Source organism: Humulus lupulus, chromosome 8 (assembly GCF_963169125.1).
Source record: "Humulus lupulus chromosome 8, drHumLupu1.1, whole genome shotgun sequence".
NCBI classification, from domain to species: Eukaryota; Viridiplantae; Streptophyta; class Magnoliopsida; order Rosales; family Cannabaceae; genus Humulus; species Humulus lupulus.
Genome location: NC_084800.1, coordinates 78,189,710 through 78,261,798, shown reverse-complemented (window position 1 = coordinate 78,261,798; position 72,089 = coordinate 78,189,710). Strand labels below are relative to the sequence as shown.

The window sequence follows — 72,089 nt, the reverse complement described above, 5'->3', positions numbered from 1 at the left end:
GTAAAACTTAATAAAATTGAGATTTTTCTTTCTTTTGCGTGTTGCTTTGTTGTTTTTCTGCCAAAAAAAAAAAAGAAATTCATTTCATATATTTCATTGTCAAAGTTGTAGCTAAATAAACTCTTGAAAAAGGTTATGTTTCAAACTTTGCCTATGAAGATTCCACGTTCAAGTTTCGACCAACTGCTATAACTCACTAGTAGACAATATGGTGGCTAAACGATTTAATTAAGCACTCTTCTATTAATCTTGAATTAAATGAAAATATATAAAAATATAAATAAATGGGAGTAGAGCGCATAATATTCAAACAAGCATATTCGCCTTTATTTGAGAAAAACAAAACGATGCCAAAGAAAGCATTTGACAAGTCAAAATTCAAGTTTGTCATATAAAAAAAATAATAATAATATATATATTTTTTTAAAATACAAGAAACAGTACTAGACTTAGACATGTCACATGCCACCACTCTAAACGGTAATAATATTTTAATTAACAGACACAACTACCAAAATAGACAGTTAAACACTAAAAATCTCTCTAGTACTTCTGGTAGCCGTAGGTTGTTAATAAATAAATAATTTTTCTGACAGTTTAACTATGAAATGTTTTTTAAATAATAATATTTTTTTATGTAATTTGAGTAGGAGTAGGAGTAGGCAGGCGAGCAAGCGACACGTGGTTGAACGTCCTTCGTTGCAGTGGTCGTTAAGGTGGACCAACCTCGACTTTGTTCCAATCTCAGAGGAGAGATCCTCACGAATCTTCTTTCTCCTATTTCTTCATCCTCATATCTTCTTTGAGCTACTTTCAATTCCTTACTCAACCAAACACCTTCAATCTCCTTTTTAAAAATCCAGTCTTGTTTTCGGGAGAGGAATTGGAGTTTACAATGAGAGCTTTGAATTCTCATTTTGTGCTCATTGATCTCCACACCTCATGGCACTCCGCCAACCAAATCCCAGTTTCCAGCTTCATTTCAACTGTCTCTCACTCATTTCCTCGAACACGTCGCGGGCTTAACGCTATTGCTTCCTCGTCCCACTCCCCGGCGCCTGAAATTCGCAGACCCTCGGATCGCTTCTTTTCTGGAAATGGGTCGTTTCTCAATTCTCCAAATCTGGCCTCTACATCGTCGTCTTCGCGATCAGAGGCGGAGACGGAGCTCGAGATGTTTCTTGAGTTGTTGCCTTTGAAAATGAAAAGAGAGTTGAACAAGCATGAGGAGATTGAGCAGCTTATTGAGGTTGTTATGGATTTGGGACGGAAGCCGATTGCGAGGTTTCCTTCTGGGGATTGGATTATATCAGAAAGTCCTATAAAGGAAGAAGACCTACGCCACGCAATATCCAAGGTGAACAGAGCTAATCATTTATTGGTTTCAAGCATTAATTTGAACATAATTTTTTCTGTGATCTTTAATTAATGATTAGTATTATGAAAAGTTATAATGGAACATTTGCAAAAAGATGTACTGTTTTTACGTTAATAAATAGTTTTATTTAATTAGATGGTCGATTTGGCCTGTGATTGCTGATTGAAGAAAAGGGTTCTCTTCTGATTGGTTGAGTAGCATTCTTGATTTTTAAGGGTGATAGTTTTAGAATTTGGATACGTAGTGAAGCTAGAGATTTTAATATTATTACTTTTTTTGGTTTGCTCATTAATATAAAGTTGACATTGTCCTATCTTAGGTTGGCGATTTTTCAGATGATAACCGCTCGGGTATTAACAATTCATTGCATCGTATAAGTGCTATAAGAAATCGTAAAATGCAAATTATTGGCCTCACTTGCCGGGTGGGTAGAGCTGTCTCTGGAAGTGCCGAGATTTTACGCGACTTGATTGAAGGGGGAGGATCCATTTTGGTTATTGGACCTCCTGGAGTTGGAAAGACAACTTTAATAAGGTACTTAACTGTTTTGATATTTTGTTTCCCTGCATTCATGAAGGTTATATTTTATGTACAACTCAGCTCTCTAATTACATTCATATTGGCTAAAAAGGAGCTTTCAGCTCACTACTTACCACCCTTTTCCTTGTGTGTTCCTTCTTCTTCATTGACATTGTGAAGATGAACTTCTTTCTTTTTCATTTCATGCTGCCTGATTGTCTTTTGTGTTTCTCACTCTGACATGGAAAATAATGAGAAGAATGTTGGACTGTGTCTGGTTTTTACTTAATTCTGCCAATTATTTTCATAATGATGTAGCATAAAGTGAAGGTAAAGTCTAAATCAGTTTTTTCTTCGTAGAGAAATTGCGAGAATGATGGCAGATGAGAACATGAAGCGTGTCGTCATTGTGGACACGTCTAATGAAATTGGGGGTGATGGAGATGTTCCTCATGCGGGAATTGGTCGTGCTAGGAGGATGCAGGTTCCTAATGTGAACCTGCAGCATAATGTAAGCTTAGAGTCGCTTTTTGGCTTTATCTTCATTGTTATTGTTTCTTTGGCTCTCCCAAAAGAGGCATAATTGTGAATTTTGCACCTACTTTCCACAGGTTATGATTGAGGCAGTTGAAAATCATATGCCTGAAACAATTATTATTGATGAAATCGGAACAGAGCTTGAAGCATTAGCTGCTAGTACCATTGCTCAAAGAGGAGTTCAGCTGGTTGGAACAGCACATGGAATGACTATAGACAATATAATGAAGAATCCTTCTTTGCAGATCCTTGTTGGTGGCATTGAGGTGCAATAAAAATTCTTTTATTTTCCTAAACATGAACATCTTGTGTATGCTTCTTCAGGAAGTGTGCCCTTGAACTTTTCATTTAAAGCAAGACTTTTCATTAACAACACATATATCATCTGAACGGGATTAACTCCTGTACATTTGACATTATGCACTACCTTATTAATTGTGTCTCTCCCCTCCCGCAATGAACCATGTCTTCTCTTAAAAACAGAGTGTCACCCTTGGTGATGAGGAAGCAAAGAAAAGGAAAGTGCAGAAGACAATCCTTGAGAGAAAAGGGCCTCCAACATTTACTTGTGCTGTTGAGATGATATCTAAAACAGAGTGTCGTGTTCATCACAGATTAGATGCAACTGTAGATGCTATACTAGCAGGTATTACACAAACCTATTTTTTAAGTTAAAACCATTTCATTGAATGTCTAATTTTTTTAGAAAAGTTATTCTTGTAATTTTTTTTCTTTCAAAATTGATGTGTTTAGGCAAAATAACTTATTTTAAAATTGTGTTATGCAGGAAAATGTCCTCTGTTTGAAGTCCGTAAAATGGATGGTGAGGCTAACAATTCTCAAAAGGCTATTCCAATATCCAAAAAACCCAGCTCAGATATGTCTGATTCGACGGTAGATAATGAATTGGTTGCTGATTTAGAATCTGATAATGAAGAAGAAGAACATTCTTCCAGCCATTCCAAGAAATCGAGCAATGATGGATCTGCGAACAAGCGTAATTCGCCAGTACGCATATATACTTACAAGGTACGTTGATTGGACTTTTTTATCTCTCCTTGCATGTTCAGTTATGCAGATTAGCTAAAAAGAGAGTAATCGAATTTCATATGATCGTATGCAAAATTGGACAGTATATTTCTCCATTCCAATAGAATAATAAGAATTTGTCAAAATGCTCCAGCACATAAATTCTTGTGTAATCGTTTTCTTTATTGGTCTGTATTCTAATAGATCCTTGAGGCTGATCTACTGCAAGTTGCAACAGTGATGGGGATGGAGGATCAAATCGATGTAGTTGATGATATTGGCAGGGCCCATGCAATTCTAGCTTGCAGTTCTGAAATGAAGGAGAACCCTTGGATCCGTAGTGTAGCAAAATTCCACCAGTTGCCTGTATTTGTTATGAAGGTATAATCTTCATCACTATATTATGTTACTAGAACATAATGTATTGTATGTATATATGTGTTCATCTCGTTTTGAAACTTGGCACCTATGTTGCAGTCAAATACCATGGCACAGATGGTGAAAGCATTTCGCATGATTCTTGGAATGGAATCATTTGGCTCTTCGCCAAAGCAACCATTCAAAAAATCTATTGACATTGAAATTGAAGAAGATGCACCAGAAAGAAAACCATCGCTGGAAGAGATCGATGCCTTGGAGGTGCATGTTTTTCCCCTTTCCATGCTTATTTTATTTTTATTAAACTGATTAGGACCAGAAAACTGGTGCTTACTTGAATTGGTACGTAATTTTGGCCTTGATATGTGAATTTGTGGAAGAGTAATGCTAGGTACAGTTACACACAACCATGTGTAATTAATTAATTACACTAACATTCCTCTTTTGTGGAAACTAGTTACAATCAAATTTGTATAGATTTATGATCACTTGCTTCCAAGCATTGAATCAGCTGAGAGGAGGAAAAAAATAGGGTTATTATTTGATTCTCTGCTCATTGGGAATCTCATATGCTTACTTGAGCATTGATGTTTTTATTATGAAAGAGCATTGTTATTTAATAACTTCACCTCATTTAGGTCGACTTGAATCTCCATTATTAATTCTCGAGTGATCTTTTTCCTTTCCAATAGGAGGTTCGTCTTGCAATAGAGTACATTGTGATTCCTGGTGGAGAAGCAGTGGAGCTTCTTCCAAGACGCTCGGAAATAATTGCGCGACAGCTTGAGCTAGTCAAAAGCTATCAGTTGGCAGCTGAAAACTCAGGAACCGAGCAGAATCCAAGGTTGCAAATTCTCCCTGTAAGATTAACTAGGAAGAGTTCTTCCAGATATGTGAAGTCCGGTTCAAGTTTACAGAAAGTGACTGGCTTGAAATCATTATCTGGTGGCCGTGGAGCAAGCAATGTTGCTAGGCTGCCTCTTTTGCCTGAATAACAATATGTTGATGATACATGTTTCAATCAACGGTTGTTGATACATGCACCTTTTCATGTACAGTCATGTAAATTGATCATCTTGTAATTTTCATGTAATTATGTCACCCCTTCAAATGTGTTGGACAATTTGTCCTCAATTCTTCTTAAAAAAATATATGTATTCAATGCACCAATATTTAATGAAAAGTAATCTCTTACTATCCATTTTATGGCCAGTCCATATTCTAAACCTTTCTTTCAGTATAAAATTATTTCAATAAGCACATTGTCTCAGCAAGATTACACATTTGCATTTATATAAGTGACAGCAAGTGATATATGAACACGGTTGTTGAGGATAAAAAATTGCATAGATAAGAATTAAGAGAAATTATAAAAAATAGACTTTTTTTGTTAGGTTGGCAAGTAATAAGAAAATAGTCCTTTTTTCTATTATTCTATTTTATTATGTTATTGAATGCACAATTTGTATATTAGTATTTTATACTTTAGCACATCGGTGTTGGGTCAGGCACCCTACACCCAAAATGTGCACATGTTCAAATAAGAAAATAATATAAAATAATAATGATACCTATATTTTGGCGATAGTTTTGGGATTTAAAATTTTTTGGACCATGTATTTTGTCTCATTACTTGTTTAGACCTTGTATTTTTGACAAATTATTTTTTGGATCCTGTATTTTGTAAAATTATTCAAATAGACCATTAAACCCAATTTTGATGAAGAAAAATTGAATATAACAATTCAGTTGTTAGGCAGAATGATTATGTTTTTATTTTGAATTGTTAGTTTGGTGAATTATTTGTGATTTTAGTTCAAAAAAACTTTGACCAAAATCAGGTTCCAGGGTCTATTTGAACCAATTTACAAAATACAGGGTTCAAAAAGTAATTTGTCAAAACATAAAGTCTAAATAAATAATGAGACAAAAGACAAAACAGAAGGTTCAAAAAGGTATTAACCATTTTATTACATTAGTAATATATTTGTTTTCTATGTTGTGGTATATATTTATTTGGTCAATCTTATTTCAAAATTATGTCAATATATGTACATATATACATATATTAATTTTGATGGTATATCATTTTATTAGCTTGATATATTTGTTTTATAGTTGACGGTATATTATTTCATTAGCTCAGAATATTTGTTTTCTATATCGTAGTATATCAGATTTGTAAAATCCTTTTTTGGCTAAACTTTAATTTAGACAAAATATTTTAAAATGTTTAAAGAAAATTAGTAGCATATCTCCATATTGATTTTCGGATTAATTATCAATATTTTCAGCTGATTTTGTAATGTGAAAATATCTTTAAGTGTGAATATATTTGTTGCCTTATTTATCACAAATAATCAATTTTTGGTAAAAATATATTGTGCAAATATCTTGAGATTATTTTCAGGGATTATTTGAGATTATGTCTATTCTGGAATAAAGAAGGTGTCGAAAATGAACATGGTCAAAAGAAACGACCATGTTCGTTCTGCCAGATAAAACTGATTACGTTGCTGACTCATCAGTTTCTTTTTCTGTCGACACAGAATTCATCTGGCTGGCTGATTTCCTTATTCAAAGGAATTCGCAAATTGATTTCAGAGATACCAGAAAATAATGGCCTTAGACGATTTCCCTGCCTATAAATATCTTGCCAAGGCCTTTGGAATTTTCACCTCATCCATTTTCAATATTTGTAAACATTATGTTATTTTGAAGAGTGTCTTTATTTGTAGAGATTAAGTTTGTTCACCTTAATCTTTGTGAGAGTGCTGAGTGTACTTGTGGATATCTATCTAGTCCATTGTAAACTGATAGTGTCTATTGTGAACGTGTTCATAAGGATCTTCGGGAGAGGATTCTATCTAAGTCTCACTTCGAGAGGAAGTGTTCACTCGCTATTCTTTGAAGAGATTTCAAGAGAATCAGCGTTTCATCAAATCAGATTCGTAGAGAAGAGTACAACAAGATTGCGGTAATAGTTTAAGAGGGAGTCTTACATTGTTTAAGTCAATGCTTTTGTACACATTGTTTCTTTACTAATTGGTTTATTCTCTGGGCGTGGCCCCAAGGAGTAGGTTATCCAAAAGGGATTCTGAACCTTGTAAAAATTCGGTGTGTTTTTTATTGTTTTGCACTGTCTATTTATTGTGTTCAGTTTCTGTCGTGACAAGTTCTGATTCTGTCCCAACAGAACTAGAATCTGTGTAAACAGTTAATTACCATTCCGCTCTTTAATTAATTCACATGGTTTAATTAATTTGGTAATTACTAAGAACGGAATTTCAATTGGCAGAGCGGGTCACTAAACTCTTAGTGCGATCTTGTTTCTTTCCGTTTGTTTTGTGCCTTGTGAAATGTCTTTCTTTGCAGAAGGTGGATCTATAACTCGTCCTCTTTTACTAAATGATTCCAACTATCCTTATTGGAAGGTTAGGATGAGAGCCTTTATTAAATCTCAAGAAGAAAAGGCGTGGAGATCAATCTTAACCGGTTGGACACCTCCATCTGAATCTGATGATGTCACAAAGGTAAAATCTGAAATTAACTGGACCGATGCTGAAGATAAATTGTCCAGTTATAACAACAAAGTCTTGCATGCTATCTTTAATGGTGTTGGCGAAGGATACATTAAATTAATATCCTCGTGTGAATCAGCCAAAGAAGCTTGGGAAATCCTTCAAACTCAATTTGAAGGAACTGCTGATGTAAAACGTTCTAGGCTTGTTATGTTAACTACTAGATTTGAAAATCTTAGAATGACAGAGACTGAGTCACTCATAGAATTCTATGAAAGATTGTTTGATATAGCTAATGAATATTTTTCCTTGGGAGAAAAATTGGAAAATAACGTGTTAGTTCGAAAAATTGTTAGAGTGCTTCCTGACAGGTTTCAAACAAAGCTCACAGCAATTGAAGAAGCAAAAGATCTCGACACAATGAAAGTAGAGGAATTGATGGGTTCATTGTGAACGTTTGAACTCAATCAACAAATTCGCCAAAAGGAAAATCCAAGAGCTCCCAAAGAAAAATCAGTTGCTCTCAAATCATCAAAAATAAAAGATTCAGATGAAAATGATGGTGAAGAAGAAATGGCCCTGCTGACCAAAAAATTTCAAAAATACATGAAGAAGATTGGTAACAAAAAATCCTCGTTCAAATCTTCCAAAGGTGATCAATTTTCTAAACCTTTTGACAATAACAATAAAAGAGGCGTGCAATGCAGGGAATGTGAAGGATTTGGTCATATTCAATCTGAATGTGCCAACACACTGAAGAAAAATAAAAAGGTAATGGCAACTACTTGGAGTGATCAGGACTCTGAAAGTAGTGATGAGGAAGATAACTTAAATCTTGCTTTAACCTCTGTTGTTTCTGGATTAACATTGAATTCGCAGGATAATAAAAGGGTTGTTTGTCTGAACAACACAATTCAGGAAGATAATTCTGAATGTGAATCCAGTGAGTCTGATGTAGACGAGGATTCCCTAAAATAATCTTGCAAAGATATGTATGATCAATGGTTAAAGATTTGTTCTGATAATCGCTTAATGGCAAGTAATAATAAATCCTTACAGGAAAAGAATGATGATCTTGTAAACACTGTGAAGAATCTTGAAGACAAAATTATTGCAAAAGATTGTGAAATTAAGAGATTATCAAATGAAATTAACCACATGGTTAAAGGTGTTAAAATGCTTAATCCAAATTCTAGGATTTTGGATGATGTTATTGGTGCAGGACAAAAAGCTGGTAATTTTTCTGGATTAGGATTTGATGGTTTTAAATCAAAAGGCAAAACCATTTTTGTGAAATCTGGCATGCATTCTATTGCATCCGCTAACGTCTTTGCAGGTACATCTCAGATAGTTGATTCTACAAAAAGCAAAAATTGTTTCCACATCTATTAAACAGACCAATTTTTTCAAAACAACCAACACAGATCGGTTCATTCCAATATGTCATTTTTGTGGAGTGAAAGGGCACATCCCGCCCAGATGTTTTACTATGATGAATTTTTTCAAAAACAATTATTTAAATCATTATAGTAAAACAAAACATGTTGAAAGAAAACCCTCAAAAAGTGTTTGGGTTGAAAAAGCAAGAAAAAATTGTCTTGCTGCTTTTACTTGTCATAAATCTCGTGCCTCTAACTCTTGGTATTTTGATACTGGATGTTCTAGACATATGACAGGTGATGCAAATATACTCACCAATTTCAAATCTATGAAATATGGTGCAGTAACCTTTGGTGATGGTATGCCAGGTAATATTGTTGGAAATGGCACTCTAAGTCTTGATGGATTACCAAAATTGAGAAATGTTTTACTTGTTGAAGGCCTTAAGGCTAATTTAATTAGTATAAGTCAAACTTGTGATCAAGGCTTCACAGTAAATTTTTCTTGTGATGATTGCAATGTTATTGATCAAAATGGTGTGAATGTATTGAAAGGATATAGTTCTATTGATAATTGCTACACTCTTTCGCCAACTCTCACATGTCATTCTGCTTAGGTAATACCACTGACTTATGGCATGAGAAACTGAGTCATATAAATTTCAAAAGTTTAAAAAAGATTGCAAGTGCAGGGTTAGTTCGTGGGTTACCCAAATTGGGTAAAGAATCTGCAGGTAAATGTGAACCTTGTCAGTTAGCGAAACAATTAAAAAACTCCCACACAAGTGTCACGGGAATCAATACTTCAAAAGTTCTTGAACTTTTGCACATGGATCTCATGGGTCCCATTCAAGTTGAAAGTATTAATGGACAAAGGTATATCTCTATGTGTGTTGATGATTTTTCTCGTTTCACTTGGATTGACTTCTTAAGGGAAAAATCAGACACGTTTGATGCCTTCAAAAATCTGTGCATTAAATTAAGAGTTGAAAAAGATTGCAATATAGGTAAGATTGTGAGAATTATAAGTGATCATGGTAAAGAGTTTGAGAATACTGTTTATGATGATTTTTGTAAATCTCTAAGGATTTCCCATGAGTTCTCAGCTCCCAAGACTCCTGAATAAAATGGGGTTGTTGAGAGAAAAAATAGAACCTTGCAGGAGATGGCCAGAGTAATGCTAAACAGTAAGAAACTCTCCAAACGATTGTGGGCAGGATCAATATTCACTGCTTGCTACACAATCAATCGAGTATTTCTTAGGCTAGGTACTTTCAAAACTCCCTATGAAATTTGGAAAGGTAAAAAGCTCAATGTAAGTTATTTTCATGTTTTTGGATGTATATGTTATATTCTTAGAGATCGTAAGAATATTGGAAAATTTGATTCAAAAAGTGATATAGGAGTGTTTCTTGGATATTCTATGAATAGTAGAGCTTATCGTGTTTATAACATGAGAACTCAAACTATTATGGAATCATCCAATGTTGTTTTTGATGATTTAAAAGATTTTTCTGAATATTCCAATGAAGAAGAAATTGATAGGTTTATTGCCGAAACCTCTTAGACAGAATCTCCTGCAGTGACAATAGGTGATGTTGTGCCCTCTCATACCGAATCTGTTGCAACAGAAGCTGAATCTGTTCCAACATCATCTGATCGATCAACAAAGGAAGGGCAAGAAATCATCACAGATTCAATACAGAGAGAACCTTCTGCCAGAATTAAAAAGAATCATCCTTCAGATCTTATTCTTGGTGATATTGAAGAAAGCATGGCGACAAGAAAAAGGTATGTGAATTTGGTTCAATTCGTTTGCTTTACATCCAGCTTTGAACCAAAAAATGTGAAAGAAGTCTTGAATGATGAGTTATGGATAAAAGCAATGCAATAAGAGTTGGAACAATTCACAAGAAATGAGGTATGGACTCTTGTTCCTAAACCAAATCATACAAATGTTATTGGTACCAAATGGATCTTCAAAAATAAAACCGATGAATTTGGTACAATAATAAGAAATAAATCTAGGCTAGTTGCTCAGGGGTATACTCAAATTGGAGGAGTTGATTTCGATGAAACTTTTTCCCATGTCGCAAGACTTAAGTCAATAAGATTGTTATTGGTTGTTGCTTGTGTTGTTGGATTCAAATTATTTCAAATGGATGTTAAATCTGCCTTTTTAAATGGAATTTTGAATGAGGAAGCATTTGTTGAACAACCAAAAGGATTTGAAGATCCACATAATCATGATCATGTTTTTCAACTTAAAAAAGCTCTCTATGGTCTAAAACAGGCTCCTAGAGCTTGGTATGAAAGATTGACTCAATTCCTTGTTTTAAATTGGTATAAAAGAGGAGGAGGAGTCAATAAAACTCTTTTCATCAAAAATGTTGATTCTGATATTGTTATTGCTCAAATCTATGTTGATGATATTGTTTTTGGCTCTACTTCTAACACTTTAGTGCAGGAGTTTGTCAAACAAATGACGGATGAGTTTGAAATGAGCATGGTAGGTGAGTTAACCTATTTTCTAGGTATGCAAATCAAACAGTCAGAAGATGGAACCTTCACTTCTCAAAGTAAATATGCAAAAAATCTAGTCAAGAAATTTGGGGTGGAGTCTGCTAAACATGCCAAAACACCAATGGGAACCACAGTCAAACTAACCAAGGATGAAAATGGTGTTAAAGTAGATCCAACACTATACAGAAGCATGATTGGAAGTCTTCTGTATCTCACAACTAGTCGTCCTGATATTAGCTACAGTGTAGGGGTATGTGCTCAATATCAAGGGGATCCTATGGAATCACATGTGACAGCTGTAAAGCGAATCATTCGTTATGTGAATGGTACTCAAGAATATGGAATTTGGTACTCAAAGGAAACAAACTCTAACCTTGTTTGTTTTAGTGATGCTGATTGGGCAGGCAATGCAGATGACCGAAAAAGTACAAGTGGTGGATGTTTTTGTCTGGGAAACAATCTGGTTTCTTGGCATAGCAAGAAACAAAATTCAATCTCCCTGTCAACTGCTAAGGCTGAGTACATAGCTGCAGGAAGCTGTTTTACGCAATTATTGTGGATGAAACAAATGATGACAGATTATGGGTTTGATCTTAAAACCTTTACTATTTTCTGTGATAACACTAGTGCTATTAATATCTCAAAAAATCATGTTCAACACTCTCGCACTAAACACATTGACATTCGTCATAATTTTATTAGGGAACTCGTTGAAAATAAAACTTTGATCTTAGAATATATTGAGACTGACAAACAGATTGCAGATATTTTTACAAAAGCCCTTGATACAGTCAGGTTTGATTCCCTCAGGAAATCCTTGGAGGTTTGTCCCAATTAATTTGTTTTGTGCTGTACCTTATTCCTGTGCTTGAAAAAGTTGTGTGATGTCTTCTTGTCCTTGCTCACCGAAAAAGTCTCAATCATTATGTCAAAATATATTTTTACTTCAGGTTTTCAATTATAGTTAATATATTTCATGCCCATTTTTTTTAAAAGAAATAAAAATCAAAACAAATAGTCCCTCCAATTAATATTCCTTCAAATCAATCTGTGTTTTTTTTGTATGAGCATTTGATCCTTGAAAATTATTTCAAGCTCCATCTTAGAATAGAGCTACCTACACTGTTGTGTAAATTGCTAACTTTGAGTAAGTTGGAACTATGTAACTAATAATTATGTAGAAGATACTCTACCACTGTTAAATACAGCCTTCAGTGTAGTGTGAAATCGTCTAATTTGGGTACTCATTGAGAAAAAGGCCAAAAATTGCCACATAGGGCAATGTCCCTGAAAAATGTTAAAATTGTCATACAGGGCAATGATCTCTCCTTTCACAATCACACACAAATGCTTAAGATATACTGTTGGAAAAATTTGTAAGTCTCATACACACTGATTGATTTGAGTAAAATATTTTTTGTGACAGGAGTAAATGTTTTGTGATATTTTATTTTGAAAAAATAAAAGCATGATTTATATTAAATATATTTTCTAACCTTATAGTAAAAATTTGTTTTGAAATAATGATTGTTTCTTTCTCCACATGCAAGGGCACGAAGACTTTGAGCACCAATAAAAAATGGGATATTTTCTTTGGTACATTTGGTTATATATATATATATATTACTTAATAAAAAATATTTTTTTTTCTAAGGGAAATCGAATCTGAGTGTGTCAAAAAGGGTATGTTGTATCATGTTTGTTTTTGTCTTTATCTCATATTTTATTAAGATCAAAAGTTTCATTTTTGGTTTGTTTCCCAATTTTGTGTCGTGCACAATTGTTGGCAGTTATTGTGTAGAGCCCAAGAACTTTACTTAGCTAGTTAGATAGTAGTATAATAGTAATAATAGTAGTATTTTTATGATTGTGGATTTTGGTTCAGACCGGAATTTAATTGGACACTCATAGTAGCACTTGCAGATTTTCTAAGTTTAACCTATAGTTTAAGAATATTAATTTTAACCTAAGGTTTGATTAATATTAATGGTTATTAATATGATAATTATTGTAACCTAAGGTTTAGATAGAGTCAATAGGATTATGTCATTTGACATATGCATGATTATTAAGAAATTATTATTTTAATGATAAAATAAGGGAAATATAAGACTTAGTCTTCACCAAAATCTGTTAGGAGCATGACATTTATCACAATTTTATTTATTTGTGGATTAGGTTGATATTTAGATAATTAAATAGATTTTTCGTAACTTTAGGGTACTGTAACTTCTGACCTGTTTTTGACCTAGTTATATTATGAATTTAGAAAAATAGTATTTCTTAAAAGTTGTAGATAATTTAATTAGCTTTCTAACAGTATAAAAAGAGTCTAAATCTGAGTTCTACAACTCCAGATATGTTGATTTTACTACAGGGGAGTTTAGAGTTACGAGATTGAGGGAGTTAGAAGTTAGGATTCTATTTGTTTTTATTATTTTTATTTTAAAAATCAAGCTTTGAATCCTTAAATCTCTCTGAACAATTTGATCAATTCCTAAGCCTTTGGCTGAAGGATATTCAAATATTTTCAATTAAATTTATTATTTTTATTCAAAGCCAAAAAGAAGATTTTTATTCCTGGAACTCTATAAATAGGACCTAGCACCAAGCATTTTTCATTCATTCATCAAGCTAAGTTCAGAGGCTGGAAGTTGCTAGGTTATTGTGAGAGTGTAAACACTTGGGTTGGGAATTATAAGCTTGATCACTATAAGCTTACCAAACACTTGGGAAGTAAGGTTCTATTCACATTTCGGTTCAAGGTTTAGATTGATCATAGAAGTACTCAAGGTATCCCAAACTCTAGTCCATTTCGGTATTATTTTCTTTAAAGTTCTCATAGTCTTCTACTCAGTATTCTAAAACTTATTCCTATTCTTGGTTAGGAAATCTATGTTCTTGAGCACAAGGTTTTTGGTAAGTATATTTTGATAGCATCGTTCCTTCATCACTTTCATCCCTTTTCTTCAATATACTCACCCTATTATAAATGGTTTTTAGGAGTGTTCCAAGGTCCCAAATCAGTTCTCATATCCCGGTTATTTTGGTAAGGAAAATAGGATAGGATTTATGTGTTATATGATTTTATATGTTATCTTATGAATATGTGTTATGAAAAATGCTATGTTAAGTATGTTTGTAGACTTGGGCATATGACCTATACAACTAACAAGCCCCAAATAGATTATGGGCATATGACTTGCTTAGCTAGCAAGACCCCACTAATCTAATGGGCATATGACTTGTTTAGTTTATGGGACCCCAAATAATAATGGCCATTATAGTATGTATGTGACATAAGTGTTATGATATGTTTTATGTTACGAAATTTATGTGTATGGTTATATGTTAGATTTTCCTTGCTGGGCGTTAGACTCACTCATTTTTGTTTATATGTGCAGGAAAATAGTTTTAGTGGCAGGGAAGGTTCTTGGAAGCTTGGGGAATGTGTATTGAAGCGGAATGGATTCAAAGAGCCGAGAGTTTCGATTCGAGGATGAAGTCTTTATTTATGGTTTATGTGTATTTTTCCGCACTTATTTATGTAATCTCTTTTTATTATTAAGTTATGTTTTTCCTTTTTAAAAAAATGGGATCCCATATCCTAACTTAAATTTTATGTAAGTTTAACCTTTGTTTTTACAAGTTTTAATAAAGTTATGATCTTTTCACTTGTAAGTTCTATTAAGGATTAGGGTCTATGTGTAGTTTTCATTAATGGTCCAAAGTCTAGAGTAGTTGGGTCATTACATATTGTTGGGATATTAGTATGTACTTTCCAAAAGTGTTTATTCTATTTAATTCTCAAATAAAGGAATAAAAGATCAAATCCCTATCTTTCCCTTTCTTTATATTCGGATATCCTTGGGCCCAATATCTCAACCGTCTCCATCCTTCACCTTTTTCTGGTTCTTTTTTCTTATTGACAGTTTTCTCTCATTCTCGTGCAATCATGGTGAGAACCAGAGGAAGTGGCTCTCAGTCTATCGAGGAAGTGGCTGGCTCATTGACTGCATCTCCATCTCTCACCAAGAAAAAGGCTCGAAAGAGTATCTTGTCTCAACCTAGCCTCATTGACGGTTCCATCACCACGAGCAAAGCCATGGTCATTCCGGACCTAGAAGCCCCCAAAGTTCCGTCTAGACCTCCTTCATCAGCGGCTCCGCTCGCCTCTGTCCCTGGGTCCTCCAAAAGGGGCCGAGCTTCCCCATCAGATGATATCTCTGATCATGTGATACTGCCAAAACCCATTCTGATTCCTCAGAATCTCCTGATGTGCTTGCACCCAAGAAGAAAAGCAAAGGATGGTTCCAGGTCTCATCTTCTCAAAAATATCCTCGGTCCAGAGGGTCTAATCCTTCGGATTCCACTCCAAAGGCCTCATCTCTCCTGGGTTCCACTCCACGTTCCAAGTTTCGGTCGAAGGTAAAGAAAATTCCTCCTCCATGTTCCTCTTCTGAATTTGATCCATCTACAGATTGTGTTCCCTCTTATGATGATCCCTTTGAAGAAGATCCCTCTCTTGATGACAATGTTGCATCAGAAGCCGAGTCTGACCCATCAGAGAACCCTCCTGTTTCTCCAAAGGGCAAGAAATCTGTGCAAATTCCTGAGATTCGCACTAAGTCACCAGTGGGTCCCAAAGTCTCTCCAGGTTCTTCCTTTAAGGCTCACTCTTTGAATTTCTGTTTCAATGACAATGAGAAAAATATGAAGCATTATGTGCATCGTGATTTTATCTGTGAGAAAAAAAAAATTCTTTTTCTGCCCATAGAGTGTTTGGGGTCATTAAGAATATTGAGGATCAGGGGTGGTTAGGTTCTTTAACTGGGTTGGATGGTTTTGTTCCTCGAGTTGTTCAAGAATTCTATGCTAATCTCAATGATGATTTGTTTGATAGCAAATCTTTTATGTTTGGTCAAGTTTATGTTCGGAGGCATTGGTATTTGTTTAGTGCTGCTGAAATTGCCAAGGTTCTCAATTTGCCCCCTACTGTTGACAATGTTGCTGTGGAATTTAACAAAGATACGGTGTTATCTGAATTGGTGGGACAGAATATGGTTTGGGAACCTCACTCGGTACTGAAAGTGGCGGATCTTACTCATTACTATGTCGTGCTTCACAAATTTGCCACCAACAACTGGATTCCCACCACTCATACCTCCACCATTACTTTTGACACGGCCTTCTTTCTGTACAAAGTCGGGACTAGTCTCCAAGTTGATCTTGCCACACTCATTTTTTATCAGATCACTGCCTTAGGAAAAGCCAAAAAGAAAGGCCAATATTTGGTGTTTCCTCATTTGATCTACAAGTTACTTGATTCTCAAAAGTCTCTTCGATTGGAATATGAAATCTTGACACCTCCCACTGCCGGTGCAGACTACAAACTCAAGAAGGAACCCTCATCAGTAAAGGCAACTAAAGGGATTGCTCTCAAGGCTGGTGATGTTGATTCTGTCATTACTGAACTCGCTGGTGTCAAGGCCACTCTGGAATCTGTTCAGACAGAAGTGTTCAGTCTCAAGAGTTGTCTCTTGACCATGATGTCTCACTTTGTTGCGGGTCCTTCCAAATGAGTCCATTGGGTTTTGTTGACGCGGTTCTTCGCCAACAGGTAATTAAGAGAAGAAGAGAAAGGGATTAGTGCTGAAAGTAGAACCGTCACAGATATGAAATCTTAGAGAATGAACTATGTGACTCAAGACACGTTTTTTAAGTGGTTCAAAGGTTAAAATCCTTCTACTCCACTAGTCAATATTATTGATGTATTCTGGGTATTTGGTTTACAAAGTATGTGGCTCTTCAGAGAATATTTTTTCCAACCCCTATCAACTCCCAGGGTCCCCATATTTATAGGAGAAGGCACCTGGAAGTTGGTAGGGAGGTCACCACGTGACCTTACCATTGGTCATATCAACTCTGTAACATTTATGATTAATTCCTAAACCTGACACATAAGTGTGGTCTAATCAGTATGTAAGGAGATAATGGGCCGCATGGCCCAACCCAGCCGTGGGTGTCTGAATGCGCACGTTCCTGATGCGTGCCCGGAAAGTCAGGGAGATATCGGACACGTGATGTCAAATATAGGCACGTTTATCTTGCGTGTGTTGACTTCACGAAGGATCAGGAATCCACGAGCATCAACTCGCACAACGAGCTGCTTTACCGACCCAACCTTCGGCCTTAAGGACTCCTTCCCCCAGCCTTGGGCAGCATTGGCGAGTTCTTGAGGATACCTCGAGCTAAATGAGTCACGACCTGGAAAACAAAATCTCTGACCTGGGGAAGTTCTCGGACTAACCTTGATTAGTCCGAGGCTCGACCTTCTAATCAGCCCGTGGGAAAACCAGGGCGTACAGGTTTTATTTTGTTTTGCTTCTTTTTGGTTTAAATAAATTGTAAAAGAACGTTGTTTAGTGTCTTTTGTTTTGTTTTATTTCTGTTACTCCTTTGGCTTATTGCTAGACAACAAGGGGGAGTAAGAAGGTTCATTTTGATCTTTATCTTGTTTTATGTTTATGATCCTTGTTACATTTGAGATGTTTTTCGCAAGGGGAGTAATTTCATTACTATTTGCTCTAACCTGTTTGTCTGTGCAGGATCTTTCAAAATAAACTCTTAAAATATTTTTGTCTATCAAGTTGCCAAAGGGGGAGATTGTAAAATCCTTTTTTGGCTAAACTTTAATTTAGACAAAATATTTTAAAATGTTTAAAGAAAATTAGTAGCATATCTCCATATTGATTTTTGGATTAATTATCAATATTTTCAGCTGACTTTGTAATGTGAAAATATCTTTAAGTGTAAATATATTTGTTGCCTTATTTATCACAAATAATCAATTTTTGGTAAAAATATATTGTGCAAATGTGTTGAGATTATTTTCAGGGATTATGTGGGATTGTGTCTATTCTGGAATAAAGAAGGTGTCGAAAATGAACATGGTCAAAAGAAATGACCATGTTTGTTCTACCAGATAAAATTGATTACGTTGCTGACTCATCAGTTTCCTTTTCTGTCGACACAGAATTCATCTGGCTGGATGATTTCATAAATCAAAGGAACTCGCAATGATTTCAAAGATACTAGAAAATAATGGTCTTGGACGATTTCCCTGCCTATAAATATCTTGCCAAGACCTTTGGAATTTTCACCTCTTCCATTTTCAATATTTGTAAACATTATGTTATTTTGAAGAGTGTCTTTATTTGTAGAGATTAAGTTTGTTCACCTTAATCTTTGTGAGAGTGCTGAGTGTACTTGTGGATATCTATCTAGTCCATTGTAAACCGATAGTGTCTATTGTGAACGTGTTCATAAGGATCTTTGGGAGAGGATTCTATCTAAGTCTCACTTCGGGAGGAAGTGTTCACTCGCTATTCTTTGAAGGGAGTTCAAGAGAATCAGTGTTTCATCAAATCAGATTCGTAGAGAAGAGTACAACAAGATTGCGACAATAGTTTAAGAGGGAGTCTTACATTGTTTAAGTCAATGCTTTTGTACACATTGTTTCTTTACTAATTGGTTTATTCTCTAGGCGTGGCCCCAAGGAGTAGGTTATCCGAAAGGGTTTCTGAACCTTGTAAAAATTCGGTGTGTTCTTTATTGTTTTGCACTATCTATTTATTGTGTTCAGTTTCTATCGTGACAAGTTCGGATTTTGTCCCGACAAAACTGGAATCTGTGTAAACAGTTAATTACCATTCTGCACTTTAATTAATTCACATGGTTTAATTAATTTGGTAATTACTAAAAACAAAATTTCAAGATTAATTTGGTAAATCTTATCTCAAATTTATGTTGATATATGTATTTATACATGGAATAATTTTGACAGTATACCATTTCATTAGCTTCGTACATTTGTTTTCTATACTGTGGTATATCAGATTTATTTGGTCAATTTTGTTTCAAAATTATGTTAATATATATATATATATATTCATATATTAATTTCAACGGTACATCATTTCATTAGCTTGGTATATTGTTTTTTTTAGTATGGTATATTAAATTTATTTCTTCAATCTTATATTAAAATTATGTTGATATATATACACATATAATAATTTTGACTGTATATCATTTTATTAGCTTGTTATATTTGTTTTCATTGTTATGGTATAAATACTAAGTTAGAAAATAATATATCAACAACACTTAAAAAATGAAAAAAAAAATAAATATAACTTTGAAATCAAATTAATTGAACAAAATTAATATAGATATATCAAGATATTATAATATTTAGAATGAAAGAGTGTAAATCTAACTTGTTATATAGAAAGGGTATACTTGGTAATGTATAGTATTAAAAAGGTGTGTTGGGCTATTAGGGATGGCAAAATGGGGTAGTGGGTAAGGACGGGTCGGAGCCCCAACCCATTGGGGGAGCTTTGCCTCATTATTATTATTATTATTATTAAGTAAAGATATAAATTTTATAAAATTAAGTATAAATTTGATTGTAATTTTTTTTACAATCAATAAGTTATATATGTAAAGTACATGCCTAGTATAAATTTACATGTAAATTTGATTTATGCATAGCATTATTTGAATATTATAAATCTCATAGTTTATAATAGAATAAAAAATTAAAATGAAGTTTTAAAATAAAATTTATTTTTTAAGCAAACCAAGTCGGGTATGACCCGTCCTGACTAATCTGAGGCGGGTCTGACCAGACTTGGTTCAAAACACTTTTCGGGTCAAGACGAAGTCTTTTCGGGTCGGGGCAGGTTCTTGTGGGACGTGTTGGGGGAGAGTGAGATAACACCACCTTTAAATTTAGAATGTACACAAAAAATGGATTAACATAGACTAAATAAAGGTTGAGAAAGATTATGCAAACCTAAGTTGGTGAATGATCTTCTTCAACCTTAATGAACCTTGAAAACCCTTGTAGAACCACCACTTTGATCAAATCCTTAGAACAAAAGAAAAACACAATTTCAAGGCTTATACACATTTCTTAATGATGTCCTAATACTCTATTTCCTGGCCACCATTGATGCTTGAGGCCTTTTCAAGGAGAAAATGAGGATTAAGATTGAACAAGCATTAAACTCACAAAGTCAAGCACTTTCTTTATGAGTTCTTGGAGAAAACATGAGATTCTTGGAGCTAGAGAGAAAAAGGGGTTAGAGATAGATTGGAGAGAGTGATCAAGTCTTCCAAAACTCTGTTTTGACTCTTATATAGAGCAGGCATCGTCATTAGGTCTAACCAATAGGACTAGGCTTGTAAATCACATCATTTAGAGCAATTTATGTAACTTGTACGGACTCCAGTAAGCGACGCGTCGCCTGCATGCAGGCGATGCTATACCACTTGGGCAGCAACGCATCACCACCCTCTCTGTGTTTTGGACCCCTCCAAAGGTCCTAAAAATGCTCCAAATGCTACCAAACTTTTTAGGGACCCTTAGATACCTCCATGCATCACTTTGGACCCAAAAACACATTTTAAAGTGCCTACAATTGAAATTCAAATTTCACATCTTCACTATGTGAAATTACTAAGTATTTATATCTTGCTTGTATTTTAACACTTATCTTTTTGTATTTAACCAATCATAGTAGGTCGGGGCCGAACCTCCCCATTTACATTCCTGTGGGCTATTTTACTAATTTTTTTTAATAGAAAGTAGATTCTATTAAACTAGCTTCAATGTATCCCTTGATATTTTTCTACTTTTTTTAAATCGGAACTTTATTTAAATTAGGGATTTAAGTTAAATCAATTCATATGATTAAGGACTTAAGCGGTACTAATTCATATAATTAGGAACTTTTGCGGTAAATGGACTAACAGGTGCACCAAAACCATAATAGAAGGGACTTTTGCTGCACCAAAACCATAACAAAAGGAAATTTTGTCGTAATAAAAAAAATTAGGAATTTAAGTGCAACTAATTCATATTATTAGGAATTTTGCCGCCAATTTCTCATCAATTAATAACTATATAAATGTATTTTTTTTATGAAAAGGGAATATATTGAACCACAACAAAACAATTACAAAACAAGCTCACAAGAAGCACCAACAAACGGAACCATTACAACTGGTCAATCATCTCTACAACAGCCTGATCTTTTTTCAAAAACTTCTTCCTAGAAAGACTTAAAACTCTAGCTTTCAAACAAAAATTGACCAAGTGATCAACACTAGCTATTGTCATAGTAGTAAATCTAAATATACAAGAGTTACGATTACGCCAAATCACACAGACTGAAGCTGCCAGAGCTGCTGCTGCAATTTTTTGCTTCAAACCTTTTGGTCTCCCAACCATCTAAGAGGACCAGTCATCATACTTAGTCGGCCAAATGTCTTCTCCCAGCCAAGAAGCTACCTTTAATCTAACTTGCTGAGAATATATACAATCAAAAAACAGATGAGCATGAGTCTACAGCTCCATATCACAGACCGGACACAATAAGGAATCAAGATTAATATGGCAATGAGTAAGTTTATCTCGAGTGAGAAGGTGACCAAGTATAGCTTGCCATAATATAAACCTGTGTTTTGGAATAGCAAGATTACACCAGAATACATTTGCAAAGTGAACCCTCTCCTTATTCAGCAGCTTATAATAGAGAAAACTCAGATTAAGCCTCATGTTCTTAACCACAGCCTCCAAATCACCAAAAGAAATGATAGATTTCATATTAACTAACTTTCTCCAATACCAGCTCACATCAGCCTTGGTATTATGCTCCCAAAAATTCTGCCCTTTGAGGTAAAGAGCATCCACCCATTTCACCCAGAGAATATCTTGCTTAGAGGAGAGAGCCCAAATATACTTGTCTAACAACACTTTATTCCATTTGGACCCTTCCTTAAACCCAATTCCTCCCAAGCTCTTTGGCAAACAGACCTGGTCCCAAGCAGTGAGATGCAATTTACTTCTATTGCTATTGATGTCATTAGACCCCCATAAAAACTTTCTGCAAAGTTGATCAATCTCACAAATGACACTCTTGGGAAGGAGAAATATGCTCATCCAGAATGATCTTATTCCCATTAACACTGAATGGATAAGCTGAGCTCGACCAGCGAAAGAAAGATGACGGCTAGACCATGAGTGAAGCCGAAGGTGAATCTTTTTAATGATTAATGCACATTCTCCAGCCTACCATTTAGTAGGGCGGAGAGGGATCCCAAGATATCTTAATGGAAATGAACCTTCAGAAAATTGAAGCCTAGCCAAAATACTCCTCGAATCCTCCTCTGTCATACCCCCAAAATAAACCTGAGATTTAGCCATATTGGCTGATAAATCAGATGCTAGACTAAAGGAAGTGAAGCACTCTTGGATAACTTGAACCGAACTAGGAGATCCCTTACAAAACAACACCAAGTCATCTATAAAGCAGAGGCTGACAAGCTTCAGTTTTTTACGGTTAAGATGGAATCTAAATTCCTTTCTCTGAGAAGCTTGAATAAGTAGACGAGTAAGGTATTCCATGACAAGCACAAACAGCAAGGGAGAGATAGGGTCCCCTTGCCTTAAACCTTTTCTACCAAGAAAACGCCCTTGTAATCTACAATTCATCAAAATAGAGTAAGAAGTGCCCTTCAAACAAATCATAATCCAACGAATAAATCGACTGGGAAAATAGTAGGCTCTCAAAATGTCCTCCAAAAATTGCCAATCTATGGTATCATACGCTTTGCTAAGATCAATCTTCATCACACATCTAGGGGAGATATTTTTCCTCTTGTAGCCTTTAATAATATCCTGGAAGATGAGAATATTGTGAGCCAACAATCTATCTTTGACAAAAGCTCCTTGATTTTGATTAATTAACAGAGGAAGAACCTTAGCCAGCCTAACACAGAGCATTTTCGAAATACACTTGTAAAGTGTATTACAACACGCTATAGGTCTATACTCCATAGCCTTAGTTAGAGTCTCAACTTTAGGAATAAGCGAGAGGGTTGTATTATTTATCACAGTTGGAAGCACACGATGATCAAAAAACCCCAAGATTGCAGCAGAAATTTCCTCTCCTAAGTATTTCCACATAACTTTAAAAAAACCCGAACCATATCCATCGAGACCCGGGCTTTTAATAGAGTTAATACTGAACATAGCAGCTTCCACATCCTTCTTGGTGAAAGGTTTCAGCAAGCTCAATTGCTGATCCAAAGACAAAATACCTCCATGAATAAAACACTCTTTTTGAATAGGAGCAGAGGCTGAACTATGACTGCCCATGATGCTACAAAATGATTCAAAAAATGAGACACTACATCCTCAAATTTATCATTAATCTGACCAGAATCATCTATAAAAGAGATTATACGGTTAGTAGACTTCCTCTATTTCAAACAAGCATGAAAATAGGCTGTGTTTTCATCACCAAACTTAAGCCAGTTAATTTTGCTTCTTTGTCTAAGATTGCTTTCATAGAATCTAAATTGGCCAGTAAAAACCTCAAAAGCAGTCCTTTCCTCCCTTTGAAGATCAGTTGAATGAGGGTCCTTTTGAAGCTTACATTGGGCAAATTGGTAGTGATCCTTAGCTATTGAATACTTGTGAACCACATCACCAATTTCCCTTCTGTTAAACTGGCGAAGGACAAGCTTAAGTCTAACCAATTTCCTCAGGATTCTCTCTAGACCGTGAGCATCAATCGGCTTAGACCAGCTCTGCAACACAATAGCCTTGAAACCAGTGTGTTCAGTCCACATATTGAAAAATCTTAATGGTTTAATTCATGTAGTCACTGCTGTTATGGACTTAATAATGCAAAAACAGTGATCAGATAATACGTTCCAGTTGACACAGGCTTCAGATTGAGGGTATAAATCCATCCAAGCTTAATTTTTAAAGATTCAATCCAATTTGGAAAAAATTCTGGCCTCAGCAGCTTGTTTATTCGACCACGTATAATGGAAACCACTAGTGCGAAGTTCATCAACCATACCAAGAGCCCTCCACCTCTGAGCATCAGCCATTTCCATATCAGTAACAGCACGACCACCAAGACGATTATCAAAATCAAAAGCTGAATTAAAATCCCCAGCCAAAAGCCATGGTTTAACTGGAAAATACAGACCAGTCAAAGTTTGCCATAGCTGATATCTCTCCTCAACCGTATTCCTCCCATAAACAAAAGACAAACTGAACTCTTTACCCGATCCCAAATCTTTCACTCGAGAGTGAATAAACTGATCGCTTTCCTGCAACACCTCAACTAACACAATTTTAGACTGCCAAACCAGAAGAAGCCTTCCTTCACTAGCTGGACCAGTGTAAAAATTTCAGCCAACAAAATTATTTGTCATCATCTCCTCAATTTTATTACCCCGAAGCTTGGTTTCAAGAAACGCTCCTATACCAATTTTATTTAAACAACAAAAAGTACGAAGGGATCTCTGCTTCTCCCTTTTATTAAGGCCCCTGACATTCCAACCAAGTATGTTGCAATCCTCCATTGAAAATGTTTGTAGTAGATAATCTCAAATTCGTGACCTCCATTATCCTATCTTGCAAAGCACTATAAGTATTCTTCATCTGATTCTGAGAAGCAGGAGCCAAATGTTTAACACCCCCTACTCGTTTAGGAGTGAACCAACTTGAATCATGCCCATCTTTGGTAGCACACACCTCCTTAGCAATAACTTTCTGGGTATCTTTTGAGACTAACTCGCCATCAGTACCATTTGGAATTGAGACGAAATGGGGTTCAGTGGTGTTTCGATCAATCACTTCTCCGGCATGCTGAGTCCCAGTCTTCTCTTCTTTTTTCCTCCAAACAGCTCCCTGTTTTCGATTACAAAAAGCTTCAGAATGACCTAGAACTTTGCATCCTTTACACTGAGTAGAAAGCCATTCGAATTCCAGCAGTTGTTCCATCAACTGGCCTCTCTCATTCAAGAAATTAATTGTAATGCCCCGAATTCTTCGATATGGTTTAATGGCAGGAATAGTAGGTCGGGAGGGCCATACTTGTTTAATTATGCCATTAATTGATAATATGCATGTATATGTGAATTATATTATGATATGATGTTATATGCGGGCATGCGGGTCCACATTTGAATAATTATGTTATTTTGTTAATTTGGCCCATTGAGGGTGAATATGTGTATTTGGGTGCATAACTTGATTTGTGAATGAGATTCCATTATTATGGAGATATATTCGAGCTATTCAGCATGAGACGGTCTTATTTGATGGATTAGCGGTTTTATCATAACAGGGTCAATTTTGGGGTAATAGAAATGTTTATTTGATGATAAATTGGGAGTTATTGAGATCAGGGTGAAATTTTGGAAGTTTTGACTATAATGTTCCCGGGGGTATTTTTGGGACTCTGAGCACTAGGTTTTATTTGAGGTTACTTAAGCTTGAAGTAGCTGTCAGATAGAACATACGATTAGAAAACCTCTCGTTCTCCCTCGTTAGTTCATTTTTGCCACCCAAAGCATATTCGAAGAAATCTTGAGTTCTAAGAGTCAGAATTGAGCGAGGATCGAAGCATAGCGATCCTAGGAAAGATTAGAAGCTTCTTGACTAAAGGATTTGACGGAAAAAAACCCAATCAAAGGCAATCAAAGTTTAAAGTTTTGAGTTTTTAGAGTTTCTAAGCTTTGAATTGGACTTTGTGAATTGTTGAGTTTTCGGTTCGTTTGAACCTTGGGTTGTGAGGGTTTTGGAGCATGGGGAAGCTTGGGAACCTTTTTTTGATGATTGGGGGATGTTTAGGTATGATTTTGGAGGTTTTGAGAAGTTGAAAACACGTTTGGGAATGGCCCAGGGTTGGGGGCCGCGGCCCTGTTCTTGGGCGCCGTGGCCCTAGCTCGATGAAGAAGGAGGGGGTTCTGTTTGCGTTGGGCGTCGCGGCCCTTGGTGTTGGGCGCCGCAGCGCTTACCTCTGGAAATTCTGGGGCCCGCGGCCCAAGGTGCTAGGGCCGCAACCCTTGCCCAGTTTTCGCCCCATTTGCTCGTTTTGACCCCGGGAACCTAGTTTTAGGCCTCGGGAGTGTCCCTACTACTTGAATTAGTTTGGATTGATCTCTCGGAGGCTAGATATTGGTTTGAGAACCTTTGATTATCATGTTATTGATGGTATCCTACAATGTTTTATGATTAGGTAACCGCTAAAGGACTAAAAGCTAAACCGTTCCCAAGGGTCGTTCTTTTGTTCATTTAGCTCGAATCAGAGGTAAGAAAACTGCACCCCATATGTGACATGCATGGTTATTCTTGAGGCATGTTGATTGTGTAAATGTGGACATGAATTGATTACCAAATGCTTAGCAAATCTTGCTCACTTGTGCATGGTACTGACTTATTAGTCAGATTTGGCAAAGGTGTCAGAATCAACTGTGAAGTCGTGACTCATTAGTCAGGTTCGGCAGTGGTACTGGGCACTGGTCACATACAGCTGACTCATTAGTCAGGACGGCTTTAGCGTGTCTAACGCAAGCTAATAAAGATTAGATCTAATCGATATCTGCATTGAATGACTCAAAGAGCATTAATGTCGGACCGACCTCAAGTTCGATGAATACTATAAGCGCTTGTGTGACTTACCCATCAATCACTCATTTGATAAGTTAGAGACTTACCCATCAATCTCTCATTTGTTAAGGCTAGTGGCTTACCCAGCAGCCACTCTTCTGTTTAAATTAGTGACTTGCTTGTCAGTCGCTCAGTATGGTTTACCAGAACCTCAAGTGATATTCACTCATCTGTTTGAGAGCTACGAGCTATGTGTGATTATAATGATAATCATTTGATAATGTTTACATATAATACTATGTTTTCTTGCTGGGCTTTGGCTTATGGGTGCTATGTGGTGCAGGTAAAGGGAAAGAAAAGTTCACCCAGCCTTGAGTGGAGAGCTTAGGTGGTGATGTGTACATATGCGGCCGCTTGACCACCCCGGCCAAGGAGTTCTCAGAGGAACTAGGGGGTTTACCCTATTTTGCCGCTTAGGTCGGCGGGTTTGTAATTTTGGAACAGTAATGACCTTTTTGAGTTGTAAATAACTTGTAAATGTTCTTGTGGGCCCATGAATAGTTTTATGTATTAAATAAAACATATCATTTCCTTTTTGCTGATTTTCACCTTAGCCTGTTAATAACACTTAGAACACATTTTTAACCAAAGGACTCCGGTAGCGGGTCAACTTTCCGGTTCACCGTTCACCGTAACGGTTCTGGGGTAACCAGGGCGTTACATTAATGGTTTTCACCATTGATCTTTCTTTAGTAACTTTCTCAACTAACATAGGTTTACCAATGGTACTAACTAGGGCACTCAAACACTTAACACCCCAATATTGCAACCCAAGACCAGGCAATCTAACCCATATAGGAACGGATTTCACTAACCTCATCGTGTTTAGATCAGTAGGCCACGGCCTCAGGATTACTGGTTTCCTATCAAAATGGACGACTCCAGCTTCCAACACCATATCTTGAGTAGCTTCATCCCTAAATTTCACAAGAGTATAGCCGGCATTCATTCTAGCTATCCTTTCAATACCCAATTTTCCCCAAATTATGTTGATAAATCCTTCAAACACAGCAAAAGGGGGATTGGATCCAAGGACAATACAAACCACTGTTGAATTCCAGAATGATGTTTCAACTTCTATCTCCTCCATATCTACCTGAGCAATCAGCTTACCATCTCGTAATAATGGTTCCTCAAAATTCAGACGAGTTCCCCCTTGGTTCGGCATCACTGCCCGAAACTGGGACCATTATCTTTGGCCAAATTTTGAAAATCATTCTCATTATCAACCTTCTCACTCCATTTCGAACTAGACTCCTTAGTGCCAGGATTAACCTCACACGCAGCCAAAGAGAGGTTTTCCCCAACCTCAGGGAAATCTGCCATAGAATCCTTGAAGACCTCCTCCACAATAGCCGACGGTTCATCCTCAATACCAGTCAATCTCTCCTCACTAGAGACCTTGGCCGAAGGGGATTCAATCACATAAGAATGAACAACTGGCTTCTGATTCACTTTCTTGCGTCTCGCCATGGAGAGAACCAGAGAGAAAATCGCACGCCTAAATTGTAATAACTATATAAATATTTTTGTTTATCATTTTGTTTGAACTTTTTTCTTAAAAAAACGAGTTGAAATTACTTACAAGCCAAATTATAATAGCATTTTAGTTGAATTCAATTTTATAATAATATTAACATTTTTGTTTATTGTAATAGATGATAATGCTTAAATTGTTTGCATACATAAGTTAATCAATTGGATCATTTCTTTATGTCTTAATATGTTTCCTTATCCTTCAAATTGAGTAAACTCTTAAATGGTGTTTTGTTAGTAGACAACAATGCTATAACAAGAAGAGAAAAGTGAGGGTGTTAATAGAGATTGAGCGGTTGTCGTTGATGTAAAATTGTCAATATCTTAGGTTAAAAAAAACTTACATAAACTTAAATTAATGTTTCAATTTTTTGTCAATTAATTATTAAGATTTTATTGATATAGTTAATTAGCAATTACACATTTATAAAAAGTCACAAATTTGGTTGACATTGATTAGAATTTGGGATCATTTTTTATGTATTATTAGGTAATTACTGATTACATTATAGTCAATTAAAAAAAATTCGAAAAGAACTTTTATTTTTCATTTATAATTTTCTTAACATATTCTAAAATAGTACCAACAAAACCTTTTTAAGAAATTAATATATATATATATCATTAATCCCCAAAAAAAATAGCGTACTTATTAACTAAAAGAAGACCTATCATATACACTGTACAAGCCCTCATCTTACATAACTTACATTTACTTTACATATAAATTTGCCCCAACCTCTCTGCTCTACATTTGTGCATGAAACGCTTTTGTGAGGACAATAAGAAAGACCCCTTGGAAGTAAGAATTTACAAATAATCTCTGCACAAATCATCTAAACATATCATATTCCAAGATCAAACGTCGGCATACTGGGACTAGAGGGATTTTCTGGAGGTATATAAGGTGTAATAACCTCTCGTCTTTGTGACTCTGCTTTCTGCTTAAGCAGCAAAGTCGCCTGTGCTTCAACCTCGTCTAGATCAAGCCCCTCGTAGAATTCATCATCGCAGACCATTTCGTTATTTTTGTCATAGTATCGTGGAGCTTCACTTCCTCCAGCAGCTTCATACTGAAGCTCAAATTCTCGCTCCAAGTTCAGAGTCGGAATAGAACTACTTGATGGGCCATTAAAGCTTAATTTCCTTTTCCGGCCACCATAATCAATCTCAACACTAGAGGAAACACCAGTTGTACAAGGCACGGTTTCTGAGCTGGGACTCTTCATATGTATTTGTTTGGACTCTTTGCTGCTGTTCGTTGACAGATTTGCTGATTCAGTTGGAGGTGTCCGGAAAGAGCTGGAGGTCTCAATGGACCAACTCCCTGTTTCCCTTGTTCTGGTTGTCAGAGCAGTGGAATGAGAACTGTGAGTGGCAGAGCCAATTGGGAATCCCGGCATTGGTGATTGGCTGAGCAATGAACGCCTGTTGGGGGTGGTCCATTAGAGAAGAGAATTAAAATTTTAAAGAATTTCTTTATTGAAGTTGAGATGATTATGGAGGGCATCAAATATAAGGGCCATCTTCATGAGTAACTGCCCTTTGTCATGAAAGCAAGAAAAAGAGAGGGGAGAAGCTAAGGACCTGTATATTGCCATCATGTCAGTCCTACTGATTGCAGATTGAGTAGCCGTAAGTGTAGGACTTGTCCTGTCATCTATGAAACTATCATGTGAATTGTTATATTGGTCGTCATCCTCGTCCTCATCATCAGACATATCACTATCCACAGATACCCTATATCCAATATAAAACATATACTGAAACAATCAGCAAGAACATTTTTCACAAGAATAATTTCTGAAACTTTCTTTACACAATCACATGCTTCAAGAATGATCAAGATAGCACAGATATACAGAAAAAAACTTACTCAGCTTCCTCTTCGATGAAGTCTCTTATTGCGTTGTTAGCAGGCTTCTTCTTACCTGAAAGCATCAACAGGTAATGTTTGGGTTAATAATAGTTCATATAAATTGGTAGTTGGATAGTTTTGTGTTAGAAATTACATAACAATATTTTTTACAAGTGAACAAAGATAGAGGTGGTCTATTATGTTGGTCACATAGTGACATATGTGTGTGTGTGTGTGTGTGTGCTTGTGCGACAAAAACTGCATATTATGAAGCGTGCCCTACTCAAAACAAAAATGAAAAGTTAAAAATATCTAGCAGTATAATAAAATTTCCAAATATCTCTACCACTCTTATGCTGAGCAAACAATTTTTCAAGCCTTGCTCTTGGGTTAAAGGAACTATCTTGGCCTCTCCACAGATTCTCATTCTTTTCCTCATTTCCAACCTTACGCAGCCTTTTAAACTTGCGTGTCGGTTTTACACTTTCTGACTTGTCTGCAATACTGAGACACCAATCTTTGCTGCAGCTGCCACTTCTAGGGCTTGGCAGTGGACTGTAAGACTTGTCTAAAATTGGGGACATATGTGTACATCCTCTCATGCTGGCACTGTTGTCCTTATAAAGACTAGGGGTTTGAACTGCATTGTCAATAGGAAAAAAAGAGACATTTCTTCCACAGTTGTCGCTTTCCATATTGACTATTTTATTTTTCTCTGGATTTGAGGACTTAAATGGAATCTCATTATGTAATTGGGCAGGTGAGAGAAGGTTGGGACTAAGATACGCTTCTCCATCTTTACAATTTGACAATCCTGCAAAATTCACTTTTCAGGTTCATCTCAAAACTGAATTATAACAGTTCAATTCTAGGAAAAAATTTCATTAATCAACTTGATATAAACCTTGTGTATAAATATATATAGGAATACCAACCATTATTGTCAGTAGGAGACTCCGGAACAACACCACTTTTGATCATGTTAGTTAGCCGAGGGCTAAGTTCATTATCTCTGGAATCATTACTGTACTCGTCAGGGATTAGTGATGCCTTCATTTCAGCATCAGGTGTCTTGTTGAGATTATCTTCATCTTGCAGATTCCTACTAGGGGTGTGAGAAACTGTCTTAATGCCATCGAATGATTTCCCTTTCAAAGCATCAAAACCACTTAAAAAATAAGGACTTCCATACTTCATGCAAACTTTCTGAGGAATCATTACATCTTCTAAACCTCCAGCTTGCGCAGTTGTGTCCACCTTGTCCTCAACGTTTTTTAAATGGCACGAAACTCTATCTAAACTATGTAATGCTGTACTGCTTTCACTTGTATGATTCATATGTGAAACTCCTTTGGAAGTAAGTAAGGGGACAGAAAGAATTAAAATATTTCCAAAAGTGTCGACAGAAACAAAATCCGGACCAAAGAGACAGGAATGCCCATCAGGACTTTGGTGAGGAAGATCACACGCACTATGTCTCCCATTGGTTTCTATGGTCTGTGTAGGTGATGTTTCAGGCCTCAAAAAAGTTGCTTCCATATTATGTTGAGAAGGGTAATCCTCAGACTGCAAATCTGCACAAGATTTTGATGAATTAAATGAAGGAATAAAAAGAACTGTTTGGGTAATATTTTGCATACCATTCATCTCCAAACACTCGCATTGCAAAACGAACTAAAAATTAAAAAAAAAAAAAAAGAACTGCTTGGTTAGTATTTTGCATGATTATGAACTCTGGTTATAAAGGTCTATGAAACGCTAGTTTGGAAGCATGGGAGGCAGAGACTTAAAGCAGATGCTACTAAATAAAATTTCCTATAAATTTATATAAATATCATCCTGCACAGACCGCAGCATCTTCACTCAATAATTCCTTGATCCAACGAGCTACTTTATTTTTCCACACAAGCCTTTTTTAGATAAATCGAAAATAAGTCTACCTTCTTCATTATCATGTTCAACATTCTCCAATCCAAAACCCCTCTCAAAGCCGACTTCATCCTGAATGCATTAGTAAATCATATAAGCAAAGATATACAGTGCAAAAGAAGACAAAGAACTCAAGCTAACTAAATGAAATCTTACCTCCATCAGGGAACTTTTGCTGTCACTGGCAAAGGATAGTCCTTGCACTCGTTGCATTGCATCAATAAGCAGTCCGGTTTTAAAGGAGTGCATTACTTTATGAACTCTTGAGGGAAATGTCTGGAAGTGAGGAAATGCAATCAGAGAAGGTTTCCAAGTAATACCACCAGGAGGGTGGAAATACTTGTTAACTAAATTACTCTCAGCATCAGTTAGATTCTCTTTAAACAAAGGTGTCGTCATTGAGCCATCATCCTTTATTTTCTTTCCACTGCGAACAAATTTTTCAATTGAAATCTGAACGTAGTTGACTGTGGGTTTGTAAATATGGGGAACCTGCAATGTTCTTTAACATAATTAGTATGTCCAGAGGCAAAACTATGGTACAACCAAACACAGAGGCCACTTCTCTTAGAAGATCTTACCATCCTCGGACTGGGATGGAAATTGAAGCTATTCATCCCCCCATTTCGCATGTGTTTACCCACAGTCTTGCTATTTGCTTGTTTTCGCATGTAAGCTTTCAACTCTGTTCCTTCACATGCTAGAACTAGTGAAGCTTGTAAAGGAAAAATGGAGCTTATGCAATAAGAGGAAAAAAAATCTTAGGAGCAGGAAGTTTTCATGGCATGTTATGTTTGTGCTCTTTACCTATGTCTAATACACACAAAAATAAAAAAATAATTAAAAAAAAGGATCAATCAAAAAAGGATATCTACTCGTCCATCATGCTTACGCCCAGTTCTCCCCATTCGTTGAATCATTCTCAGTGGTGACACATTAGCATCAAAGCATATAACAAGATCAACTTCCATTATATCCAAGCCTTCTTCACCAATGGATGTGGCAACAATGACATTATATCCACCAGCCCGAAATTTCTGTGGAGAACTAAGTAAGCATGTGCAAGGTGGAGGAAAAAAAAAGAGAAGTGAACAGTTACCTCCAAAACAGCCTGTTGAACTTTTTGTGATTGGCCTTTCGATGATTTTCCTGTAGAAACATAATAAAATGTAATATCTCAATTAAAAAAAAGGCATACAATTGAAATTGCTGGCTATATTACTGCTAATGGCATATAAGAACTCAAATGAATATACATCAAAATATAGGTTATTCTTTGATGCAAGAGGCACTCAAAGAAAATGTTAGTACAGTAAAATATCATGACATTAAATTGTTTCAGTTGGTTGTATGGTAATAGTATTTCCAATGTCAATATGTTACATTCTAGAAGCAATATTCTATTACTTTGACATATTAAAAGGCATAGATGATTCAATTAGCAGAGGAAAGGTTTCTTTGAGCTCACTAAAGAGACGATCGCAAACTCTAGTTTTCTTGATGACTATTACAGATTCAATTACAGCTATAAAGAAGTAATTGAACATCAGATCTGAGTCTACAAACACACCCCCTCTCCCCAGCCTGTGGTGGGCCTGCTGCCAACTCCAATATGCAGAGTGAAAAAAAACATACCATATAATGAGTAGATGATAGAATGCCAATACCTGAACTTTGACCAATAAATTGGGTAGCTCTAACAATATTCCCTAGTTTGGCCAATGCATCCATTATATCCCTGTACCATCATTTGTATCATTAAACAAAAGATTTTTCGAATTTGAGGAAATTTATTAAACACAAGAATGTGTTAATAAAAAATATTGGTGTACACCATTATTTTCTCTACCTGACACTTCCCCTAAAATTTGAGAAGATAATAACCCTTGAGCTTTCCGGATCATTTTTTTCTGCATCCACCAAATATATATAATTATCCTACTTGCAGACAGACTGTAAATCCCAAATTTAATATCAACGATCAAATACAGATAAACATCAACATGTCATTAAATACGCTAATAAAATATAAAAAAAAAAGATCATCTTAACCAAGCTCCACAAGATTAATTGTGTTTCTTTTTTTTTTCTTTTACGGATTAAAAAAAAAGTTCAACCACAACATATAAGAAAATCTTTAGTCAATCTGAAACTAATCTAACATGTAAAAGCTACAAGTAAAATAATGACTAGAATCCATAAAAATAGAGATGACAATAATAAGAATGGTCAGATCACATACTTTAAAACCCAAATTTATTCCTCAAAAGCAAAAGATAAAGAAAATTTCATGCATATTCTGAAATTCATACAGCAGAAAAAAATAGAATGAGAGGATGACAATGACTATGAATAAGTTGGTAATTATAATGAACAAGGACAAAAAGAAACATTTTGAAGACGTTTAAAGGGACACAAAAGATTTCCATACAGTTCTAAATTCATCATCTTGAAAATTCGCAACCATCCCCCCCACCCCAAAAAAAAATCATAATAATAATAACTAAATTAATAATAAAATACGGACACCAACTGCCAGTTAGTTCGTATCACATGCACATGTTCTTATCGCAAAAAATGTGAAAGGAAAAGGTCATACGATTTGACATTCTTGTTCTCAACTTAGTATAAAGCAGTAGTCGAAACAAAAGCTGCACTGTTTCATGACTTGTGTAAATTAAAACCAGCTTTGCATGTCATGACATATACTCAATATACCACATAATTAATATTACATATCATATATGATAACATGCCACATACTGAAATGATCAAGCAGTACTTCTAACATTTTGGATAACTTGGGACTGGGAGCACCATGGGACAAGCTTTGCTGCATTATTAGCTTAGCTTTAAAAATATCTTCATTTCTACTCATATATCTGGCGAAAGACCTGAAATAGTTAAATGGGAACATGTTCTAAGGCAGTGATAAAAATTCAAAGGAAAAAGTTTAGATAGATAGGCTTCGATGTTATAAGACGGTGATAATCGATATATATTGACATTAGTACGTGAAAAATGCATGATACAGAGGCTAAACAGAACTTAATTTACAAACTTATACAACAATTAATGTAGAGGTCCAAATATGTCAAAACAATCTTCAGGCACACGCCATGTGCCCAAAAACAACATGACCACGTAGGGCTATTGTTACATGGAAAGTCAGCTGACGTACCAGTAATTCAAGATTTGTATATTCCTGGTATAATTGACATCCGTGAAAAAATAAAATTATTTTACTCCAAATACAGGCAGCCACAAAATATTTCTGGTTGAAGAAGTCACCATATCATAAATGAACATTGGATGTATAGGATTCACTTTACGAAAACGTTAAACATTACAAGGAACGCACCCTAGTTTGAGTTTTTCTTCAAGCATCTCATATGCTGGCCTTATTCCATGGCTTGAAAGTAGCTTTCGAATGTGGTATAAAGTGATAAGTAAACCAAAAAATCCTTCCATATCTCTAATCATAATTTCAGAAAGGTTTGGAGGAGGTGCTAGGCGAAAGTTCTCTCTCGAATTAAGTAAATCACATGGGCTCAACTGTCAAACAACCCAAAAGGAAGCACGTCAGAATTCAGAAGCGCAAAATATATAAACATATATGTATGTATTTATATTAGTTTAAAAGATAAACAAGAAAATGAAAGTAGAGCCCATTAAAAAGATTCTCGGTGTGTTGGGAAATCAAATTATGCTAATGTTTTTCACCAAATTCATCAAAACATACGTGGAGAAAATGTTATTAACATGATCAAGTTATGCATTAAGAGGTAGATGCTGAGACAGAAATATGCAAGACATTTGGTTCTACGATGAAGAATATATCATATCAGGTTACCCTAACATATAATCTAGTAACACACAGAGAACTCGAGTGCTGCATAATGTCACCATACAGTCTTAAAGTCTCTATTCTGAGACAGAAATATGCAAGACATTTGGTTCTACGATGAAGAATATATCATATCAGGTTACCCTAACATATAATCTAGTAACACACAGAGAACTCGAGTGCTGCATAATGTCACCATACAGTCTTAAAGTCTCTATTTGGGAGAACTCCTTTCTCACAAAGCCTGGCTACGTATGGACGTATAACTTCTGAAAGCTTATTATTGATCTCAACAGCATCCTGTCCCATGGCAACCTAGAAACATTCCAATAAAGTTATTGCAAAAATTTATTTATCCTGAAAAATACACCAATTAGAGAATCTGAACAACACACTTACCTGAATTAACTCTATCTTCCTGTTGTGAACGTATTTACTGACATCATGGTCACTTTCATTACGATATTCAAGTGTTGATATATGTAAGTTATCAATAATTTGCTGTATAGTCTGCTGCTTCGCTGAATGAACATTTAACTTACAATGTAAGATATATCATCTAACTTGACACCAACCAAGTGTATATCAGTTACTTACATCCAGGCGTTGCCGTCAATGCTAATATTCTAAGTTGCACGGGTACATTCATTAACTGCACATTTAGAATTATCCTTTTGTAAACAGACTCAACCCAATTACTTTATCCAGAAATGACATGCTGAAGACAGACAATAATAATAGAGAACAATTAAGAAAGATCAGAAAGAAACTGAATAGCTGACCTCTTGAACAGCAACACAATATGAAAATTTTCCCATTGCACGGTGAGCTTCATCAATCACCAAGCAAACCAAGTATTTGACCAAACAAGTGCCTGCAACAAACTACTTAATAAAAAATCCAGTAACAGAATGGCTCTAATTATTATATAAAAATAATAGGGCTAATGTTAAATCTTTACACCAAACTTAAATAGGGGGGAAATATTTTATTCCTTGAAAAATATTTTCATTAAAGTGCCAATAATATATGATCCATAACTCTGCTTAGAGATTCTTAAACATTTACAGTAGCTACTAGCATCAAATAGACACATGAAATATGACATTAGTATTCATATAATTACTTTTAGTCTAATAATGAATGAATTTGAAGTAAACAATGTTGTGATCAAAATGAATTACTTCAGATAGTAAACAACAATATTATGAACCAAATAATACAAATCTAGTATATGCAGACCCTCATAAAGGGTGAAAATGAATACAAAATAGACACTGTTTTGACAAGTTAAAATTTTGTGAATAGCAGAAATTATGACAACATTTAAATGATGAACAATTATTTCCATCACAGAAAAGTAGAAAACCCACAAAAATCATTTAGAATTAGGATTTGCTTATGTTCAGCATATTTTAATTTCTAGTAACAAGAATAAAAGTTTAATAGTTGTATAAGTGTGAAATAACCATTAACACTTTATTTTTATTTTTCAAAATATATACTACAAAGGTCAAAAATACAATTGAAATTACAGGTTCTTAGAACCTACAATCCAAACAACTAGACTTCTTTAGCGTTATGTAATGTATAACTCTTAAACTCGTGCATAAAGTTTATATCATGACCAATATATGCTGACAAATAATGTATATGCACTTGAAACATAGATTTCCATATTGAAAGTTATCGGTCTACAAATAAGAAGTCAGTGTATGTAAGAAATGAAATATTGTAGGATAAATTCACCAGATTGAATATCTTTCTCCAGCACTTGAGGAGTAACAAAGAATACTCGCTTAGATTTCCATAAGCATGCTCTATTTGTAGGACTTATCTGACCAGTCATATCAATTGTCCACTCCTGCAATCATTTAATCAGAATCTTTTAACATCTAAAGTATACCAAGAATACAAATTGTTAGTGAAAATCAGATTTGAATGAATCACTACTACCTGTGGAATTCCCACAATATTATGGCATGCTTCTATTTGCTGTGTGACAAGTGGCCGAGATGGAGCAGTAAAGACTATTTTTCCTGTCATGGGAAGACAAAGTATTACTGATTTCAAGAGTCTAAAAGATTAAGCTCATAAACTCCACTGGGATAGAATTAAGATATCTCATGTGAATTGTCAATAAATTAAATGCCCCGTGTGCTTGACAATCTAACATAAATAAATAAAATAATAAAAACAGTCATCAGCAGAAAGTAAAGTGTAAAGAAAAACAAGAGTGACCAAGAACTCAATTCCATGACTGGGCTGAATCAGAAAGTAACATAATTTGACACAAATTTTTAAATTGCAAGCTGAATCTTTCAAGCCCCTGTTCTAATCCAAAAAACACCTATAATTCTCCACTTGACCCACTCCAAGAGTGATACATCAACCAATTGGAAGTTTTCAAATACATGGTAAATTTATAAAATAAGATGACAGACACCTTAACTAATTAAGAAGCAGAACAAGATTATTTTACCATCTGGGAACCATCTGAAATAGTTATACATGACAACTGCAGCAATAAGAGTTTTCCCAAGTCCTGTAGGCAGTGCCACTAAGGTATTTGAAAATAGTGCTTTCTCTGTAATAGCAAGTTGATAATCACGCAGAGGAACGTTTACTGCGTTAAAGAAAAAGAAAAAGCTCATAATTAGCAAGTTGAAAAGCAACCAAGGAGAGCAAAACAAGAGAAAAAGGAAAAATATTCTATGGGGACTAGTATCAGTATTGCCCGATGATAAACTCAAACTAAATTAACTTCCTGAAAATTAATCTCGGGAAAACCATAGGAGCATGAACTAGAAAGAAAGAAAAAAATGGATCACACTGCCAAAAACGGAAAGATGTTATAAAATATTGCTGACCACTGATACAGCTATGGCAATACTAGATGACTTGATTGCAAAAACTACATTATAAAACCAGAAAAGTAGTTTTATCTCGATTCAACCTATTCCTTCTATCAAAAAGAAAAAAGTTTGAAAATGTACATAACAATCAAGAACAAAGAGCCAAACAAAAACATCAAAATGCTTAAGTAATTCCTCTCACCAACCCATTCGAATTCAATTGAGCGACTTAAAACACAGCCCACTATTTGAAAACTGAAACCCATGTAAACTTTCTTAAGTTATTGAGGATTAAACCTGGGTATATCCAAGTCTTGGCTGCTTCAGCATCAATCTGAACGTTGGGCAGTTTTTCATGCCCCGGTTCGACAACATTATGAATTTCCGGCTGAGGCTTCGATACTGGCTTCACCACAAACTTGTCGAGCGTGGATTGTCTAGAGCTAGAGGCCCCATTCCTTTTTTTGTTCTCAAAAGTATCGGGAGGAGGAGGATGAACGAACCCAGAAGACGTTGAGGGTAGATTCGAGGATGGAAAAGCCACGTCGATTTGTCTAACAGCCGCATCCCAATCAAATCCCTTCGCAAAAAAAAAAAACAGACGAATTCAAGAAGAGAAAAAGAGAAAGCGAAACAAGAGATGAAAGGGGAGAAGTTGATTACTTCATCATCATCGTCGTCTATGTGAATGATTGAGGTCATTGGGTTTGTGAAATTCTCGTATTGGGAGAGCTGATTCAAACCAAACGGCAACCCACAAACCCTCACTCGAAGAAGAAGAGTAAGAACAACTCAGAATAAGAAGAAGCAGGAATTGGCGGCAAACTTAGTGAGGCCATTTTGAAGTGCCCAACACGTTACTGAGCTTAAGCTTTGCCCAATATCCCCTACACAATTAATAATTGGGCTTTTCACATATGGAGCACAATTTTACGTAGAGGACATTTTATGTCTTTTTATACATTTTGTGAAAAAAAAAAATATGGCTTTTTTTATAAAAGTTATTTTATTTTTATTAAAATTCTTAAGTTATGAGTTTTTTCTCATATTTTGTATAAATTAGTGATTAAGCCATGATTTTGTTTTTATTTAAAAAAATTTAATTGGGAGATTAATTTTGTCATTTCAATTTTATTTTTTATATTTATTTATTATTTCAAAAAAAATTGTTATTTCTATAAAATTAATTTTTTATTTTTATTATATTATATAACTATTGTTGACGCAGTTATTCGCCAACAGGTAATTAAGAAAAGAAGAGAAAGGGATTAGTGCTTAGGTTGAACCGAAACAGATATATGATCTTAGGAAAATGAAATGGTGACTCAAAGTACGTTTTTTAAGTGGTTCAAAGGTTAAAATCCTTCTACTCCACTAGTCAGTATTATTGCTATATACTGGGTATTTGATTACAGGGTATTTCTTACAATCGAGAATCCAACCTCCATTAACTCCCAAGGTCTCCATATTTATAGGAGAAGGCACCTGGGAGTTGGTAAGAAGGTCATCTTGTGACCTTCTTACCTATCATGTCGACTCCGTGACATTCATGATTAATTCCTAAACCTGACACATAAGTGTGGTCAAATCAATAGGTAAGGGGATAATGGGTCGCACAGCCCAAACCAGTCTTGGGAGTCTGAATACGCACGTTCCTGCTGCGTGTCCGAGAAGTCAGGGATATATCCAACACGTGATGTCTGATATATGCACGTTTACCTTGCGTAGTTGACTTTATAAGGGGTCACAGCCTCCAACTCCAGCTCGTATCACGAGCTGGATCTTCACTCGACCTGCGGCCTTCCGAGTCCAAACTCAATCCTTCGGCAATCTTGGCGAACCCTTAGGTTACCCCGAGCTAAGGAGATAGGACCTTACAATGGCAGCTCCGGTCCTGGGGATGTCTGCCTGGTAATCATGACTAGGTCGTACCTCAGCTCGCTAATCAGCCCGTGGGAAAATCAGGGCGTACAACTATTTTTATATTAAATTTTTATGTGATTGATTTGTTTACCGAGTTTTTTGGAAACTATAATTATAAAAGATAAGAGAGCTTAAGAATAAATGATTTAGAATTTGCAAACAAGGTTTTTACGTGGTTGAGGCGTTAAAGAGCCTTAGTCCACGAGTCAGTTGTATCAAAGCTTATAGAACTTTTGACAATGGTGTTTTCTACAAGTTTTTGCAGAGTAATTGCTTACCAGAGAAAATCTGGGATCCCTCTTCCCCAATGCACCACTATTCGTATTTATAGGCAAGCGAGTGCACTGGGCTTGGGCCGGACTAATCCGGGCCCAATAAAGGTGTAAATATTATTTTCTCTCGGATGGAGGCTCAATACAAAGGATTGAAATATACAACATATATTAACCAAGGCCCACTGGGCCAACCCAAACATGATCACATTATAAGACTCGCGACAAACAGTTGCTTCAGTCTGGGTGTTATGGGCTACGAGGAAGATTCGGGGGACAAGATATGTTAGTGTAGTGGCGGCACAGTTCTGAACCAACGGCGTACATTCCTGAGGTAGCCTCCTCTGCAGGTTACTTATGGGGACACAGCTCCACGCTTCTTGGGATGATGTCAGTATCAGGGATACTTTATCACGCCAAACTCGGCCAACCAATCCAGGCCCGTTAACCAACATCCCTCTTCATTTACCAGGGTCCCAATTCATTTACCAGGACCCGGGTTCATCCACAGCAATCCTGGTCTAATCCCGGACTTGGGAGCCACGACCTCTTTTACTGCATCTCGGGAGACATCCCAGTACGCGGTCTCGAGTTTATGCAACATGCCCCGGCGATGGTCCTGGATTATGCTCCCGGATGCCCTTTGGGCCTTACCGAGACTTGGACTGCCAATATTTGTTTTCTCTTCATCTACTGGGCCTGATCTGGGCTTTAACTCTCTGGAAGGTGGCCCATAAACTTAGAGTGTGGATCTGTACATTTTGGGAAGAAATGGGGATAACAATTACCCCCCAAGCCTTCATCTGGGCTTGCGTGGTGGAGGCTTGTCGCCCTCTCAGACTAGCTCAGTGCTTCCCGATTCACTTCCAAGGCGACGGGTCCGCTGACGGGGGCATTGCTTGCTGAATGCTCATGGAATGAGCCCCTGTTTCAATGTCCTGGACCGAATCCAAAAAGCTCGGTTCGTTTACTAGAATCCGGGTTCGTTTACCACAGACCCGGTTCATTTACTTTAGGGTCGTCTGGAGGCCTCCCGTTCGCTCTGCTTCATCGTGAAGTGCGTACGTGTCCTCTTGGGATTGGCGCATCGATGGCACTCGAATTTGAAGGGTCAGAAAACATTCTATTGGTTACCGAGTTAGCAGTCAAACGTCAGCTCGACTTCCATAGAGTCTCATCCGCACGAATGGCCTTTTTATTATCTTTGCGTCAAAGAGGATCGTTGGATGGGATGACCTTTGAGGTGCTCTTCCTCTGGGTCGTTGGATCGGGGCGGCGCGGATCGCACCTTTGGGTAACCGTGATCCAGTATTCGAGTAGGCCAATTAATGTCCCTGCACGATCCAGGATCGTCCGATGGGTGGGATCACGCCGAACCGTCAAATCAAAAACAGCCTCTCGGTTCTTATAAATACCCTTAGATTCTCATTTGAAATTTTTACACTCTCAACACAAAATCGCACAAGGGACCTTTTATGTCTGAGCTCCCCGACGACAATCACCATCAACTACTTCGCCTTCGCCGTCGCTTATTTCCAACGTGCCTGATCTCCACATCTTTGTCTGAACGGACGACCTCGGCTTGTCCAATAGACGAACTTTTGCGTCGCCTCCACCTATTCAAAATGGTGATTCTGCCATCACTGTCGCCGAACATACGCCATTCTTCACGACCAGTCCTTTCCAGTAAGTTTTCCTAACTTTTGCTTTTATTTTCTCGTGTTTATCATATCGTCCTATTGTTTTTATAACCGTAAGGTTGCTAGAGCCATTGCCTCTATTTAGGGTGGCTCTGGGTGTGTTAGAGTAGGCGAGGAAAAAGTTGTCTGGGCCATCCCGGATCTTCTCAGGTTCGGGCTGTCCCGGGACAAACGGCGATAGGCCGGCTTAGGAAAACTTTAGCAAGAATCCTTCATGTTTGTTCCTAATCGGGATCTTGCGGATCCTTGGTGATCCCGGATCCGATCCGGAGGGGACTCTTCCAAGCAGTTCATAGGAGAGTCCCCATACCTTAACCGACCTTTTTGGGTTTTGGTGCTGACTGCTTGGTTTGTTTTGCTTCCTTTTGTTATCAAATCATCAGCTATGACCTCCGGCGTCGCCATCCATTCAGAAGAACACGTTCAAACAGCGCCTTTCACTCTGTTAGGACACAAGGCTCCCAGTGGCAACAGATGAGAGATGGACAAGGTGAAGAACTTATTTCGGAACTATCAAATGTTGTACGCCTTGGAGAAGCATTTGTGTAATGCCCCGAATTCTCCGATGAGTTTAGCGGCATGAATAGTAGGCCGGGAGGGCCATACTTGTTTAATTATGTTATTAATCGATTAAATGCATGTATATGTTGATTATATTATGATATGATGTGAGATGCATGCATGTGAGTCCATATTTCTCATTCCAGTGGTATGATGGTAATTTGGCCCGTTGAGGGTAATTTGTGTATTTGGGTGCACAACTTGATTTGTGAATGAGATTCTATTATTATGGAGATATATTCGAGCTAAGCAACATGAGACGGTTATTTTTAGTGGATTAGCGGTTTTACCATAATGGGGTCAATTTTGGGGTAATAGAAATGTTCATTTGATGATAAATTGGGAATATTTGAGATCAGGGTGAAATTTTGGAGGTTTTGACTATAATGTCCCCGGGGGTGTTTTCGGGACCCCGAGCATTAGGTTTTATTTGAGGTTACTTAAGGTTGAAGTAGCTTATTAGATAGAACATACGATAGAAAACCTTCCGTTCTCTCTTTTCAAAGTTCGTTTTACCGTTTGAGCCTTTTTGACGAAATCTTGAGTTCTAGGAGTCGGAATCGAGTAAGGATCGAGGCATAGCGATCCTAGGGAAGATTAGAAGCTTCTTAACCGAAGGATTCGACGGAAAACAACCCAATTGAAGGTAATCGAAGTTTAAGTTTTGAGTTTTTCCGAGTTTCTAAGCTTTGAATTGATTTTGTGAATTTTCGAGTTTCCGATCCGTTTGAACCTTGGGTTTTGAGGGTTTTGATGCATGTGGGAGCTTGGGAACTTTGTTTTGATGATTGGGGAATGTTTAGGGATGATTTTGGAGGCTTTGGAGTGTTAGAAACGCCGTTGGGAATGGCCCAGGGTGGAGCGCTGCGGCCCTGTTCTTGAGGCGCCGCGGCCCTTCTTTGAAGAAGCAGGTGGAGGCCTTGTGCCTGCTGGGCGCCGCGGCCCTTGATGAAGGGCGCCGCGGCCCTAGCCTCTGGGAACCCTGGGGGCCGCGGCCCAAGGTGCTAGGGCCGCAGCCCTTGCCCTGTTTTCGCCCCGTTTGCTCGTTTTGACCCCGGAAACCTAGTTTTAGGCCTCGGGAGTGTCCTTGCTACTTGGATTAGCTTGGATTGATCTCTTGGAGGTTAGATAATGGTTTGAGACCCTTGATTATCTTGATTATTAATGGTATCCCAAATGTGTTGTGATTAGGTAACCGCTAAAGGACTAAAAGCTAAACCGTTCTCAGAGGTTGTTCTTTTGTTCATTCTAGCTCGACTCAAAGGTAAGAAAACTGCACCCAAAGTGTGACATGCATGGATATTTGTGAGGCATGTTGATTGTATAAATATGGACATGGATTGAATACAGAATCGACAAAAGTGTTAGTATCAGCTGTGAGGCTGTGACTTACTTGTCAGGCTCGGCAGTGTTACTGGACACAGGTCAGGAAGCGCTGACTTACTTGTCAGAACGGCCTTAGCGTGAATCACGCAAGCCAACAGAGATTAGATCTAATCGACCTTTAGCATTGAATGACTCAAGGAGCATTAATGCTTGACCGACCCTGAGGGTCGATGAACAAACAGAGCCTGGAGGCTAGTGGCTTACCCATCAGCCACTCTCCCGCTACAAAACAGAGCTTGAAGGCTAGTGGCTTACCTATCAGCCACTCTCTTGCTAGAAAACAGAGCTTGAAGGCTAGTGGCTTACCCATCAGCCACTCTTCCGCTACAAAACAGAGCTTGGAGGCTGTGGCTTACCTAGCAGCCACTCTCCCGCTAGAAAAGAGAGCTTGGAGGCTAGTGGCTTACTCAACAGCCACTCTCCCGCTAAAATCATGTGATGTTCATTTGCTTGTTTGAAAGCTTTATGTTCAGTATGATTATAATGATAATCATTTGAAAATGTTTATGAGAAATGTTATGTTTTCTTGCTGGGCTTTGGCTCATGGGTGCTATGTGGTGCAGGTAAAGGGAAAGAAAAGCTCACCTAGCCTTGAGTGGAGAGCTGATGTGGTGTTGTGTACATATGCGGCCGCTTGACCACCACGGCCAAGGCGTTCTCAGAGGAACTAGGGGGTTTACCCTATTTTTGCCGCTTAGGTCGGCGGGATTGTAAATTTCAAACACTAGTGACCATTTTGTACTGAGAACCTCTTGTAAATGTTTTGTTTAGCTCTGCAGAGCAGTTTGTAATAAAATCTCCATTTCCTTTTTATTGGTTTTTGTACCTTAACCTGTTAATCATACTTAGAGCACGTTTTTGACCAAAGGACTCAGGCAATGAGTCAAATTTCCGGTCCACCGCTCACCGTAACTGTTCTGGGGTAGCCAGGGCGTTACAATTTGTGTAATGCCCCGAATTTCCTAATAAGGGTTAGGACCTTGATTAGGAGGCCGGGAGGGCCATAATTGAATTATGATGCTATTTAATGATCATATGCATGTTCATGTGAATTATATTATTATATGATGGTAAATGCATGCATATGGGTGTATTTATGATTATAAGGGTAATTTGGTAATTTGGCCGTTGTGGGCGTATTTGTGTATTTTGGGTGTATGGTTGTGATTAATTAATATAGCCATATTATAAGGTGGATTGGTTCGAGATATTCGGCATGATACGGTCATGAAATGTAAGTGTTCGGTCTAGTCATAACGGGTTTAAGTTCGGGGCTCGGGGTGAGTCTTTGGGTCATTTTGATGACTAGAACACTACCGGGAATAAAAGGGTAATGGGATATGATTTATTGGTATTTGAGAATATTGAGAATAGCAGGAATTAGAGAGCGTTAATTATAATTAACGAGATAGGCGGGAAAGGACGATTTTACCCTCGGAAGCCTTTAGAGGGATTTATTTGGCTTAGGGGCATTATGGTCTTTTGACCTTAAGGATTTATATCAGCCTTTGAGTTTTAGAAGGCTGTGGAAAACAGAACAAAACAGAGCCCCATCCTCATCCCTTCCTTTCTCTCCCGTACAAGCTTTTCCCTTCATTCTTTCTTTGAATTTTGAGAGCCCAAATTGAGGAGTTAAGCTAGGAGATCAAAGGTGGAAGCTAGGGAACTTGTTTCAGCCATTAAAGGGGATTCAAAATCGAGTTTGAGGTAAGTTCCAACCATGAACTTTATGGTGTGCTCTGTTTTGAGCTTTAGTTTTCAGCTTGTGAATTTCTTGTAGAAAGTTTTGATTAATAGAAGTTTGGATTAATAGAAGTTTGGTTGATGTTTACTTTAGGTTTTGATGAGGGTGAGTTGTAGATGATGTTTGGTGGTTGAATTGGGTGTTAGGTTGAGGTTTGGGACAGGTTTGAAGGGCTGGTTCCAAGGGAAAACGCAGGGGAAGTTTGCTGGTGCGTACTGAGATTTTGGCTGAACAGGGTAATGAGCCGCGGCATGGCTGTGGTGCGCTGCGGCTAATGGCGTCTGGCAGAGAGGGTTGCCTCTGTTTGGGGGGGGTGCCGCGGCCCTTAGTGGCTTTTTGGCCAGAATTGTGTTTTTAGCTTGGGGATTCAAGCCTTAGGCCTCGGGGTCGAACCTAGTACCCGGTTGAGTAGTGTTTGATGTCTCGGAGGCTAGGTTTTGGTTTGGGAACTTATGTTGATCATTTTTATTGATGGTATCCTATATTTGGTTATGACTAGGTGACCGCTAAAGGACTGAAAGTTGATCGTTCTCAAGGGTCGATCTTTTAATCATTCTAGCTTGACTCTGAGGTAAGAAAACTGCACCCTGTGTATATGTGACATGCATAGCTATTATTGATGCATGTTGGTTGATTATTGAGTATGACATGCATGGCTATTCTTGATGCATGTTGGTTGACTATTGAACGTGACATGCATGGCTATGATTGGTGCATGTTGGATTGTTAAGTATAATGCATGTGATGCATGAGAAACATGTGATTAGGACATGCTTTGAGTACTGATTATGATATTGTTCAGAGCTTGTGCCTCTGGGTTTGTGCATGGTCCTAATTGTATTAATACCTGTTAAGTAAGCATGTTGAATACCTTGTTTATGGATATTGGATATGTGACATATGTTTGGTGGCATGACTTACCTGTGTATGGCGCTGACTTATTAGTCAGAATCGGCAATGGTGTCAGATCCGTCTGTGAAGCTGTGACTTATTAGTTAAGTTCACAACGGGCTGAGCACTGGTCGTGTTTCACTGACCCAAGAGTCAGAAATGGCAGAGCGTTGTGAACGCCGAGCCAAATGAATATTAGATCTAATCGAGGTCGGCATTGAATGACTCATACGGGGTTTTAATGCGGGACCGACCGGAAGGTCAATGAAAACTACAAGCGCTTGCCTGGTCTAAGACCAGATGTTTTTTAGCCAGGGCATATGGCCCCGGTGACTGTTTGTCACATGGCTAGGGGACGCTATCCATAGTTACGACTCTAGAGTCGAGAGGAAGGTTATGTTGGTGACCATTCACCATGCACCTGTCCTGATTGAACTTATGAAAGGACAACCTACCAGTTAAGCCCTGGTGACCCTATCGTCACATGGCTAAAGGGTGCTGACCCCACATTTGTGACTCTTATGTTAGTCACCTATTTGCTTAAACTGTTGGTCCTGAATAATCAATACAATTACTATTGATATTATATCATGTTATATTGTGTTTTCTTGCTGGGCTTCGGCTCACGGGTGCTATGTGGTGCAGGTAAAGGCAAAAGGAAGATGGACCATCCTTGAGTTGGAGAGCTTAGGTGATGACGTGTACATATGTAGCTGCTCGTCCGCCACGGCCGAGGTTTTAAGAGGAACTAGGGTTAAACCCTGTTTTGCCGCTTAGATCGGCGTGTTGTAAATAGTTTTCTGTAATAGACTTTGAAATTATATTTTTGGGATCCCAATGTATATATTAAACGTTCTAGTGAAACGTTACATCTTAACCAAAAAATTTAATTCCTAAACCGCTAATCATACTTAGTTACACGATTTTAGCCAAATGACTCGATTAACGAGTTTAGCACTGTTTACAAGGCACACCGTAACGGTCCCTGGAGTTTGGGCGTTACAATTTGGGCGTGGAGTAGACTCCCGAATTATTTTACAACTGCATGGCTAGAAAAGAAGAAAAATCCCACACCGCCGTGGGCGAATTCGATGCCTGGAGCGTAGGCCACATCTGCGCGTGAGCCACTCTCCCGCTTAACAATTACTTCGCACAATTCCTCAAGTTCGTGGGGATTGCACTGTTCTAGCTCTTGCCTCAAGCTTACATACTGCTTGCGGGATGGCGCATATTCTGCGCGGTGAGGGAAATTCCGCAGCTGACCCCCGCTGAGGTGTTGTACTTCTATAAGCTGGAGCCGCAGCTTAATGTCAAGGACAAAACCCTAGACGGCTTCTACAGATTGAAGCCTCATGGCAACTACGCTGTTATCACCAGCTCATGGAAGCACCCTTCGGATGTCAGACACTACTAGTTCATGACGTCCGGGTTTCTTATGGATAAGAACCCCACGCTGACGTTGGACTTCCAGCGAGTGGGTAAGTAGCTTCCCATTTCCTAATTTAACTTTGTTTCACTTTCTATTTCCCGTTTTCAACTTACTGCCTTGAATGACAGGACCCTATGCCCAGACTCCCCTCACCTAGTCGATCTTGGATCAGAGGAAGTTCTATTCCACGCTAAGCGTGGAGGACCTGGACGCAGGGGGCTACGTTAACACCAAAAATCTTCGAGTGGTCGGGAAGTTGGCAGCCAACCAGACGATCAGGGCCCCTAGCCTCCGAGGGATACAATGCGAGAAAGATTCAGCCTTGAAGGAGGAACTGGCCCTCGAGCACATCAAGGTTGTGGAAGCCGCAGCCTTGGTAGACATGACAAAAAGGAAGAGGAACCAGGCTCAACAAAGGGAGAGTGCCACCTCCGAGGAGCTGGAAGCCCTTTTCGACGAGGCCCAACCGAACTGTAATATCCAACATTTTCATTATACATTTTTTTTATTATAAATCAGAGTTTTAATACATAAAATGTACAAGTTTACAAATTTAAGAAATAGTAATGGAAAAATAGTGTTTAAAATATCATTTTATGTTTTAATGAGATTAAAGAGAGAGAAACTTGAGTAGTCAAGTATTGGACCCGAATGTCATATAATTTTAATTGGGGATTGTTGACCCTCGATTTAGCCAACTGACACGGAGTCAAAATATGAATGATATAGGCGAATATGTATAGATAATAACGTAATGACAAAAGTAAAGAAAACACAGTAATTTATAGTGGTTCGGCCCCAGAATCTGGTAATGACCTACATCCACTTAGAATGATATTGATATGGGAACAAAAGTGTGATCAGAGAGCTTGGGCTCAATGAGTTTCAACACTCCTCATAAACAATACTAGTTTTCACAGATAATTTCTATATTTCTATGGTTTTTTAGCTGCCAAAAGGTCCCTTCCCATGAGCCATCTCTTGCTTTTTATAGGCCCATGGAGGGTTGCCCAATATTGTTACAGATATTATCCCCTGAATCATGGGATATTCAGAAGATTGCATGAAATAAATTCGAGATACATAAGATCTTTCCATAAATGTTGCTTTGCCAGCGGAACCACCGACCAGTCTGGTCGTGGTAAAAACAGGTCTGTCCTGCTTCTGGTGTGTCTCCTGGTCGATACTCTAGCAGACGCTCCAGGTGTCAGGCACGTGTCAAGAGATTAATCGCCACGTCACAAATGCTAATTTATTGGATAACATTTGCCCCCCAAAGTTTATTTACTACGAACAGTAAATAAACTTTGAGCGAACGACTCTTCGGTAACCCCTCCTGACGTGTCAGAGCCTTTCGTGCGTTCTTGAAAAAAGCAAACCACTCCTGTCTAATCAAGGCTTTTCAGTTTCCCAGAAACAATTTTGACGGCCATTACGCTTCCCCATACTTCGAAAATGGAAAACTAATGATCACGCCTTTTGAATACCAAAGACAAACTTATATAAGGTTACTTGAGCCATTTTCTTCCTTTTTACGCACGTCATCTCTTTGTCGAAAAACCCTAAAAACTAGAGCTTTACTCTCTCCGGCGAACCTTCCTTCGTGCTGTAGGATCAGACGGTGGACTCATTGACTTCCGAAACTCTCATTTCCATCTTCACGACCACTTTCCTTGGTAAGTTACTCTGCAACTCCATGCTTCTGACCTTTCGTGGTGCATGCTTTTAAATGGTGTACTGTTTGAATCTCTTGGTTTCTGGTTTTTTGAACGCCTGTAGATAAGATGTTTTTTGTCGTCAAAGTATGCTTTTGAGTAGGTTTAAAACCCAGGATTAGCACTTTTTAGGACGTAGGATCGAAGTAGCATTTCGATTTTTTAATCCGGTTGGAAATAATTTCTTCCCGTTGCGAGGGGAGTCGAAAAAGCTTTTCAGGAAAACTTTTCACTCTCACCCTTTTGGTCCGCTTTTTAAACTGTTTGCGCAGAGAGACTTAGTTAGAATACTGTTATATAAAGGCTTAGCTTTTATACTTCGACCAGCGTTACTTTAAGAATCTCCTAGATCCCTCTGACCTCGCCTCCCCATTATTCTGTTTGCAGATTTTAATGCCAGATTTGTGGGGAGGTGAGAGACCCATCGACGACGACCTCCTTGCCCAACTGCTCGAGGGAGAAGAACAAATATCCGATCGCATCCACCAGATACCCTTCTCACGAGCCTCTTCCAGACCGCACCCTTCTCCTTCTATGGCCCGTTCAAAATCCTCTGGCAAGAAAAGGCCCGAATCTGAAAGTAACCCATCTCCTTCTGCCCAGCCTGACTCGCAGGCGGGGGCTCCCTCGACCAGTGGTCGAGAAAATCTTACTCCTGACCCCAATATCCAAACTAGGGCTCGTCCTCGTCATCGCAATCCGCCTGATGTCGAGTGGTACACTCCTCCAGCCAGTTCGATGACCCTTCGGATGGTCGCGAACTACTTCAGAAAATACCCCCTAACGGGGGTAACCATTACACGTCCTACTGCGGAGCAGAGGGCTAACCGTCCAGGAGGGGCAAACAGCGCCTGGTCCCGGTATCACATTGAAGCGGGGGCTTATCTCCCTCTTCATCCTTTCTTTGTGGGGGTGGCCAATTATTTCGGCGTCGCTCCCTTTCAAATAACCCCTAATGGATATAGGATGTTGGCTGCACTCTATGTCCTGTACAAACTTAACAAGTGGCCAGAACCTTCACCTCATGAGGTTAATTACCTCTTTGATCTTAAGTCCAATCCTCAACACAACGGGACGGGCTTTTTTCACTTCTGCCATCAGGAAACTGGCCGGACCTTTTTGAGTGGCACCACCCACATATCAAACGTGGGACATTACAACAAGGAGTACTTCTTTACTCCGGATATATCCAGCAACAACTTGGCTTTCGCGAGAGGAGGTACAATTTTTTCTTTGCCCTGGTCGATACTTTATCATAGAGTATTTCTCTTCGTCATTTCTCAAACTCGACTTGCTTTTCAGGCCCCTGGTTGCGCCCGACCCCAACACCAGACATGGTGTCGAGGTCTGACACTCTGGCCAAGATGTCTGCCGCTACCAAATGTGTCAAGACCTTGACACAAGAAAAGAATTTGAGGTCGTCTGGCCTTCTGGCTCCTCGCCATGACAATAGAGGGTCCGAAACGGACGAACCCACTGCTGGGGGGGTTCCCGAGCAGCAATTTCCTGTGCCCTCTCCAAGGAGGAGGCCAACAGGAGTTACGATCAGGGAACCCACGGGCAGCCCTTCTGCAGAAAGGCCTTCTGCTCCCCAAGGCAAGGGGAAATAAAAGGCCACAGAACCAGTTGTTGACTTGGAAGAGTCTTCTGATGACAATGGTAACGTTATTTCGCTTTTAAATGGTCTGCCAATCCCCTGTCACATGTTTGACGGGGATGGCAACTTTACATATGCTCCAAATCTAGGGCCAAACTTCTTCATGCCAGAAAATGAGTATATGATTAATAGAGTCAATAGTATAGCGACCAGTAGTTGTAGCTCGGGTATTCACTTTATTATCTTCTTTCTGTTGTATTACTTTTTTCCACCTTTTTCTTCCCTTATTAACCTTTTGTGTTTATTTTCATGCAGATATGTCGACTCCCAATATCTTTGACATGTACCAGGCCGAAGAGGAAGAGGAAGTCCCTCAACTTCAACGGAGGTCAAAGAAACGAACTGGTGAAACCAGTCGAGGCCCTTCAGCCAAGAAGAGTCGACCAGAAGACCCTCCTCAGGGTACTCCAACCGGGCAAAGTCCTGCGCCAACCGGGCGAACTCCTACCCCTCCTCCAGCTCCTTCTGAACAGCAAAACACCCCTGCTCGATCCAATCCTCCTGCGCCTGCTAGGGAGCATCTTTTTCGCGAAGAGGCTCATGAGGCCAGGCTCGTGAGCCATACCATTCGATCCGCTAAGGATCGAATTGAACGGATTGGCAGAGGTGAGCGTGTTGGGGCTGCCATGATCCAAGCAGTAGAGCTACCAGTCGATCAGATCCTGAACAGGACTCTGAACGAGATCTCCAGCGTAAGTATTTCTTTGTTTCTCGAGTCTTTGTTTTTTCAGTTCTCGTGATGAGTCTTGACTTCTTTTTCGTTTACAGGCCTTACTTTCTGCCATTACTGCTCGTACCCGAGCCCAGGCCTACTTTGAGCAGATTGAGGTTAAAGTTCTCGAGAAACATCAGGTGAAGGCGGCTGAGGAGCTTTCGGCTGCTGAAGCCAAACATGCTAAGGAGTTGGGGACGGTGGTCCAAGAGCGGGATGCAGCGGTGACCAAACTGTCTGCGGCTGAAGCTGCTAAAGATGCAGCGGTTAAGCTGAGGGAAGAGTACCGGTCGTACAATAAAACTCATCTCCGCGAGATCAAGCATCTGGAGGGGGTAGTCAAGTCTAAGGACGAGACTATTGCCACTCTCGAGGGCAAGCTGCAGCAGTCGGAGCTCGACAACTCCAAGAATCTGGAAAAGTATAAGAGGGCGACACTCCGATGTTTCTATAACTTTTGGAAACATAATCGGGGTGCTGACTTTAGCTACCTTTCAGAGGAGGTCAGAGTTGCGGAGTTGGCTCGGTGCGCTGCTCAACTGGCTGAAGAGGAGGCGAGAGCTGCGACTCCTGCAACCCCAAGCGTCGTTGGTTTGGACGAAGAAACCATCGAGGAAGAGTCTGACCAGGTTGTTGCCCAGGATCCTCCTGCCCCCCATGCCTCTTAATTTATTTAGCTGTTCTTCTTTCTTTTTAAACACGCGACCCACGGGTCGCAATGTAAAGACAATAATTTCTTTTTAAACTTTGCTGCACGGGCAGTAAATCTTTTTGTTTGAACAATTACATCCAAGCAGCAATGCTTGCGGTGTAAAAGCTTAACTCTTGGTGTTATAATATTTTTACCTATTATAACGTCTGTCCGTATGACCGAACTTAGCATAGTACTTTGGCATCATATATTTTGAAAAAATACCCTAAGTACTTGAAGCATGCTTTCACTCATTTTGTTCATGTGTTTACATACCTTGAGAGTATGCTTTGCTATCGATGTGCCTTATATGCCCCCCAAGTGATCGAGGAGCTCTTAGGTCCTTGGTCACTTGCCTTGACCATGGCCTGTTTGAACATTACTGTTCGAGCGGAAAAATGATACTTGTAATACAGCAAAACAACACACGTAATGAACAAATACTTGTAAATGTAAATTCACAAAGTTTGGCAAGAACGACTGGCTGAGCACAGTCCCTTATAATTTCGTATTAAAAATGGACTAATCATGTCTTTACGAATGATTCTGAAACAGAATCTTACATATACGAGCAGTTAGCCATACACCGTGGCTAACCCTCTTTGCAAAACTTGTAAAAATTAATGGGGAGAATTTGAACAAGCCAGTCCTTTAAGAAGGGTTGTTTATTGATAATACTTGCGCAGGTGTTCTCCATTCCAGTAACGTGGAACGAGATCTCCGTTTAAGCGTGCAAGTTTGTAGGTGCCTGGGTGAAGGACTTCTTCAATCTGGTAAGGTCCTTCCCAGTTAGGTCCGAGCACGCCGGCAGTGGGGTCGCGGGTATTCAAGAAGACTCGTCGTAACACCAAGTCTCCGACGTTGAATCTTCTTTCTTTAACTTTGGAGTTAAAGTACCGGGCGACTTTTTGTTGATAAGCAGCAACTCGGAGTTGAGACTTTTCTCGTATCTCATCAATTGAGTCTAAAGACTCCAGTATTAGCTGGCTGTTTTTCTCTTGATCATACGTTAAACGCCGATGTGAGGGGGGATCTATCTCGACGGGTATCATGGCCTCATACCCATAGGCTAAGGAAAATGGGGTACGCCCTGTGGCTGTTCGATGAGATGTTCTATATGACCAGAGGACTTCCGGTAGTTGTTCTGGCCATGCTCCTTTCGCTTCTTCAAGTCTTTTCTTCAGGGTGTCTTTGAGGGTTTTGTTTACAGCTTCGACTTGCCCATTCGCTTGGGGGTGTGCGACTGAAGAAAAGCTCTTGATTACCCCATGCCTTTCGCAGAAATCGGTGAACAGGTCGCTGTCAAATTGGGTTCCGTTGTCTGAAACTATCTTTCTGGGCAAACCATACCGGCACACAATGTTCTTGATGACAAAGTCGAGAACTTTCTTGGTCGTTATGGTTGCGAGTGGTTCAGCTTCGACCCATTTTGTAAAGTAATCGACTGCCACAACTGCATACTTTACTCCTCCTTTTCCTGTCGGTAGTGATCCAATTAAATCTATTCCCCATATTGCGAAAGGCCACGGGCTTTGCATCTGTTTTAGCTCGTTTGGAGCAGCTCGTGGGATTTTGGAGAACCTCTGACATTTATCACACCTTCGTACGTACTCCATTGAATCCTCGTTCATCGTTGGCCAAAAATAGCCTTGTCGAAGAATTTTTTTCGCCAAACTCTGCCCCCCAGCGTGATCTCCGCAGAAGCCCTCATGCACCTCTTTCATGAGTTCCTTGGCTTTTTCTGTTGTAATGCACCTGAGCAGTGGCATTGAATATCCTCTTCGGTACATAACACCGTCGAGCAGTATGTACCTAGCAGCTTGTCTTTGTAGAGTTCTGGCTTTGTTTCTATCTACTGGCAATGTCCCATTTGTCAGATACTCCAGGTAAGGTGCCATCCATGTATCTTCTACTCGAATTTCCATGCTGGCTTCGGCTGCATCAATGCTCGGTTCACTTAATCTCTCTACTGGGACTATGTTCAAGGTGTCAGCATCTTTGGCACTTGCAAGTTTGGCCAAGGCGTCTGCATTCGAATTTTGGTCTCGCGGAATTTGCTGGAGGGTGTATTTTGTAAACTGTGCTAGCAAATCTTTTGTTTTATTAAGGTAGGCCATCATTTTTAACCCTCGTGCTTGATATTCTCCCAGGACTTGATTCACGACCAGCTGAGAGTCGCTGAAAATATCGAGCACTTTTATGTTCATCTCCCTGGCCATTTTCAGTCCAGCGAGGAGTGCTTCGTATTCCGCTTCATTGTTTGACGCTGCGAAATCAAACCTGATTGCGCAGTGAAATCGATGCCCTTCGGGCGTTATCAATATCACTCCTGCTCCAGCGTGAGATTCATTAGATGATCCATCTGTGAATAGTTTCCACGAAGGAGTCTTGTCTTGAGGCATGGGCGCCTCAGGTTTCTCGCACAACTCGTTGCTGGGGAGTTCGGTGAACTCCGCAATAAAATCGGCTAAGGCTTGCCCTTTTATTGCTGCTCGCGGTGAATAAGTCACGTCGAACTGTCCCAATTCGACCGCCCATTTTAACAGTCGTCCAGCCGCCTCAGGTTTTTGGAGGACCTGCCGAAGGGGCTGGTCGGTCAAAACCGTGATAGGATGGGCTTGGAAGTACGGTCGCAACTTTCGGGAGGCTAGAATTAGGCAATACGCTAATCTTTCGATCGGTGGGTATTTTAATTCTGCACCGATCAGCCTTTTGCTGACGTAGTAAACAGCTTTCTGCACGCCTTCTTCTTCCCGTATCAGTACCGCACTAGCAGCAACTTCGGTAATCGCCAGATAAATATACAAAGTCTCTCCTTCCATTGGTTTTGATAGGACAGGAGGTTGCGACATATGAGCCTTTACTGTCTGGAATGCTTGCTCGCAGTCTTCCGTCCATTCAAACTTTTTATTTCCCCTAAGTAGATTGAAGAATGGAACGCACTTGTTAGTTGATTTTGAGATGAATCTACTAAGGGCAGCTATCCTTCCGGTCAGGCTTTGGACATCCTTGATCTTTTCTGGCGACTTCATATCGATCAGGGCTTTTATCTTGTCGGGGTTGGCCTCGATTCCCCTTGAATTCACTATAAATCCCAAAAACTTTCCTGACCCGACTCCGAAGGAACATTTGAGGGGATTCAACTTCATATGGTACTTATTTAACACATCAAAGTACCTTTGCAAATCCTTCACATGTCCTTCAGCCTTCTTGGACTTTACCAGCATGTCATCCACGTATACTTCCATGCTTACTCCGATCAGCTCCTTGAACATGTGGTTGACCAATCGTTGGTAAGTTGCACTTGCGTTCTTCAGTCCAAAGGGCATTACTTTGTAACAATATAAGCCCGTATCGGTCCGAAAGCTGGTATGATCCTCATCAGGGGGATGCATGCTGATCTGATTGTAGCCTGAATACGCATCCATGAACGAAAGGGTCTCATGCCCAGCGGTTGCATCGACTAGCTGGTCGATCCTCGGGAGTGGGAAGCAGTCTTTTGGGCAGGCCTTATTGAGGTCTGTAAAATCCACACAGGTCCGCCATTTGCCGTTAGGCTTGGGGACCAACACCGGATTGGAGACCCATGATGGATAAAACGCCACCCTGATGAACCCATTTTCTTTAAGTCTTTCGACTTCTTCTTTCAAGGCTCTTGATCTGTCTTTATCGAGCAGCCTTCTTTTTTGTTGCACCGGTGGAAAGACTTTGTTTATGTTCAGGACATGGCTGATCACCGCAGGATCTATTCCGACCATGTCTTTATGTGACCAGGCGAAAACTCCCTGGTTCTCTTGCAAGAATTCCACCAGCGCCTGTTTCGCGGTAGGTTCTAAATTCTTCCCAATCTTTACGATTCGAGTCGGGTCTTTTTCATCGAGATGGACCTCCTCCAGGTCCTCGACGGGTCCAACATTTTCTTCAAAATCCCCAAAGCGAGGATCCAAATCTATATCCTCACTTTGGGCAACACCCTATTTGGTGACTTTTCCACCTGATTGGGTTTTGCTGTCTTCCGTCATCTGCAATCGTTCTGGGGTAGCGCTCCTTGATGTTCCACTTTTTGCCTTTGTGATCGAGGCGTTATAGCACTCCCTGGCTTCCCTTTGGTTTCCCAAAACGCATCCTACCCCTGCGTCCGTTGGGAATTTCATGGCTAGGTGCCACATGGAGATGATGGCCCTCAGTTCAACCAGTATGGGTCTTCCAATAACGGCGTTATACGCTGAAGGACAATCGACCACTACAAAAGTGGCGAGTAATGTCCTTGAAGCAGGCGCTGTACCCGTTGTCACTGGGAGTTTGATCATTCCGGCTGGAGCGAGTCCTTCTCCAGAGAAGCCGTATATGGTTTGATTGCAGGGCTCCAAGTCCTTCACGGACAGCTTCATGCGTTCCAGCGTTGATTTATAGAGGATGTTCACTGAACTTCCTGTATCGACCAGTATTCTTTTTACCATCATATTGGCCATTTGGATATCCACGACCAGCGGATCGGAATGTGGGAACCGGACGTGTTGGGCATCGCCTTCAGAGAAGGTTATCCCGCACTCCTCTGAGCGGGCCTTTTTCGGCGCTCGGTCCTCTACAGTCATCATCTCGATGTCCTGGTCGTGGCGCAGAGTTCGAGCATATCGTTCTCTAGCCTTTCCGCTATTTCCAGCGAGGTGTGGGCCTCCACAGATGGTTAAAAGTGTTCCGGCTACGGGGGCAGGCTGTAAAGGTGGCGAGCGTTGGCGTGTGGACGTCTGCTCGTTGCCACCTGGAGCTTCTCGTTGGGAAGTTCCCGAGGCCCGTACGTACCTTCTCAAGTGTCCTTGTCTAATGAGGAACTCGATTTCATCTTTTAGCTGGTTGCATTCATTAGTGTCATGTCCATAGTCGTTATGATAACGACAGAATTTGGTAGCGTCTCTTTTCGAAATGTCTTTTCGAATGGGCCCAGGCTTCTTGTAGGGCACGCTAGAGCTTGTGGCCTGGTATACCTCTCCTCGAGACTCAACGAGGGCAGTGTAGTTAGTGAACCTAGGTTCATAACGATTACTCTTGGCTCGCTTATTGTCGGAGGTGGAAGGCTCATTGTGTTGCCGTTTCCCACCATTCTTGCCATTACCGTTGCCGTTTCCGTTGCCCTTGCCGTTGCCATTTGGTTTGGTGCCATTGGCGGCTTTGGCGGGTTCGGCAGCCTTCTTGCCCTTGTTCGAGGATTTTCCATCATCGGCAATGGCTTCTTCAAGTTTGATATACCGATCAGCTCGGTCTAAGAATTCCTGGGTGGTTCTGACCCCATCCTTACGAAGACTTTTCCATAGGGGCGAACGGCGTCTTACTCCCGCGGTTATAGCCATCATCTTTCCTTCGTCCCCGACTGTCTTTGCTCCGGCTGCCGCTCGCATAAAGCGCTGGATGTAATCTTTTAGTGATTCTCCATCTTGCTGGCGGATCTCAACCAGTTGATTTGCTTCGGTCGGGTGGACACGACCTGCGTAGAACTGTCCGTAGAACTCCCTTACGAACATTTCCCAGGAAACTATGCTTGCAGGTGGGAACTTAAAGAACCATTCCTGCGCGGCTTCAGAAAGTGTTGCAGGAAAGATCCTGCACCAAGCGTCTTCGGATACCTTCTGAATGTCCATCTGGATTTCAAACTTATTCACATGCGAGACGGGATCTCCGTATCCATCAAAGTTCGGGAGCGTGGGCATCTTGAACTTGCCGGGAGTCTCTGCGTTGGCTATTCTTTGGATAAATGGAGTGCCCTTTCTTCTATCGTGGTCAATATAAGAGGTTCTTCCTCTGACCAATTGTTGCACAGCCTGATTTAGTGCGTCTATCTGGGCTTGCAAGGCAGTAGGAATAGCTACGTTCTCTGCTGCTGGGGGGATGTTCTCACCATGCTTCTCTCGACGATCATTGAGTATGTCTCTTAGATCTTCCTCTCTTCTCCGTTGCTCGCTACCTCCGAGCCGGTTGAAGACATTATTTTGCCGGGGTTGCCCCCCAGCATCTTGTCTATTTGGCTGATCATCTTGAGGTATTTGGCTCCTGCTCCTACCTTTATTTCCGTTCCTCCCATCAGCATTGTTCTTGCCTGAGTCAGCCTCGTTGTAGCCGTGGCCATCTTTGAACTTTGACTGGCTATGGTAAGACTGGTTGTTCCCTCTATTCCCGTCTCTGGCAGAAACACTTCGAGCGTTAGGGGGTGGCCTGCGCTGGTCGCGATGTCCCCGTGCATTATCATGCTGCTGGGATCCACGGACCGCAGAGCCTAACTCCGAGTCTCTCCTGTTACCAGGAGGGTAGTGACCCCTATTCGCTTGGTGTGGCCCATCATTCTCGCGGCGTCTAGGACTACGAGGCTGTCGCTCAGCCCTATTCTGCCTTTGCTGCGGGGGATTACCTCGAGCAGCGTGGGATGGTGGATCTGCCTCGGGGTCCAGTGGGACGTCGTCATGGGGCATCTGGGGCTGTTCAGACCTTTGCGGACTTGAAGGATGGACTGGTGGGCTAGGATTGGGACCTCCCTGGGGTGGCCCAGTTTCAGGTTGATTAGGCTGCGAGGCAGGCGCGGCCTGATTTCTGGCCAACAGCAAGGCCGCTTCAAGGGCTGCCATGGCCTCAGTCTGGCGGCGATCCACCTCCGCCTGTCTCTCGCTCAACTCCGCCCTCTGACGATCAAGTTCCTGCTGCTGCCTCGCCATAGCTTCCGCGGCAGTCTCTTGATTGGCTCTCAGACTAGCCAGCTCTTCCTGCAACGTGCCCAAGGTGCTCCTCAAAGTCGCATCGTCCATTTCCTCCTCTTCAAAATCTAGTTGCGGTTCATCTTCTGCCATGCTTGCTGGGGGAGGAGGAGGTGGCGGATTCGACGGTGCAGCGGCGACGGTCTGAGCAGCTTTCTTCCCTGCTTTCGCCATTAGTTTTATCAACAATGATGAGTCGCCCTCTCAATGAAAGCACCAGAATGTTGACCCTCGATTTAGCCAACTGACACGGAGTCAAAATATGAATGATATAGGCGAATATGTATAGATAATAACGTAATGACAAAAGTAAAGAAAACACAGTAATTTATAGTGGTTCGGCCCCAGAATCTGGTAATGACCTACATCCACTTAGAATGATATTGATATGGGAACAAAAGTGTGATCAGAGAGCTTGGGCTCAATGAGTTTCAACACTCCTCATAAACAATACTAGTTTTCACAGATAATTTCTATATTTCTATGGTTTTTTAGCTGCCAAAAGGTCCCTTCCCATGAGCCATCTCTTGCTTTTTATAGGCCCATGGAGGGTTGCCCAATATTGTTACAGATATTATCCCCTAAATCATGGGATATTCAGAAGATTGCATGAAATAAATTCGGGATACATAAGATCTTTCCATAAATGTTGCTTTGCCAGCGGAACCACCGACCAGTCTGGTCGTGGTAAAAACAGGTCTGTCCTGCTTCTGGTGTGTCTCCTGGTCGATACTCTAGCAGACGCTCCAGGTGTCAGGCACGTGTCAAGAGATTAATCGCCACGTCACAAATGCTAATTTATTGGATAACAGGGATTTTTATAAAAATTAAGAAAGTTTTGCTAAATGACTTATTTGAAAAGAATTTTAGTATTTTGGGTCCAAGTGTAATTTTTAAAAATAAATTAAAAAAAAAAGAAAAAGAAAAAAAAGAAAAGGCTTCAGCCTTTCTTTTTACCCGAACCCCTCTCTCTCTCTCCTCAGAAAATCTCTCTCTCTCTCTCTCTCTCTCTCTCTCTCTCTCTCTCTCTCTCTCTCTCTCTCTCTCTCTCTCTCTTCTCTCTCTCTGCGTGTTACTGTTGCCGACGACGCAGGAGTACTTTCCGGCCACCACTTTTAGCCACGCGCCGGACCGTTGGATTCAGAGGCCTCCGAACTATCGACCCACGCGGGAATCTAGAGCTCACTCGCCGATTAAACGCCTCAACCACTCGATTTAAGTTCGGCCACCCCGCGACTTCAAAGTTGCGATTCGGCCACCTCGGGCATCCGTTTGCCGATCCGTCACCACCATTGTGCTCCTCGTGTTGTGGGCTTCAAAACCCAATAACTTGTTCCTACATCTACCATAGTTGGGTGGTGGGCCCACCACGAGCCACCGCGATCTACCGTAGACCGACGGTCGAAACTTAGTGTTCGAGGTTCCGAAGTACGTTTTGAGTTTCAGAAAATCATCGTTTGACTTGTTGTGGAACCCGATCATTTTGGTATAATTTCTTTAACCTATATATTGTGATTTAATTGTGATTGATTAAAGTAATTTTTATTATGTGTATTTATAGTATATAATTATATATTATTGATATATGGAATATTTTCTGTAATTTACTGGCTGTCTGGGATTATATATATTTTTGATACAGGTTTTGATTTTGGAATTGTCCACTTTATAGCCGTTGTGCTGTCCAATTTTCTAGAAAATATTAGATATTAAATAAAGCATAAAAATACATATTTAATTGATTTTATATTAATATGGAAATTATTATGATTAAGTAATTTTAATTAGTATTGTTATTATTTTGTTAAGTAAATCAACAATACAGATACATATATATATATATGAAAATTATGATTTATAGTAAACCTATTATCTAACCATTATTATTGTATATTAATATTTTATTAATATTTGAATATTAAAATAATATCAAATATTAGTTTCTTACAGTTATTGATATTTGTAAGACCAGTGAATTTTGGAGAAAGTATATTTATTATATCACTGGAATTGATATTATGACTAATTAATAATAATATAAATATTTATATTTATATTATTATCATTATATTGATTATTACAACTTTATGTTAAAAATATGATTTCTTTTATAAAATGACTATTTGAATATATACATCCATATACGTATTGCTATTGAAGTATTTTGTTATTAATATCGAAATAAGTTTAATTATAGACGATAATTATTATTTTGTTGGGATTATTATTATTATTATCATAAGAGTACATTATCTTATGAGCAAGGTTTAAAGCATGGTTTTATATGAAGAGTTATTTGCATTACGTTGATAATAATTATTATTATCATTTATATAGTTTCTGGTATTATTAATATACACTATCAATAGTGTATATTTATGATTTTGATAGAATTTAATAAATGATGTGCCTTGAATAGGATTTGTATGGAATTGATTGATTGACTCTTGGTGAGGAATTTTAAAATAAGCTAAGGACCTAAGGTAAGTAAATCTCACCTTTTGTGCTTAAGTGTAAGATGCATGACTACATTGATTGTGTACATTTGATGAGTTAAGTATGGTATGATGATGATGCATATGATAAGTATGTGAAAAATGGTTATATGAACACCATAAGGGTGTTGTGTGATATGTAATTGATGAATTCTGTGATATGTGAAAGATGTCTTACTTGGTTAAGAATGATATGAATTATGTGCAAGTATGTGTTCTTATGTTGATGGATATGTGGATTACTCTATGTTCATGATTTGTTATATGTTATGATATATGAAGCGTTTAAGTTTTTAGGCTGGAAACCTTAGACCTGAGCCATAGCTCTACGTTAAGGTATAACAACGCCACCAACCCAAAGCTTCATGTATTATGACTAAAGATGTTTTGAGTTATATGAGATGTGATACAATGCCTTGATTGAATACCATCAACATGAATCATGAACATGAACATTGGCATTTCAGCATCAGGATGTATGCATGGCATGTACAGTTATGCGATACATTATTATGTGATATAAGACCATGCATATGAATATGAGAAAAGTTATGAAATGCCTTGAAAAGTCTTATGTAAAGTTAAACATTTAAATGACACAAGGCTTAAGCAAAGTGATAATAAGATGTTAAAAAGGGTGCCACTGTTTTGATGAAGCAATCAAGTAAGTTCAGTAAAGAAGACGGAAGTCTATAAGACTTATAGTGGCTGCCCACTAGTGTGGGCTAGGTCAGAGTTGACCATTCAGATATGTTTGCCATGTTTCCGTCTTTCTCCTCCATATGTGTAATAAGTATGGCAGCTATGGCAACGATGAAATGAGTGTTATGATGAGTCTAGCTGAGATGATAGCTAGCTGGAGGAGAACCCATGGGATTCTATATGATATGTGTAACAAGCCCTGCAGGCATTGGCTGAATCAAACAGTGTGCACAAGTGATATTGGGCCCATAAAAATGTGAAACTAAAAGAAAGAGCATAAAAGTAAAGTTTGAAAGTGCTTGAGCAATAAATGAAATGCATAAGTATATAAGTCAGCATATTAGTATATGTGCACTACAAACTCACGACATTCATGTGTATGTGTATGCATGAGATTTGCTTACTGAGCGTTAGCTCATTATGTTATTTTCCAACATTTTTCCAGGTGTGGCTTTAGCTGTTGAGCAACTTGTGGAGCACGGACTCAGTAGCAATGCAATAATGGTTTAGAGTTTTCATATGGCTGCCTTAAATTAAAGTATTCATACGTGTAATAATTTCTACTAATAAGTTTATATAAAATTTTTAAATTTTTCTGTATTTCTTCGTATCACTTTATTTAATTCTTTTGGTCAAGTGCCTTACATACTCGTAAACCCTAGAATTACGAGTATGTGGCAGACGTACCCTACCTTAGGGACGTTACACGAACATGGGGACTCCCGGTGCTAGTGTATCAGGGCGAGGTAATTCACCTTTGCTTTTGACTTATGCTCCCCGTGTTGGGGACTTAGTTAGGGATAGACTAGTTTATCGAGGCCCCATGTTCAGGGCTGATGTAGAAATGAGACATTCATCTCCTATCACTGTAAATGTGGAAACTCTCATGCACTCGTCCAGGTTCCTTCAATATGGGAACTTCCTGGACCCGGATGACATGGGAGACCGAGTCCATTCCTTCGCCTTAGGAGAATTAAGTCGAGTCCGAGTTATAGGCAGGGGTTCGTCCTGGAGTACTTTTAACTTTGTTTTTACTCACTTATCCTGGCTCATTTATTTTGCTAATTCCCTTTCTGTTTATCCATTTCAGAAGACTCGGACATGTCCAACCAGGTGGAAAAGATGAAGCAGGCCCTTAAGGCCCGGGCTGCCAAGGCCAGGGCTTCAGCTAAGAAAGTTTCTAAAGGCGCACCCAAACCGAAGGCGATGGACGCAATCCTTGAAGGTTCGGTGCCGAAGTCGAACTCTGCCGGCGAGGCCTCAGCCGTGATCCCTATCACGACAGTTCGCGCTGAAACTGTCCTGCCTCTCCCTGCTCATCCTCCGGTAATCGACCTGGAGTGAGAACTGCTAGTGAGTCAGGGATCCGGGAAAAGAACCGCAGACTCGGGCGTGGGTGAGTCCGCGAAGGGAGCGAAGAGGGCCAAGACCAAAGATGCTTGCTTGGCCGAGGAGTCTGATCGACCCAAAACGGGTATGTTTTAAAAATTTATACTCACAAGCGCACGAATCATATATGGAATATAGTGTTCGTGTAAGCACGAGATCGAACCCAAAGGAGTTGTCTAAAATCGAAAAGGAAACTATTTTAAACCAAAATTAATAAATTCTAACCTAGTCCCAAAGATTGATGAAATTTTTGTATAATGAAAATAAACTAAAAGAATATAATAAAGAAATTAAAGACAATATATAAACATAAATTAATAATAGAAATCAAGATAGTAAAATAAAGATTATTAAGATAATAGAATCCACAAAATATAAGTTCAATAATATTTATAAATACATTGATTCCCAAGTTTTAGTGATAGTTAAAATAAATCAAACTATTATTTTCAAAATAGATTTATAATTTTAAGCACAAATTAATTCTAAAAAGATAGGATATTTCTTCACTTTTCCAAATTACAATTTCAAAGCATTTAGTGTAAATCAATTTAATGAAATAACAAATAAATCAATGAACATTATTTATAAGACAAAACATAATACTTTTGTTCTAAGCATGGATGTGTACAATTTAATAACACATCTTACACAAAGAATATTATGTATTTGCACTAATGAAGATCAAAGTTTAAATATGTGCTAACAATCCAAAATACATGATATTTAAGATGAAAGAAGATATTTGAAGAAGAAAATTCCATAAACTTTGTTGCACAAAATGGGAAATCAACATATAAAATAAATACTATCTAGTTACATATTGTTTCATCATCACCTTAATAATCTTAAAAAGATTAGAAACACATAACTAGAATAGCAAATACAAACTAAAAATCACAAACATAAATAGGAAAATTTGGAAGATGAACCCCCAAATTTTTCCTCTAAAAATACATAGAAAATAACCAAAAAGAAGAAGAAGAAGATGAAGAGAATAGAGAGGTTTGAAAGTGTATAAACTTTGTGTAGAGTAACCTCTCTCCCCAAAAATTGACACCAAATCCCTTATTTATAGCCAAAAATGAGGTATTAAAATAATCAATTTAAATTAATTAAATTGATTAAATTAGTTGAATTAATTGTAATATGGCAAATAGGGATAAATTATAGGGTGTAATAATAATGTTTTGGGGTAAAATGTGTAGAAAGTAGGGTAAAAATGTTGGTATTTTTAGACAAAAGGGACAATGTTGGGCTCAATAAAATTGGGCAGCTTTATGGCACTTGGGGTGCAAGGGGGCTAGTGGCTGGCAGGCCTGGCGTTGGTGAGCTGGGAGCAGGATTTCGGCTGGGCTTTATGGGCCAAGGTGGACTTGGGGAGAGTTGCTGGTTGGAGTCCTTCAATGATGCAGCTGGAGGCAAGGGAACAGGTGGATTTGGCATGATGTGGTTGGGCCTGGGAGGTTGATTGAGTTGCATAGGAGCTGATTGCTGGGAGCAGGCGTGGAGAGCAGGATTAGTGGTCTTGGTGAGCTGTTGGTGGGCGGCAGGCGTGGGCCTGGTGCTGGGCTTGGGCCCAAAGGAGGTGGGAAGGCTGAAGGAACTTTCATAAATGCCAAGTTTTTCATTTATTTTCCTTAAAAATGCCATTTGTTCCTTTCTTTTTTAGCTTTCTATCATTGACTTTCAAGCACAAAAATGCACCAAATTCCATAAAAAAAATAAACATAAAATAAATTATAATAAAATATTTCCAACTATAAAATAAATCAAACTAATTATTTGAAAATATTAATTATAACTTAATTTATATTTGACATTTAAGCTCAATAATACAACATTTTTTTACCTCAAATTAAACAACAATAATTCAAATAATTAACTACAACAAAATAACAATAAAAACACACAAAAATATATAAAATCATGATAAGACTAATAAATTTAAAATTACTTAAAAACTTAATAAATCAATTAAAAACTCAAGAATTAAGCAACAATTAGCACATAAAAATTGGTAAAATAACTCTATTTTGTAGAGTTATCAGAGTCCTCCAGGGAAAGTCAACTCGCCGCCCAGGAACTTCCGCGGGCGTTTCCCATCCATCCGGCTTTGCCCGAAGAGGGAGAGGCGATCTTGCAGGAGGAGCGGTTGTAGGAGGAGTGGTCCAAAATGGTGTCCTAGACGTGGGAGAATGGTCGGGAAAAGAGGGAGGAGGTTTACCGGGCCTTGACAATTCATCGTAAGGTCGAGTTCTTAGAGCGTCCGACAGCCTTTAGTGCTTCCCAGCCGATCGTGGACCGACTTGTTGCTGAGACTGGGTTTTGTCCCAAACTGGGGTAGGACACGACTCCATTCGCCGCGAACTTGTTGGAGCAGGTTGGGGCTACTATGTCCAACCTACAGTTGAAGTGGTACGCCACTATAGCCAACTAGGACGCGCTATTCATTTCCCAGGCTATCCGCCATCAGGTCACCACTGTAAGTTATTCGTTTACACCTCCTTTTTCTTCTCATATTTTTAGTACTTCAGATTTTTCTAACTTCAATTCGTTCCAGGACTCTTTACTGGCCCATCGGAATGCCGACTTGGTGGCCGAAATGGCGATGAAAATGGAGATGAGCCAATTGGAGCTAGAGGTGGTCGTGAACCACCGAGAAGCCGCTAAGGAATCCCTGGCAAAGGAGGTGGCTCTGGCCAAAGTGGACCGCGAAGAGGCTGCCCGGACTCGTTTTCAACTCAAAGAGACTTTGTCCCGGAGAGAAGCTGAGAATGGAAAGTTGGTGGCTGATTTGGAGGCGGAGCTTCTCCGAGTTAAGGCCCAGTTGGAGGCGGCCGAAGCCCAGTCTACCTAGGATCGGGAAAGGATCGTCGGTCTTGAGTCTCGGATCCAGGCATTGGACGATCTGCTTCAAGTGGAGGTGAAAGTGCACGGGGAGACCCGTCAAGAGAAAGAACAAGTGGATGCCTTGCTGAAGGCTACCTTCGACGAGGCCATCTACATGGCCTGGCTCCATGAAAAAAACATGAACCTCCTGCTTTACCCCGATCCTGCCATGAAAAGAGCCGAGTTTGAGGCCAAGGAGAAGGCTGACGCGGAGCCCTTGGACGAGGAAGAGGCAAATGGAGCTGACCCGGAGGCATCAGGGCACGGCGAAGCTTAGGCCCGGGTCTTTTACTTGTTTTTCTTTCTCTTTTTTTGTATCACTTTTATGGACGCGGGTGCGTCTGAGATAATTTTTATACTCATATTTATTCGTTTCTTGCACAAGGTTTTCCTGTTTCCATTCGTTGAGCTTTCACTAAGTGTTTTACCACCATGCATGAATGAATCGAATTTTTGGTCCCAGTTCCAACGGCCGGGACCATTGGGGAAAAGTTGTAGAAATCGTTTCTCTTATGGTGACTCGTGTTCAAATCCTTACGACCAAGAGTGAGTTATCCCGATTTTTACGATATGGGCTCCAACGGTCCGGACCATCAGAGATCTCTTTTTAGGTTTCAATTTATTAACTTGCTTTAACCCTGTTGTTCAAGTTCCAATGGCCTGGGCCATTAGGGAGTTGATAATTATCACTAAATTTATTTGTCCCGATTCTAGTGTTCAAGTTTCGATGGTCTGGACCATTAGGGATTAGTTGATTAGCTTATTTTGAAACTTGGGTTAGGTTCCTACGGTCTGGGCCATTTATAAGACTAATTTTAGACAACTTATACCTGGGACTCGCGCTCCAATGGTCATGTGCTATTGCAGAGAAGACGTGGACGGGTATTTGTTTATTTGGGACCACGCTTGGTCAACTGATTTTTACGTATTTTATATCCCCGGACCATGCATGTCCGGGTTAGGATTAGGGCTGGCCCGCATGTCCTACTGGATATTATACATCTGGACCATGTATGTCTGGGCCAGGATTAGGCCTGAGCCTTAAGTCCTATTGAGTTTGTACTCCCGGACCATGTATGTCCGGGTCGGGACTAGGCCTGAGCCTTGCGTCCCACTTGGTTTGTACCCCCCGGACCTTGGAGATCCGGGTTAGGACTAGGCGTTGGCCTTGCGTCCTTTTGGGCTTGTACCCCCCGAACCTTGTCGGTCCGGGTCAGGACTAGGCATTAGCCTTGCGTCCTTTCGTTAGGAGTTGGGCTTCCATTACTATCTGTGTGTATGGTTCGAACCAAGAGCATTTAGCTTCCTGTTTGTTTTTGTTCTCGGACTTGCTCGTATGAATGGACCCCCAAGTGAGCGAGGACTGGTCATGGGTCACTTGTAAGGAGACGGACGAGAACTCTCATTGTTTCACAATATATTTTTTCATATATGATGTTTTGAACACATCATTTTATTATTCATGAGATCGCCCTGGGGCGTACATTGTTTACAATAAAAATTAAAAGCTAAAACATGCTCTCCTGACTACTGATAGTACTTGCAGAGATGTTCCGCATTCCAAGCCCTTAGGACTTCGGTCTCGTCGAGTCGCCTTAAGCGGTAGGTTCCTGGACATACTTCATGTTGGATTTCGTATGGTCCTTCCCAGTTTGGGCCCAGAACCCCCACTCTTGGATCTTAAGAAGTACGGGGGCATTTTGGTGCTAGAAAGCACCAAAATATTTGTACCCCCCGGATCTTGTACGGGGGCTCCCATTGTCAGAAGTACTGGAGCCCCCGTACTGGAAATCACCAAAATGTTTACCGAGTTTTTTGAAAACTAGAATTATAAAAGATAAGAGAGCTTAAGAAGAAGTGATTTAGAATTTGCAAGCAATGTTTTTACGTGGTTGGGGCGTTAAAGAGCCTTAGTCCACGAGTCAAATGTATTAGAGCTTATAGAGTTTTTGACAATGGTGTTTTCTACAAGTTTTTGCAGAGTAATTGTTTACCAGAGAAAATCTGGGATCCCCATTTCCCAATGCACCATTATTCGTATTTATAGGCAAGCGAGTGCACTGGGCTTGGGCCAGACTAATCTGGGCCCAATCAGGGTGTAAATATTATTTTCTCTCGGATGGAGGCTCAATACAAAGGATTGAAATATACAACATATATTAACCAAGACCCATTGGGCCAGCCTAAACATGATCACATTATAAGACTCGCGACAAACAGTTGCTTCAGTCTGGGTGTTATGGGCTACGAGGAAGATTCGGGGGACAAGATCTGTCAGTGTAGTGGTGGCGCAGTTCTGAACCAACGGCGTACATTTCCAAGGTAACCTCCTCTGCAAGTTGCTTATGGGGACACAGCTCCACGCTTCTTGGGATGATGTCAGTATCGGGGATACTTTATCACACCAAACTCAGCCAACCGATCCAGGTCTGTTAACCAACATCCCTCTTCATTTACCAGGGTCCCAGTTCGTTTACCAGAACCCGGGTTCATCCATAGCGATCCCGGCCTAATCTCAGACTTGGGAGCCACGACCTCTTTTACTGCATCTCGGGAGACATCCCGGTACGCGGTCCTGGGTTTATGCAACATGCCTCGGCGATGGTCCTGACTTATGCTCCCGGATGCCCTTTGGGCCTTACTAAGACTTGGATTGCCAATATTCATTTTCTCTTCGTCTATTGGGCTTGATATGGGCTTTAACTCCCTGGAAGGCGCCTTATAAACTTAGAGTATGGATCCGTACATTTTGAGAAGAAACGGGGATAACAGTTTTCAAATATTTTTTTGTAATATTAATTTTTCTATTTATTGTCAATATTTCTTTTTTTTAAACTTTTAGTGTATTTTTTTTCTTTAGATTTAGGTAAGGTAACTAGCTATTTAATTGATTACCCTTTCACGGTTCCAAATATGATTTTTTTTCTCGATCTAGGTTATATAACATATTATCACGAGAGGTAACCAGTAATCTTGAGAGGAGCAACCTTCAACCACAACAAGAGTAACCAATTATCATAAGAGAGGTAACATATTACTTTATCTTAAATATGAAAAGAAACATCAAATTTGAAGTAAAAAAAAAGACATGATCTGATCGCAATTGTAAAAAAAAATAGTATTGAAGAAAAAAAATAAGAATACTTCATCAAAAAATGAAGAAGAATTAATATATTTTTATTAACATGGATAACTAGTTACCATAAAGATTCCATAAATATACACATATATCAGAATGTGAAGGTAACCAATTACTTATCGTAAATCTGAAGATAGAAAAAAAAAAACAAATCTAAAACAAACGAGATTTGATCTGTAACACAAGAAGAAGAAAGTATATTTGTAATAATATAAGTAATTGCTTACCTAAACTTAGAAACTTATACAAGTTAGTTGCTGCTTTTAAAAAAAAAGGTTTATATCTAAAAAAAACAGATATGAATTTTTTTTTTAAAAAAGAAGAAGAATAATTGGTCAGAGCTTTTAGGAGATTGCCGAATTTTGGTAGGAGCTTCAATAACTTGCGAGAACTGGTCGGATTTCTTTGGTCGGTTGCTGGATGTGGAGATCGCATGAGAATCCAAGCTTTTTGAACTTGCCACAAAGTTCATTGGAGCTTGAAGAAGTGATTGTATCTCATCATATTTGCCACTAAAATTTTGAGCATTGATGAGAATATCCTAAAAGACGGTCCGGTTTGGTACAGTTGTGCTGTGGGGAAAAGATGTCGAATGTTTGGTAAATTATAAATTTTGAAGTGTTGTAATTTGGAAAAGTTGTATCAGAGTATTTGGTAAACTATAAAATTAAAATGTTGTTAAATATTAAAAGACCAAAAGAAATGTCATTTATTTTATTTACTAAAATAAATTCACACATATTAAACTAACCAAGTAGATTTCAATATAAAAATTGTTTCTATTTAAACATGTTAAAATTAAAATATATTTGGAAAGACACTAATAAAATGATAAAAAATTTATATTATGTAATATATACATATAATTGTATATATATTACAACTAGTTGGCGTAGCAAATATTCTAATTATAATAATCATAGTATAATAATATAGTTATGATATAATCACTTGTTTGTAAAACTTAAATTATGCAAAACTCTCTCAATCTATGCTTTTAATTATTTTCCTTTTTAATTTTTCCCTAAAGCATGAAATTTGATTTATTATTTTAATATATTCAAAATTTATATTTTAAAAATTATTACTTACTAATACTATTACCATCACATAATAATTTGTAAATTACAAAAAATTATATGTATTGGTGTTGTTGTCTGTGTTTTCTGCATACGACAACATGGCATAAATCATCACGTCATTTAGTCTTCCTTG

The 72,089-nt window shown here is 38.9% G+C and overlaps 3 protein-coding genes across 4 annotated transcripts; 1 reads left to right on the top strand and 2 right to left on the bottom strand.

Moving 5' to 3' along the window:
• The first annotated feature begins 735 nt into the window (after positions 1-735).
• On the top strand, positions 736-5,042 carry LOC133797896 (protein SEEDLING PLASTID DEVELOPMENT 1). Its single transcript, XM_062235996.1, has 9 exons — positions 736-1,357; positions 1,698-1,912; positions 2,258-2,408; positions 2,509-2,700; positions 2,918-3,080; positions 3,222-3,463; positions 3,668-3,844; positions 3,941-4,102; positions 4,534-5,042. The coding sequence occupies exons 1-9, from the start codon at positions 896-898 to the stop codon at positions 4,834-4,836; spliced, it is 2,067 nt and encodes a 688-aa protein (XP_062091980.1). The 5' UTR covers positions 736-895; the 3' UTR covers positions 4,837-5,042.
• A 19,074-nt stretch (positions 5,043-24,116) lies between these two features.
• LOC133795676 (uncharacterized) lies at positions 24,117-27,979 on the bottom strand. Its single transcript, XM_062233133.1, has 3 exons — positions 27,488-27,979; positions 24,690-25,047; positions 24,117-24,526 (listed from the first exon to the last, which is right to left on the bottom strand). The coding sequence occupies exons 1-3, from the start codon at positions 27,977-27,979 to the stop codon at positions 24,117-24,119; spliced, it is 1,260 nt and encodes a 419-aa protein (XP_062089117.1).
• A 978-nt stretch (positions 27,980-28,957) lies between these two features.
• LOC133797895 (DEAD-box ATP-dependent RNA helicase FANCM) lies at positions 28,958-39,696 on the bottom strand. Of its 2 annotated transcripts, none has more exons than XM_062235994.1 (23): positions 39,500-39,696; positions 39,134-39,416; positions 38,464-38,607; positions 37,938-38,020; positions 37,731-37,845; positions 36,764-36,855; positions 36,579-36,633; positions 36,381-36,502; positions 36,183-36,296; positions 35,496-35,689; positions 34,898-35,028; positions 33,984-34,044; positions 33,802-33,872; positions 33,234-33,283; positions 33,006-33,171; positions 32,716-32,843; positions 32,291-32,626; positions 32,146-32,206; positions 31,141-31,779; positions 30,548-31,019; positions 30,224-30,280; positions 29,935-30,087; positions 28,958-29,775 (listed from the first exon to the last, which is right to left on the bottom strand). In XM_062235994.1, the coding sequence occupies exons 1-23, from the start codon at positions 39,536-39,538 to the stop codon at positions 29,193-29,195; spliced, it is 4,149 nt and encodes a 1,382-aa protein (XP_062091978.1). In that variant the 5' UTR covers positions 39,539-39,696; the 3' UTR covers positions 28,958-29,192. The 2 variants fall into 2 exon arrangements, with proteins under 2 accessions (XP_062091978.1, XP_062091979.1); XM_062235995.1 differs by having other exon boundaries at positions 30,224-30,278; positions 30,552-31,019.
• Between the last annotated feature and the right edge of the window lie 32,393 nt (positions 39,697-72,089).

Excerpts from the sequence above, each read along its gene's own strand:
- LOC133797896 (XM_062235996.1), top strand. The coding sequence starts at position 896 with ATGAGAGCTTTGAATTCTCATTTTGTGCTCATTGATCTCCACACCTCA. Across the intron at positions 3,464-3,667 it reads TACGCATATATACTTACAAG|ATCCTTGAGGCTGATCTACT; the intron begins GTACGTTGATTG and ends GTATTCTAATAG. Across the intron at positions 4,103-4,533 it reads AAGAGATCGATGCCTTGGAG|GAGGTTCGTCTTGCAATAGA; the intron begins GTGCATGTTTTT and ends CCTTTCCAATAG.
- LOC133795676 (XM_062233133.1), bottom strand. The coding sequence starts at position 27,979 with ATGCCGAACCAAGGGGGAACTCGTCTGAATTTTGAGGAACCATTATTA. Across the intron at positions 25,048-27,487 it reads TTACTAAAGAAAGATCAATG|GGAGCTGTTTGGAGGAAAAA; the intron begins GTGAAAACCATT and ends AATCGAAAACAG. Across the intron at positions 24,527-24,689 it reads GCAACATACTTGGTTGGAAT|CTAGTGAAGGAAGGCTTCTT; the intron begins GTCAGGGGCCTT and ends ACACTGGTCCAG.
- LOC133797895 (XM_062235994.1), bottom strand. The coding sequence starts at position 39,538 with ATGACCTCAATCATTCACATAGACGACGATGATGATGAA. Across the intron at positions 36,503-36,578 it reads ATTGACGGCAACGCCTGGAT|CGAAGCAGCAGACTATACAG; the intron begins GTAAGTAACTGA and ends ATGTTCATTCAG. Across the intron at positions 35,690-36,182 it reads CAAATAGAGACTTTAAGACT|TTGAGCCCATGTGATTTACT; the intron begins GTATGGTGACAT and ends GTTGTTTGACAG.